Source organism: Amblyomma mixtum, chromosome 3 (assembly GCF_055824585.1).
Source record: "Amblyomma mixtum isolate Tamu chromosome 3, ASM5582458v1, whole genome shotgun sequence".
Classification (NCBI taxonomy): Eukaryota; Metazoa; Arthropoda; class Arachnida; order Ixodida; family Ixodidae; genus Amblyomma; species Amblyomma mixtum.
Genome location: NC_143014.1, coordinates 274,591,172 through 274,652,119, shown reverse-complemented (window position 1 = coordinate 274,652,119; position 60,948 = coordinate 274,591,172). Strand labels below are relative to the sequence as shown.

At 49.8% G+C, this 60,948-nt stretch overlaps 8 non-coding genes and 1 pseudogene across 8 annotated transcripts; all 9 read right to left on the bottom strand.

Moving 5' to 3' along the window:
• Positions 1-1,739: 1,739 nt before the first annotated feature.
• On the bottom strand, positions 1,740-1,812 carry TRNAR-ACG (transfer RNA arginine (anticodon ACG)). The gene has a single exon. It is a non-coding gene; the product is annotated as a tRNA-Arg (tRNA).
• A 3,915-nt stretch (positions 1,813-5,727) lies between these two features.
• On the bottom strand, positions 5,728-5,800 carry TRNAR-ACG (transfer RNA arginine (anticodon ACG)). Its single transcript has one exon. It is a non-coding gene; the product is annotated as a tRNA-Arg (tRNA).
• A 5,722-nt stretch (positions 5,801-11,522) lies between these two features.
• Positions 11,523-12,732, bottom strand: LOC149354903 (uncharacterized; annotated as a pseudogene).
• Positions 12,733-15,575: 2,843 nt separating this feature from the next.
• On the bottom strand, positions 15,576-15,648 carry TRNAR-ACG (transfer RNA arginine (anticodon ACG)). The gene has a single exon. It is a non-coding gene; the product is annotated as a tRNA-Arg (tRNA).
• Positions 15,649-24,296: 8,648 nt separating this feature from the next.
• Positions 24,297-24,369, bottom strand: TRNAR-ACG (transfer RNA arginine (anticodon ACG)). The gene has a single exon. It is a non-coding gene; the product is annotated as a tRNA-Arg (tRNA).
• A 255-nt stretch (positions 24,370-24,624) lies between these two features.
• On the bottom strand, positions 24,625-24,697 carry TRNAR-ACG (transfer RNA arginine (anticodon ACG)). The gene has a single exon. It is a non-coding gene; the product is annotated as a tRNA-Arg (tRNA).
• A 255-nt stretch (positions 24,698-24,952) lies between these two features.
• TRNAR-ACG (transfer RNA arginine (anticodon ACG)) lies at positions 24,953-25,025 on the bottom strand. The gene has a single exon. It is a non-coding gene; the product is annotated as a tRNA-Arg (tRNA).
• An 8,661-nt stretch (positions 25,026-33,686) lies between these two features.
• Positions 33,687-33,759, bottom strand: TRNAR-ACG (transfer RNA arginine (anticodon ACG)). Its single transcript has one exon. It is a non-coding gene; the product is annotated as a tRNA-Arg (tRNA).
• A 256-nt stretch (positions 33,760-34,015) lies between these two features.
• On the bottom strand, positions 34,016-34,088 carry TRNAR-ACG (transfer RNA arginine (anticodon ACG)). Its single transcript has one exon. It is a non-coding gene; the product is annotated as a tRNA-Arg (tRNA).
• Between the last annotated feature and the right edge of the window lie 26,860 nt (positions 34,089-60,948).

The window sequence follows — 60,948 nt, the reverse complement described above, 5'->3', positions numbered from 1 at the left end:
TAGACCTGTGTCTATAGACTTCCTATAGACCTTTAGACTTTCAGTAGACATTTGTCTATAGACTGTCTATAGACAAAAGTCTACTAAAAGTGTATGGCCATAAATCTATAGACTGTCTATAGACCAGTCTAAAGGATTTGTCTATAGACAGTCTATAGACTTCATAGACTAAAGTCTATAGACAGTCTATGGACTGTCTATAGAAATTTTTATAAGGGAGTAGTCCGCGTCGTTGTTTTGGCCCTTGATACAGCTCCATGATGCAGGCTAATTGCAGTTTCGTGGGCAGGAACAAGACTGGCCCACGCTGCTACGAGGGCTCCGTGCCGCCCCCTCTGCGGTCGGGCGGAATGTTCGGCTTGGGCTTGAAACTCGGCCGCCGAGTAGCAGGCGTCTTGGGAGGCGGTTCCACGTCGGCGTTGTCGCCCGCGACGACTGTTTCATCGTGCACTCTTTTTCCTGGCACTGCACTTGTGGTGTCCATGGTTTGCTCACCATCCCACCAGCCCCCCGTCGACACTACTTCCAACTCCTTGCCGGAGTCTTCTTTCGCAGTCCCCGCCCGCAAGGGGGTGGTGTTGCCTTGATCTTGTTGGTCGCCTTTGCTGACGGCACCTTGAGTGTCCTCATCGGCTTCAGCCTTGTCGCCCGTTGGAGACTGCACGGGAACATTCCCAGCCCCTCTGGAAGCCTCTTCAGCGTCTTCGTCATCCATAACGAGCTCGGTCACATCGTTCTTTTTCGGCTGACCGGTGATGGTTGCGTAGGTTTTAACGCAGTCCGTATCGTTGTGACCAAAGCGCCGGCATCGGGAACAGCGCGGGACTTTTCAATCACTCCGTATATGGCCCTTACTGTTGCAGCGCAAACACAAGGGTGCCCGGTTCGGTACCACAACTAAGGCCAGCTCACCGCCCACGCGCACCTGATCGGGCCGGTCTTCCACACTGACACCGGCCTTCAACTTCAGGGCGACTAGGCGCGTTGTCGACGACCTGTCGGTAATGCCGTAGATACGCCACTTCTCCCTGGTCCCTTCAGTTACCTTGCCATCAACTTGCCAGCGCAGCCCGCACATCATCGTCGCTGACTCCTTGAAGGAGCCAGCGAAGCTTGAGCCTGACGTCTTGGTTGTTCGGGTTTATAACCAGACACCGACGCTCCTTCACCAGCATGTCGCCTTTAGCGAGCATGCTCTTCACCGCTCCCGCTGTCTTGAAAGTTACCGCCCATACATGGTTCATTTGGTACGCCCCCAGGGCGATAACATCTGGCAGTGCTCCCAGATTAGCAAGGGCGTCTCTGAAATCTTCGACGCGGAAAGGCCGCGCTCTCACATCGCCGTGCAAAAAACTGTGTTCAAAACAATCTGACCTGATGGCAGTTGCGGCAGTATCACTTGATAATCCTGGTCAGCAGTGTCCAAAATCCTGTTACCGCGGCCCGACTGGGCCGGCGCCACAGGCCCGCCGTGCCAAGGCCGCTGTGTCGATGGTCAACTGAATGGTGAACGAAGCACACGGGCTGAGAATAGCCTCACCACAGCTGTATGCATAGCAGTATTTCCTTAGATGTTCCTTGAGATGTTTGAAGGTATTCCATGGGGGCGTACGTTTAGATGAATCGGCGAAGATACACCTGTAGACTTCCACAAAGAGGGCCCTCGGCATGGTATCTCTATGCGCGAGGAGCGGCGGCTGTTGCAGAAAGCAAAAAAAAGGAGAACAAAAAGGAAGGAGCGAGCCTGCCAGGATTCGAACCTGGAATCTTCTGATCCGTAGTCAGACGCGTTATCCATTGCGCCACAGGCCCGTTTTTTTTTTCTTTCATGGTATTTATTTACATGGTTTTGTATACAAACCATATATATACATATGTGTGTGTGTATATACACACACAAAAACAACTATTTACAGAGCACCTAGGTAGGCGCTACGTGGCAGAAAGATAATAGTAACATATTGTAACTAAAAGGCCGGTAAGGATATACAGCGCATCAGGCGAGGAAACCAATCCGGTACAAAGTCCAATTTTTTGTAAATCTCCGTTACCTGCAGCAACATTCGTCTAAAGTGAATTCTGGGCGAAACAACAGGTTCAACGTTGCGATCTTGCATGCGCGTTTTCCAGAGACTATGAAGTCCAATCAGAAGAATCATATCATAAGGATTCGAGTCAGGTTGGGAAACAACAAGGTAGCGCACACTGTAGGAATTTAGGAGAAAATCTTTCTGTAGCGTCCTTTGCAACACATCCCAAAACAAAATCGCGTCTTTGCAGTTATGGGGTTAAAATGTGGGAGATATAAATCCGTTCTCCCCGTTTAAGCGCGGCTGACACAGTTCAAAACCGCGTGGACTCCACCCCGTGATCGCGTACGCTACCGAGCGCACGCCGACCACGGCGGGCCGTGCTCTGCGGGAACAAAGGAACGACACACTGGCTGACACAAACAAGGCGTTTATTGCTATAACAACAATAACGCCAGCTAGCAACAAAATACACTGAGGAATCTAGGATGTCCGACTCACCAGTACGGCTACGAGCGAATGTTCGCCCACGGTAGGGCAGAGGGAATATCTCCGAGGCCAGACGGGACGAGCTGAGGGGAACAAGTTTCCACACGAGGACGCCCGCGGCAGAGAGCGGAGCTTTGCGCGTGGACGTCCAACACGCTTCCCTGTCCCAGGGAGAAGAGAGCGAGCATTCCCCCGCGCGCGAGCGGCAAAACACGCCATCCGTGGCGCTGCTGTCGCTGCGACGCGAGCGCCCTCCCCTGTTAGCTAAAGTAACCAAAACAGAAGAGCGCGTTTCGGAGGAGCTAACAACAGTGGGGTGTGCAATGCGGGAAAGTGAACGCAGGGGACGAAGGCGTCCCCACATCCTCCCAACCTTAAATAGACCCACGCGCCTGCAAGTTACATGCTATGGAGGAGTCTCCTGGTCTTCATGCACTTGAGGCAGGTCGTGCAGCGGAGGTCACGCCGACAGAGTGCACGCAGTCTTCCGCGGTATTCCGAAGGCGGCGTGAAGGTCTCCGCTGGGACGACTCGCATGGCCCGCGGGCTACGTGTCCGCAGGCCCGCGAAGAGTAGGGTCGGTTGACCACTGCAGGCCAGGATTCTGCAGTAGTCGCCAGGGTAACAGCAGCCAGAGGTGGCTGCTGTCTGGTCTCGCCACGGCTGCCCCGGATGGATGCGGCGAACAGGATACAGGCCGCTCCGTCGCAGCAGGCGGCAGCGAGACGATGTGCACAGAACAGCAAGCCGGAGTGGCTCCACTGGATCTGCAAAATTTCCGAAACACACTCCGCACGCCTTTAACGTAGGTGACGGGAGGGGAAACGGCGTAAACAATGGCCACGTGGCTCAATGCTCAACTCGCTAGCAAAACGTGTCTGGCGGCTGTGCAACGCAAAGTTCGAGTGAACAAAGCCCTTTCTTGACTTGAACGAGAATGCTCGGTTCATGCGAGGTTAAAAAAAACGGGTGGGCCAGCAAAGTGCGCCCCCTCTCAACACCACGGTCCGGTGGTCGTGTCACTTTTGACAAGGTGCAGGCAGCTATGAATAGCCTTAGGCCTCACTACCATAGTGGCGGTCGATGACCCCCAACAAAAGGAGGACCCGAAACGGGTTTCGTGCGCGCAGCCGCGAGGAGACACCAGCGTTGTGGGATGGTCCTCCCCGCTCACTGCACAAAGCAGCTTCTGAGCGATCGGCGCCCACCGTATCGGACGGTGTCGGAACGCCCGGTGCCGAGCTGCAATACCAGCGAGCTCGTAGAGGCACCCGTGGCGCAGGCCACCCGGCTCCCGGAGCCGCGACTCCCAGAGTCGAAAAAGAGACAGCGAGAAAATATATACAGAAAACTCGGACCACCCACGCGGCTTCCGTACTCACTCGTTTCGGGCTCGGCAACTCCGCGGGCGCTAGGCCTCGCGCTCCCTCGATGCGGACCAAGTGGTTCTTGCGAAGAAACTCCAGGAAAAACTACAAAAACATGCTGAGCATGTCGAAAAGTTCAAACATGCCGCAGCGCAATACACCTCGCACTCAAGAAAGCATGCCGCAGGTCCTAGCGATCAGAATTCACACTAGGCCTACCACTTGTCAAGTCCGGACAAAGAGCGTTCCTCGAACCGAACTGACAGTCGTCCAATGTTCCAAGAGCAGGCCCCACGTTGGGCGCCAAGATATGGGGTCACTCGCGTGCAGCCGGCCGGGAAGGCTCGCTTCCGTGCCAGCTATGCGCGGGCGTTCTCGTGTCCCCAACCCGTGGCGCAAAGTCACAGCCACGGCGGGTTCGGACGAAGTAGGCAACGAACAGAGTACGCTAGGAAACCGTTTATTTACCTAGCGCAAGGCAAAGCACACTGCGGAAGAATGTTCTATCCGATAATAGATGGTTCAGCAGCTTACCAAGTCGTCGTCGACCGGCGTAGGATAATCCGGGAGGGCGCGGGCAGGAGACCGGGGTCGGCGGGGCAGTGGGGCAGTCACGCCGCGGCAAGAGAGAGAGGGCGAGTCCCCTGTTCCCGCGCGAACTTCGCCTTTTAACCCCTACGACATTGCCTCCCTCTTGAGCAACTTGTTGCAATCAGGAGGAGTCGTTCCCCCCTTCCCTAAGACGCCAGAGCGTAGGCGTGACGTCACGTCCGAGCCGGGGTGAGGAGAGTTGCCGGGTGCCCTCCTCTCCCCATTCCCTGCGGCGTGCGCTCTCGTCTCGTGACTCGGCGCGGGGCGGCGAGGGATATCTGTATATCCCACACAGTCTATAAAACAATGTTCAATTGTTTCAGGCACATTGCACAAGCGACAGTTGACAGAAGACACAAAAATGTTTTTCCTGTCGAGCCACGTCTTGACCGGTAGAGTTTCAGTGTGTAATTTATAGAAAAATGTTTTGGTGCAAGGAGAAATTGGCATTTTACGCACTCGCTTTAAAACATCATGACCCATGAGCCCAACGTAGACGGAACGATACAGTGGGGGCGGGAAGAGCATGGATATCAAATCCCTGTACAGATTTTTGCGCGAAACAGAATATAAGTACTCATTTGAAAACCGAACTGTCAAAAAACGCACAAAGGCATAAACTTCCTGCATAAAGCCTAGTAAACGGGGTCGTTCAGTAAAATTGGAAGAAACTACTAAGTTCGGAAGTAGAGTCATAAAGTTAACCTGCAAGAATGCTCTAATAATCGGAAGGGAACAAGCACGAAAAAAGAAGAAACGGGCAACCAACTGTCTCACATACAGGTGCTCTAGGCCCAGGCCTCCTGCACAAACAGGCCTGAAAAGGTTATCACGCCGCATGGGCTCAAATTTGGAGGACCAAATAAACGTCGCAAATATACGATGGAAACGCTGTATGTAATGTCTGGCGCAGTGAAGGACCTGGAGTACGTAATAAATCCTTGTTGCCAGAAAGGTGTTGCAAGCCTGGGCTCGACCACAGGCCCGTCATGCCAATGCGTCAATGGTAAACTCAATGGTCAACGGAGCACAGGGCCTGAGAATAACCTTACCACAGCTGTATGCATAGTAATGTTTCCTTGGATGTTCCTTGAGATTTTTGAAGGTATTCCATGGGAGCACACGTTTAGATGAATCGGTGAGGATGCACCGGCAGACTTGCACGAAGGGGGCCCTCGGCATGATTTCTCTATGCGCGAGAAGCGGCGTCTGTTGCAGAAAGCAAAAAAGGAGGACAAAAAAAAAGGGAGCGAGCCTGCCAGGAGTCGAACCTGGAATCTTCTGATCCGTAGTCAGACGCGTTATCCATTGCGCCACAGGTCTTTTTTTTCTTTATTGCCTGGCTTTGACATTACCCAACAAAATGGCGGGACACAATGAACACTTGGTATTGATATAGTCAGCCTGCCAAGGGCTGGCTTCGTCACTTTAAAATTCATTTAGAGCCATCAAAGGCTCCACCCTTGGCAACCACTCGGAAGCCTCGCCAACAGCTTTGACCCTATCAACAAACCGGTGCACAGTTTCACGAAAATAAATTCGTGCTGGCCTCGCGTGGGGATCACAGTAATATCCTGCCATTCTCGCGCGCCAAATACTGTGGAGGGACAATAACATTATCAGATCGAAAGGTACTCCGTCCTCGTTTTCAATGGGCAGATACCGTATTCCATGGGGGTGAAGTGGAAATTGTTTCTTTATAGTCCTTTGGAGTATGTCCCAAAAGTAAACCCCTTCCCAGCAATGCAGAAAAACGTGATCTATCGTTTCTGGTTGCTTGCAGATAAGGCAGTGATGACCCCACGGAAGAAATAAGCCCTTATCCTGTAAAAACATTTTGACTGATAACGTTCCAGTGTGCAACTTGAAATAAAAAAGTTTTAACCCCTGGCTCAACATGCATTCTCTTTACCCTCTTTAACACATTTCTTCCAGGGCCTCCACTGTACAAGGCCCTATACATGGGTTCCGGCAAGACAACTTCACATAAATCCTTATACAATTTTTTCTTGTTCACTGTAGATAAATATTCGTTGGAAAACCTCGTTGAGAGAAATCGGACACTTGCGACAACTTCTCTGAAGTACCCAAAAATTCCGCCCGATAGGGTTTCGGTTGCAACAACAAAGTCAGGCAGCTCGCGCCCCAGCCTTAATTGGCACACGGTGCGCAAAAACGGATCACTGACATCACGCAGAAACATAAATCTCTTAACAATCTGCCGCAAGAAAAGGTGTCCCAGACCCACTCCACCATCCTTCACTTTCCTAAACAAATTCATCCGGCTGCACCTTTCCCATTGTGCAGCCCACACAAAAACAGCAAAAATTCGATGTAGCTGCTCATTCTTCCACAATGCAACACTTGCATCGCATACCACACCTTACTGATAAAGAAAAGGTTGCACACGGTGGCTCTAGCGAAAATTGATAAGCCTGTTCCTTTCCATCTTTCCGCCTTCTCACGCACATCCTGGGTCTGCACTCTCCAATATGTTTCGCTATCGCGATAGCTTTCTAGCGGTACTCCAAGGTACTTCGTTGGGGTCTTCACCCAGGGTACGTTTGCAAAGTGGTCCATCGTCGTTTGCCATGCTCCCTGCCAGAGCCCCCCTGACTTGGATCAGTTCACTCTGCTGCCAGAGGTTTTGCAGAATTCAGCGACACATTCAACGGCCTCTGTTACACCTTCTAGATTAGCGGAAAAAACCGCTAAATCATCAGCATATGCCAGCAGCTTCACCTCCGCAGCTTGTAGCCGAAAACCAGTTATTATCTCGTTTTCGATGATGTCTAAACACAAAGTCTCGATGTAGATGGCAAACAGAAGAGTGCTGAGGGGGCAGCCTTGACGTACCGAACGCTGCACACGAATGGGGGCCCCCAGACTCTGGTTAACAATCAATCTCGTCGTACAGTTCCGATACGCCAAGGCGACTCCCTCCCGGATAACATACCCAACATTCACATAATCAAGTATGCACAGCAAAATTTTATGCACGACACAGTCGAACGCCTTTTCGAGATCAAGCTGCAAGATGGCAATGCGACTATTTGTAAAATCACAGCACTCGAGCACACATCTTGCCTTGTGTATGTTAGAAAGAATAGACCGGCCTTTTATCCCACACGTTTGGTGGGGGCCAACAATTTCCTGGATTACACACTGTAACCTTTGCGCCAACACCTTCATATAAATTTTATAATCGACATTTGTGAGAGCAATTGGCCTGTACCCTGTTACGTGTCGTAACTTGTCAGCTTCATCCGTTTTCGGAATTAGGACGGTATGTGATTTACCATAAGACGGAGGCAATTCACGTACGTCGTAAGCTTCATTAAAGACCGTCTTCAACACTGGCGCGATTCTGCTCTTAAATGATTTGTAAAACGCCGCGCTTAACCCGTCTGGTCCTGGTGATCTCCCAGAATTTAAATTGTCTATTGCCATTTCTACCTCTGATTCGGTTATTGCCAGCTCTAAAACGTCTTTCTGCTCGTCGCTGAGTCGCGGCAGTGCCCCAAGAAACCTGTTCTTAAACGTATTCATGTCTGCATCCTGTAATGCGAAGAGCGCCTGATAGTATTCAGAAAACGCACGCTGTATATGTTCGTTTTCGTCTGATAAGATGCCACCCCATTCTTTGCTATCAATGTGATTTCGTCGAGCATGAGCCTTTTCAATTCCCAACGCTCGTTTCGACGGCGTCTCCCCTGCTGCTATATCTTCCGCTCTGGCCCGCACCAAAGCTCCACGATAACGGTCCTCTTCTATTAGTTGAATTTTCTGTTTTATTTTCCTAATGTCATCGATCCATTTACCAGGCGCTTCACTTTCCTTTTCTAGCAGTTTTGCAAGCATACGTCTTAGATTGTGTTCGTTTAGATTCTCTTCGTACGCAGTGGCACTAGATCGTTCAACTGCTTTAATTTTAACCTGTTCTTTGCAAAGTTCCCACTGTTGCCATATTTTCAGTTCACTACTAGGCTCTATTTTGCTTATTTCTTCAATTACTGCACAGCTAAATTCATCGTCCTTAATTAGCTTGTTATTTATTTTCCACATATCCCAACTAAAAGCAATGCCTCGTTTTTTCAATCCTATCCCACATACTACTAAACAGTGGTCCGAAAAAGCCACCGGCACTACATGGTAACTGTTGCATTTTGCAATCACATCCAGCGATACATAAATGCGGTCAAGCCGACCATGGCTTGTCCTCTGAAAGTGTGTGTACTTCACGCCGCACGCGCCTTGCAAACACTCTCCCACATCCTCAAGGTTCCATTTATCTATGATTTGCGACAGTATCTTCGTACTTGCGTCCCTGAACACCCTTGCACTGGTCTTATCGCAGCCACTTAGGACGCAGCTGAAGTCGCCCATGATGATAAGCTGTTTCTCGGAACAAAGACTCTGTTCAACACTGAAAAAACGCAGCCCTTTCGTCCGTAACATTTGGTGCGTACACACAGACAATTCGCCACTCAATGTTGTTCAATGTAAAATCGATAGCGACACAGCGACCTGACGGACACGAGAAATGAGCTTGCTCGACAAGACCCGGCAACTTCTTTACAAAAAGGACGCTCCTAGCAGATGTACAATCGCCCAATTTTTTAACCTGAACGCGCGAGCATCGACCGGCCAGTCGATAAGCGCCGTATAACGGAGCACAGCGGCGAAGTGTGCGAGAATACGCGCGTGCGCGCAATGCACAGTCCAATGCAGCTTCCCTCTGCCAAGCTGTTCCGGCAACCGGACCCCACCCCACCTGCTTTTTTGTCCGTTATCGCCTTTCCTTCTGTTTTCTCCACGCCACTGACAAAGGATTAGAAAAGGCAACGTGGTACCGCCTTCTTTTCTGTAGGAGAGGGAAGTGTGAATTGATAAGTGAAATAATCCGATCAGATGTCATTGCTATCGCGCTTCACAGTATATAAGGCCTTGCATCCGCTTTCTGGAGTGTTTGCTTCACGCAGCATCAACAATGCCTCCTCGGGTGCCAGAAGAAAAGAGAGTAGCTGCAGTACGCATGTCTTTGAGCGGCACATCCCAAAGACAGATCGCGATGGCTTTGGATTTACATGTAGCGACAGTGAACAGGATAATTTGCGCGTTTAGAGACGAAGGGCGCATAGGTGATGCAGCAAGGAACTGCGTTCGGAAGACGACAGCAGAAGAGGATGCCGCCTTGGTTCTCGTCGCCGAGACTAATCCCTTCATGACGGCTGGCCAGGTTAGAGATGCGGTTGGCCTCGATGTCAGCGAAGAATTGGTGAGAAAACGGCTTTTGGAAGAAGGCCTGAAGAATCGAAGTGCTGCCCAAAAGCCGCTTCTTTCCGACACAGCGAAAGCAAAAAGACTGGATTTTGCACAGGCCCATCTGCACTGGACAGCAGATGAATGGCACAATGTCGTCTTTACCGACGAGTCCACATTCTGCACGCAGTGGGACCAAAAACGCAAAGTATACAGACCAGACCTAACGAGGTTCGTTTCTTCCTATTATTAATATTTAGTTAGTTTGTGCCTGTTTCTATTTTCACAAATTTATTCCTGTGAGCCTTTTATTGTTATTGTTAATTTAAGATACGTTTGTGGTGTAAATTGCCGCAATTTTAAATTGACTTATTGTTCTCCTCTCTTGTAGGTATGACCCCCGATACGTCCACCAAGTAAGAGCCAGTGGACGCAAAAGCATCAACGTTTGGGGGATTGTAACCAAAGAGGGCCTTGGACCACTACACAGAATACAGGGCCGATTTTGTACCGCCTCCTACATTAATATCGTCGAACAGGTGCTCCTGCCTAATGTGCTCGACGGTCCTTTCAATGACGGCTGCTTCATCCTACAGCAGGACTTGTCCCCCGTGCACACGTCTCGCGCTGCCAAAGGCCGCCTGGAAGAACTCGGAATCATGACCATTGACTGGCCGCCACAAGGAACGGACATGAATGTAATTGAAAACGTGTGGGGCCTAATGAAAAAGAACTTATCAAAAATGGGGCTTCACAACGTGAGCTGCGATGAACTATGGCGCAAAGTTGAAGCCGAATGGGAGCTGTTGAAAATCGACCACAACCTCGTACCAGCGCTGTACAACTCTCTTCCGCGACGCATCGCAACGGTTGTTCAGTCTGGTGGAGCCTTCTCCAAATACTGAAGGGCAACAAGCGAGTTGCGACACCCGGGACCCCACAATTTCTCAAGCAGCTGGAATTACCAAAATCTCTAATACCCCTTGGTAACCAGTGCGAGCAAAGGTATCCTTATTGAGGCGTTGTTTTTCTTCTGGTTTTGCTCTCGAGAAAAGCAATAAATTTATTTCTGGTCAGACATAGGCAAGGCACGCTATTCTTTGCAACATCGAAGTTTCTAATCAGCAGGACTTCCAGCGGCAGATATCTTTTTGCCGCAGGAAATTGCCGCGCGAGCCGTAGGGAAAATAAAAATAAAAAGAAGTGCTGATTCGCACGTAGTGCAATCAGCCGGTGTATGTCGCATTCCATCGAGCCCAAGCGGTGCCACTTGACCCTTTATTTATAGCGTGATGGCAGCGTTCAGAAAAGAAAAGACGAAGACGATAACGGTGCTCGAAAGGGGGTGGGGTCCGGTTCCCGGAACAGCCTGGCAGAGGGCAGCTGCACTGGACTGGGCATTGTGCGCACGCGCGTATTCTCGCACACTTCGCCGCTATGCTCCGTTGTACGGCGCTTATCGACTGGCCGGTCGACGCTCGCGCGTTCAGGTTAAAAAATTGGGCGATTGTACCTATCGCATGACTCACTACAGCGTAGAATCTAGACGTGAAACGTCGCACCATGCTCCCGGTCTCTTCCTCCCCTTCTACTTTTGTCTCCTGCACGGCCAGTAAGTCAATATCGTGCTCTGTTAAAAGCCGGTAAACTTGATTTTGCTTTTTCTTTCCTGCCAAGCCCCTAACATTGAGTGTGGCCACTTTCAACGGGGTTACAGAAGCCATTGTCGCAAATAGTGAAGAGGCCAAGAGCATGGTGCTTACCCCACACGTCTAGCACATGGCTAGACGCCGTCGTTGCCACCGGAGCCATCCGGTGCAGGCCCCTGACCTTGCCGCGGGGCTGCCTTATCGCCGGCGCGCTTGTCCGCCAAAACGTTGGGTTTCGGTCTGAAAGATGACCGTCGGGATTGAGCAGTTTTTGCTGGCGGCTCCTCACCACTGAGAGCTGCCGCCTTGTCCCCTTCGTTATCGGTCAGGCCATGAGGGCGCTTGGCTGGGGCGGTGCCGCTCGCTGAACGGGCGCAGCTCTGGTCCTGCTGTTCCTCGCTGATCATTGGCTCGGCGTCCTTAGTTGCCAAGACGTTGTCCCCGTCTGCTGACGTGCTCGCCTGACTCGAAGGTAATTCTTCCTCTTCGAGTGGCTTCCTTTGGTTGCCGGGTCCACTAATGTCTCCGCTGGGAGGCCCTGATGCGTCGGTCGTCCCGGCAGCCTTGCCAACTTCCACGGCTCCTTTCGCCGCCTCCTCCCTCTCGACGACGTCCATCAGAAGCTCTGCCGTGTCGTCTCTCGATACCGCACCGGTAGCCACCGCGTATGTGCGAACACACTGTCACCGTGGCCATACCGCCAGCATTTGGAGCACCGGGGTACCTTGCATTCACGTCGAACGTGACCGGTGCCGCGGCATCGTAGGCACTGCATAGGCCGCCCAGGCACCACAACAAGGGCCAGCTCGCCGGCGACGCGTAACTGGTGTGGCAGGTCGTCAACCTTCATACCGGCTTTCAGCTTCAGGAGAACGGTCCTGGTTGTAGACCCCTTCTCCTTGACGCCTGAAACACGGCAACGCTCCCGGGTCACCTCCGTTACATTCCCAAAAGCCGCAAGAGCAGTCCGAATGTCGTCGTCGGCTACACCGTGCAGCATCCAGTGCAGCCGTAGTTTCACCTGTTGGTCGGCAGGATCGATGGTAATGCAGCGTCGTCCTTTGACATCCAGTTCCTTTATCGCTGCCAACTTCTTGGTTGCCACAGTACTGTTGAGCGTAACCGCCCAAACGTGGTTTACCCGATACGCCCCCAACGCCACAACATCGGTTAGCGCACCAGCGTTGGCGAGGGCGTCGCGGAAATCCTCGACCCTCTAGGGCCTAACTCGCACGTCGCCGTGCAAAAACACGGTGTTTAGAACAACACGACCGGTAGGCAACGTAGGCAAAACGATTTCGTACTCCTGTCCTTCCTTATCTTCAATCCTGTTTCCGCGGCCATCGACGGCCTCTATCGCCGCTCCGTGGGAGCTCATGATCCTGCGTCCGTACACGCCAGTGGCCGGAAGTAGAATGTGCGCCACAGGTCCCTTTTCTTTCTTTATTGCTTGGCTTTGGCATTACACAAGAATGACCAGAACAAAATTTCGGGACACAATGAACACATGGTATTGATATAGTCAGCCCGCCAAGGGCTGCGTTCGTCACATTAAAATTCATTTATTGCCATCAAAGGCTCAACTCTTTACAACCACTCGGAAGCCTCGCCAACAGCTTTGACCCTCTCAACAAACCGATGCACATTTTCACGAAAATAAATTCGTGCTGGCCTCGCGTCGGGATCACAGTAATATCCTGCCATTCGCGAGCGCCAAATACTGTGGAGGCCCATTAACAATATTAAATCAAATGGTACTCCATCCTCGTTTTCAATAGACAGATACCGTATTCCAGGGGGGTAAAGTGGAAATTGCTGCTTTATCGTCCTTTAAATTACGTCCCAAAAGTAAACCCCTTCCCAATAATGCAGAAAAACGTGATCTATCATTTCTGGTTGCTTGCAGATTAGGCAGTGATTACCCCCGGAAGAAATAAGCGTTTATCCTGTAAAAACATCTTGACTGCTAACGTTCCAGTGTGCAACTTGAAGAAAAAAGTTTTAACTCCTGGCTCAACGTGCATTTTCTTTACCTTCTTTAACAAAATTTCCTTCCAGGGCCACCACTGTACAAGGGCCCCGCCGCGGTGGCTCAGTGGTTACGGCGTTCGGCTGCTGACCCGAAAGAGGCGGGTTCGATGCCGGCCGCGGCGGCTGAATTTCGATGAAGGCGAAATTCTAGAGGCCCGTGTACTGTGCAATGTCAGTGCACGTTAAAGAACCGTAGGTGGACGAAATTTCCGGAGCCCTTCACTACATCGTCCCTCATAGCCTGAGTTGCTTTGGGACATTAAACCCCAATAAACCAAACCACTGTACAAGGCCCTATACATGGGTTCCGGCAAGACAACTTCACATATATCCTTATACAACTTTTTCTTGTTCACTGTAGATAACTATTCGTTGAAAAACCTCGTTGAGAGAAATCGGATACTTGTGACAACTTTTCTGAAGTACCTGAAAGTTCCGCCCGATAGGGTTTCGGTTGCAACAACAAAGTCAGGCAGCACGCGCCCCAGCCTTACTTGGCACACGGTGCGCAATAGCGGATCACTGATATCACGCAGAAACATAAATCTGTTAACAATCTGCCGCAAGAAAAGGTGTCTCAGACCCACTCCACTATCCTTCACTCTTCTAAATAAATTCCACCGGCTGCACCTTTCCCATTGTGCAGCCCACACAAAAACAGCAAATATTCGATGCAGCTTTTGTATGTTTATTCTTCCACAATGCAACACTTGCATCGCATTCCACACCTTACTGATAAAGAACTAGCACTATTAGTAGTCGCGCCAAGCATACACGCATCAAATATATGTATCTTCTCTTGTCTGGAGCCTTTAAGATCAACAGTGAGAGTTACATCTCCCGCTCAGCTCACCGCAGCACTAGAACACAACACTCCAAGCATTTAATCGAATTCCGGGCACACAGCAACACTTTTAAGTACTCATTTTTCCCCCAAGCTGTCCGTGAATGGAATGCCTTACCTGATGACGTGGTCAAGTGCCCGTCCCTGGAAAGTTTTATTTTAAAGCTGTCAACTGTGCCCTGACTGCAGAATGTTGTCGATTCGTTACTTTTGCCCTCCTGCAATTTGGTTGTTTTTTTGTGACTTATGATCTCTGACTGTAGTTTTTTTTTCTTTGTTCCACTGTGCCAACTCGAACTGTATAACAATAATTTAAGTGTACTTTTCTTACTGTTGTTTTCTCCCTTTGTATCATATGCCCCAATCCTGCAACAGCCTCAGCATGAGGCTAGCAGTATGTACTAAATAAATAAAAATAAAAATAAAAGGTTGCACACGGTGGCTGTTGCGAAAATTGATAAGCCTCTTCCTTTCCATCTTTCCGCCTTCTCACGCACATCCTGGGTCTGCACTCTCCAATATGTTTCGCTCTCGCGATAGCTTTCTAGCGGTACTCCAAGGTACTTCGTAGGGGTCTTCACCCATGGTACGTTTGCAAAGTGGTTAATCGTCGTTTGCCATGCTCCGTGCCAGAGCCCCACTGACTTAGACCAGTTCACTCTGCTGCCAGGGGTTTTCAAGAATTCAGCGACACATTCAACGGCCTCTGTTACACCTTCTCGATGAACGGAAAAAACCGCTAAATCATCCGCATATGCCAGCAGCTCCACCTCCGTAGCTTGCAGCCGAAAATCAGTTATTCTCTCGTTTTCGATGATGTTTAAACACAAAGTCTCGATGTAAATGGCAAACAGAAGAGGGCTGAGGGGGCAGCCTTGACGTACCGAACGCTGCACACGAATGGGGGCCCCCAGACTCCTCTAGTTAACAATCAATCTCGTAGTACAGTTCAGATACGTCAAGGAGACTCCCTCCCTAATTAAGTATGCGCAGCAAAATTTTATGCGCGACACAGTCGAACGCCTTTTTGAGATCAAGCTGCAAGAAATCAAGGCCGCTGTGTCGATGGTCAACTGAATGGTGAACGAAGCACAGGGGATGAGAATACCCTCACCACAGCTGTATACACAGTAGTGTTTCCTTGGGTGTTCCGTGAGATTTTTGAAGGTATTCCATGGGAGCACACGTTTAGATGAATCGGCGAAGATGCACCTGTAGACTTCTACGAAGAGGGCCCTCATCATGGTATACCTTTATAAGTCAGAAGCGGCGTCTGTTGCAGAAAGCAAAAAGGAAGGCAAAAATAAGGGAGCGAGCCTGCCAGGAGTCGAACCTGGAATCTTCTGATCCGTAGTCAGACGCGTTATCCACTGCGCCACAGGCCCGTCTTTTGTTTCCTTTATTGCCGGGCTTCGTAATTACAACACAGAACATGATAATATGTACATACATTATACAGAGTTAGCCAGGAGCCCAAAGAGTGGGACTGACTTAGACAGGTTAAAATTCTCTTAAAGTTACGAGGGGTTATAGCCTTGGTAACCACTCAGGAACTTCCACTATTAGCTTTTGTTCTTCCAGAAACTTGTGTATACTTTCTGTAATATACATGCGGGCTGGCCGTGCGTCAGGGTCACAACGATACCCTGCCATGTGGAAGCGCCATATACTGTGGAGGCCCACCAGCATGACTAAGTCTAACGGAACCCAATCCTCGTTTTTGGTTGGCAAGAACCTTATTCCGTATGAGTGGATTGGAAGCTGTTTCTTTAAGGTCCTCCTCTGCAACACGTCCCAAAAATAGACTCCTTCCCAACAGTGCAAAAAGACGTGGTCAATTGTCTCCGGCTGTTTGCATATGATACAATGCGACCCCCAAGGAAGAAATATCTGTTTTGCCTCGAGGAAAGTTTTCACAGGTAAAGTTTCAGAGTGTAACTTAAAGAAGAAACTCTTGACTCCCGGTGGTACCTTCCTTTTCTTTACCCTTATCAATACGTTGTAGCCCGGTCCTCCACAGTACATGGCCCTGTACAAGGGCACCGGAAAGAGGATGTCACACAAATCCTTATACAAATCTTTGCGGCTCACATCACTCAAATATTGTTTTGAATATATAGCATTTAAAAATCTGACGCTGGCAACTGTCTCCTTGAAAAGCCCAAAAATGCGACCCGTCATACACTCAGTTGAAATCACAATGTCTGGCAAAGCCCTACCGAGCCTTACTTGGCACACTGTGCGCAGAAAAGGATCATGCACATCGCGCAAAAAGAAGAATCTATTGACCAATTGCTTCGCAAATAAATGTCCAAGCCCGAGTTCCCCATCCCTCACTCTTCTGAACAAATTGGTTCGCGTAGACCTCTCCCATTTAGAGGCCCACACAAAAACAGCAAAAATGCGATGGAGCTTTTGTACATTAATTCGCGAGCAATGCATCACTTGCATCACATGCCACAGTTTGCTGATGAAAAACAGATTGCACACTGTGGCTCTCGCAAATATAGATAGATAGGACGCTTTCCACTTTTCAGCCTTTTCGCGTGTTTCTTGCACCTGCCGTGTCCAATACGGTTCGTTGTCGCGGTAATTTTCCAGCGGGACACCCAAGTATTTCACAGGAGTCGTGTGTCAGGTCACGTAGAAAAATTTTCCGGGGTCACTGGCCACTGTCCATGCCAGAACCCCACACACTTCCCCCAGTTAACCCTGCTCCGCGTCATAGTGCTCAATCGCTTTACCCCGTCGACCGCATTACGAATGCTATCGTGACTCACGCCAAAAGCAGCAACATCATCAGCATATGCTAGGATCTTGACTTCAGCCGTCTGTGGCCGAAATCCTTGAACAGCATTATTTCTTATAATGTGCTTACACAGTTTATATATAGATACAAAATAAAAGAGGACTGAGGGGGAACCCTGGCGAACATAACGCTGTACGTTAATGGCGGCCCCCAACGATTTATTAACAATTAACCTGGTAGTGCAATTTCTGTACATCAAGTCCGCGCCCTCAGTGATATAGTGCCTAAATTAACATGATGAAGGATAGAAAACAATGTCATGCGCAACACAGTCAAAAGCTTTTTCTAAATCTAGTTGAAGAACTGCCACACGAGCGCCAATAGCGTCACAGCACTCCAACACACTTCTTGCTTTGTGAATATTACATGCAATAGACCGCGCCTTGATGCCACACGTTTGATGAGGGCCAACGATTTATTTAATTACCATCTGAAGTCTGGCAGCTAGCACTTTCATAAAAATTTTGTAATCGACGTTCGTCAGCGAAATGGGCCTATGTGCTGTAACCAGTTTAAGTTTCTGTGCGTCATCTGTTTTAGGAATAAGTACTGTTTGGGACGTACCGTAGGATGGAGGCAGAGCATTACGGCATTACGATTGCAGGCTTCGTTAAATAAAGAAGTCAGCAAAGGGGTTAGTTCTCTCTTAAACACTTTATAAAAAACAGCACTTAAACCATCCGCGCCTGGAGACTTCCCAGGGTTTAGGTTTTCTATAGCGCGTTCGACTTCTTGCTGCGTAAGCGGCTGCTCTAAAATTTCTTTTTGCTCGTCATCCAGCCGTGGCATATCTTCCAAAAACTCGTCTCTAAATGCATTCGAGTCGACTTCATCTTGCGCAAAGATTGTCTGAAAGTGCTCAAAAAACGCCTGCTGTATGCTATCGTTATCAGTGACTAAAGTGCCTGCCCAGTCTACCTCGTGAATCTGGATTCTTCGAGCGTGCGCCTTTCCATTCCAAGCGCCCGCTTAGTGGGAGTTTCTCCCGCGACCAAATCTGCCGCTCGCTCCCGAACTAGAGCTCCCTGATACCACTTTTCTTCGATAAATTCCAGCTTCTGCTTTATTTTCTTGATGCCTTCCATGCATATGCCCCGTTGTTTGCTGCCTTTCTTGTAATCGTCCTTCATGCCTTAGAACGGTGGACCGTTCTATAGCCTTCATTTTAATGTCTTGTTTCGCTAGGTCCCACTGCAACCCGACTTCGTTTTTTCCCTCCCTCTCTATTTTATTGATCTTTTCTACCACGACATCAGTGAAAGTTTCGTCACTTAGGAGGTTAGAGTTTAGTTTTCATAGGTCCCACGTAAAGCTGTTACTTCGCTTCTTCGATCATACAGTGCACTCGACTACACAGTGATCAGAGTAGGACACAGGCAAGACATTGTACTTGTGACATTTCGGCAATAAAGCAAATGACATATAGATGCGGTCTAGGCGCTGATGTGCTCGGGGATCGGGACCAGGGTCTTCACCGCATTAGGGCGAAGCAGGCAGACTACGGAGAGAAGCCTTCGGGAGGAATAGCAAAGCTTGAAGGTTTATTTTACATTTTGTACAGTAGCAAGGAGACCAAAGTCAGAAAATGGGGGAGGATCATCTGCCACACCGCAGAATGCTGCTTAAATGCAGTTCAGATTCCCCAGGTACCCAGGTAGGGAATCTGATCTCGGGTTGAGCGTCCAATGGGCTGCTAGCGTCTTCTTTGGCTCCGCTTTCCCCACGTGACGGCGCACACCGCACAGACACACACATACACGGGCAAGGAGGAACTTGGCGTCTCTGAGTCGCGAACTGTTTTCCCAGGCCCAAAGGTCGTTTGCTGCTGAGTGACGATCCTGATCGATGGGGACGCGAGCGCTGACCGCTCACACCGGTGACCTCTTCAGTTCGGTGGAAGGGACAAATCAGCCGTGTCGCCCCTCGGCTTTGTCTGCTGCCCACGGCGCACGCGGGTAATGAGTTAGCGGCGCCGCCGCCCCGCCGTCGTCGCCACTGGGTCTCGTCGGTCAGTCCACGGGCAGTCCAGGAGAAGCACCGCGCTCAGCCTTCCCGGCGAAGGGATTAGACGTCTTTGTGTACGCCGACGCCGTCGCCAGTAGCTGCCCCACGCAGTGTCTCTTTTGTCTCCCCCGGACAGCAGCGCTTTCCGTCGCAGTAGCCTGATGACGCCGGTCTGGCTCGCCTGTTTTCGCTGCCAGTCCCCAGGAACGCAGTCCGGCACCAGAGCCGCATTCAGCATCGCCGGCGAAGGGGATTAGAGCCTTTGTCCACGCAAACGCCGAGCCAGAAGCCGCCTCCAGGCCAGCTTTTCCTTGCGTCTTCTCCGAGAAACAGCAGCGCTTTTGGCCGCATACCTGATGACGCCTGACTGTCTCGCCGTTCTCCGCTGGCTGGGCTTCCGATCATTACAGTCCGTCCGCCGCCAAGAAGACGTCACGAAGTGGTTGCAGCTGATCGGTGCACCACGAATGTACGTCAGTGTCCGAGTCCTTCTGCTCGACAGGTCGGCCAGGAAGCCCTGCACATCTTGCAGTGGTCCTCGAAACGGAGCATTAGTGATCAGGCCTACGCTAAGCCCATACCTCCAGCAGGGCAGCACACGGCCAGCCTCAGAGAACTGCCAGGTTTTCGGATAAGGTTAGACAAAGGCTGTAAATTTTGATACATCCCCAGCCCTCGCTCGAAAGCGCATGCCTGGAAAGCTGGCCTACCGGACCTAGTTGAGCCAATTTTGTGTTTTCTTTTGTACTGGAAGACACTCGCTTCCAAATTTTGAACAAAGAAAACCGCTCTAACTAGACGACAAAAGGAACAAAACGGTGACGCTTCAGAGATGCAAATGCGGAGAAAACAATCCAAACTGTTTTTCTCAGGAACTTTAAGCATTTCCAATAGGGCCACGGAGAAAACACGTGCTGAGGCCCTCGCGTTTCAGTTTTCTCGCCCTCTTTGTAATGGAGTACAACTCGTAATTACCACTAGAATTACGAGCGTGCTTACTTCCCCTCATTTGCATGACCGCATAGTGCCGTCACCTTTGCTCAACCTGGCAAAGCTTTCCTCAATATCGGAGCCCAAGTCATTAATCTCTTTAATGCCTTAAAACAAAGTTGCTCCCGGCGCTTATGCCAGTGTCCTACAATGGCCCGTCTTTCCAGCATTTCCGCGTGACAGCGGACGCTGCTGTACATAAGCACTACCTCTGCATTCTCAAACAATTAGCATTAAAAGAAATGCAAGACCACTGCTGCAAAAGTTAACAATGACCATACCAAAACTACATGTGCTCAAAACTTTTTCGGCAGCAGCAAAAAAAAGAAAAAGCAAACAGCAGAGACTCTTTCCTGGAACCTGCTAACTACCCCCGTCGCGACAAGAAGGGTCCTATTCTTCAGCCGCGCTCGGCGCGGTCGCAGACTAACAGTAGCTTTGGCCGCCAAAACCCGACAAAAGCCGAAGGGCTTAAGTGCGCGTTCACATCTTCGGGCTCCAGACGCCACGCGACATTGATTTGTTCCGCGCCCCGGTCGCGCGTCTCCACCACCTGAGCAGGACTTGAAAAGAATGCGGGAGGGGACGATCTAAGAAAGCAATGCCTACGAGCATTCCCCCCTCGATTCAAGAATGGCCTTAGACTCAAACGCGTTCTGCTGCGCTCTTTCGGGTGGTAGCTATGCTTGCTTCTCTGTGGCCTGCTACAAGCTTCACTCGTCCCGCAAGAACTACCGCAGGGTCGCCACAATGGGTCGGGTGGCTTTCGCTGTGTCTGAACTCGCCGAATCATTCTGGCCCTCGTGCGGTGCCTGTCGCATCTGGCGTGCCGCGGTGACTGTCTCGGCCGATTGCACTGTTGGCTGGCCTTTAGCTTTCCAGTGTCTTTGGCCTGTACTGTGTCTGTTCTCAGGAGAGCACGCTCTCGCTTGGTTCTCCCGGCGCGCGGCCGCCTTCTGAAAACTGCCTTAGCAGATCGGCCCTGCGCGCCTCTCTTTCTAGCAGTGTCCTCACCCTCCGCGTCTTCTCTCTGATGCAGCACCGAGCCGCATTTCCCACTTGATTTTGACCAATGGGCTCGTGCTTTCGGCGAGTCACTGCATGTCATAGTATCTGACTGTCTCATTGGCACTTTACTCTCTCCTGGGCATAATGTGCTCTCTCGAGGCTTGCTGTTCGAGCCTACGACACTAACGCTCTGGCCTGCAACTGGACCTGAACCACGCTGTTCGCCTAACGTAGCGTTTTTGTCCCGTGTGCCACCCTCTCGATCGCAGCAATCTACCTCACTTCTCAACAGAGCATCTGCCTCAGGGTTAGAGACGGCCGCCTTCTTCCCGGAAAGTGCACTCTCCTCTGGGCTCAATACCGCCGAGCTGCACCTTTCCTTACTGCTAGACTTAGTGCCCACATTATCCCCTGAGCCCTCACGGCTTGCGGACATGCACTTTTCGCTAGCCTTAGTGCCTACAATATCTCCCGAGCCCTCGCGGCTTGCGGGTCGGCACTTTTCCTCATTCCTAGCCTTAGTGCTTACACTATCCCTCGAGCCCTCGCGGCTTGCGGATCTGCACTGTTTGCTAGAATTTTGACCGAAGTCCTCGGTCCTCGCTGCCGAAGTGACCCTTCTTTCTGGGACCAAATCTGCCCCTTCCCGGCACTTCTGAGCAGCTGCCGTGTCTTCCGGCGACTGAGCGGAGCTCCCAAGTCGCTCGCTGACACTGTCGCGGTGTAGCCTACCACAGTCACTTTGGGTTTTGAGATCGACCTCTGCGGGAAGTCCAAAGTTTCGGAGGAGCGCACTTCTAGCTTTCGCGTAGTTTTTCGCGTCCTCGTCCGACAGGCGCGCTAATATGTTGGCGACTTCACACGGGAGAACACCCAGCAGCATTATTGACCAATAACCCTGGTCCAGCTGCTCCTCCGTACAAGTTCCTTCAAACTTTTCAAGGAAAGTCCTGATATTACCGCCTGTCCTGAAAACACTTAATCGAGATCGAATTCCTTGCATTTTGATCAAATTAAGTTCACGTGTGATTTCACGCAGCTCTCTTTCCCGCTCTTGTCGAGCTACTTCATCCCACTCTCGCATCTTTTGATCGAGCTTCCTCTTTTCTTCATCGTCTCGCTTCTTTTGTTTCCGTGCCTTCTCTAATTCCTCCCGAATGTACTCCCAACATCCGACTATCTCCTCCGCGTCTGCACCGCTTGCCTCAACTGCCTCAATTAAGAGCGGTTTCCTACGGATCGACCCACAATCAGTGCCCAATTTCCCGCATATCAAAACCAGGTCCGGTTTGCGCAGCTTTTTCCAGTCCATGTCTGCTCCCAAGCGACGGCTAGTCTCTACGTGGTCAGAGAAGATTCCCAGGCAATCTCTGGAGCCACGTTACATTACCTCAGTTTACAAATTTCCAAAGTTGTACAACCTGGCAAAACTCAAAAGAGACAAGACCGTGCACTTACCCATACCGGAGCCAGGACGCCGCGCAGACCATCCCACAGCTGCCAACCAGTTGATGTGATCGGGGATCGGGACCAGGGTCTTCACCGCATTAGGACGAAGCAGCCAGACTACGGAGGGAAGCCTTCGGGAGGAATAGCAAAGCTGGAAGGTTTATTTTACATTTTGTACAGTAGCAAGGAGACCAAAGTCAGAAAATGGGGGAGGATCATCTGCCACACCGCAGAATGCTGCTTAAATGCAGTTCAGATTCCCCAGGTACCCAGGTAGGGAATCTGATCTCGGGTTGAGCGTCCAATGGGCTGCTAGCGTCTTCTTTGGCTCCGCCCTCCCCACGTGACGGCGCACACCGCACAGACACACACATACACGGGCAAGGAGGAACTTGGCGTCTCTGAGTCGCGAACTGTTTTCCCAGGCCCAAAGGTCGTTTGCTGCTGAGTGACGATCCTGATCGATGGGGACGCGAGCGCTGACCGCTCACACCGGTGACCTCTTCAGTTCGGTGGAAGGGACAAATCAGCCGTGTCGCCCCTCGGCTTTGTCTGCTGCCCACGGCGCACGCGGGTAATGAGTTAGCGGCGCCGCCGCCCCGCCGTCGTCGCCACTGGGTCTCGTCGGTCAGTCCACGGGCAGTCCAGGAGAAGCACCGCGCTCAGCCTTCCCGGCGAAGGGATTAGACGTCTTTGTGTACGCCGACGCCGTCGCCAGTAGCTGCCCCACGCAGTGTCTCTTTTGTCTCCCCCGGACAGCAGCGCTTTCCGTCGCAGTAGCCTGATGACGCCGGTCTGGCTCGCCTGTTTCCGCTGCCAGTCCCCAGGAACGCAGTCCGGCACCAGAGCCGCATTCAGCATCGCCGGCGAAGGGGATTAGAGCCTTTGTCCACGCAAACGCCGAGCCAGAAGCCGCCTCCAGGCCAGCTTTTCCTTGCGTCTTCTCCGAGAAACAGCAGCGCTTTTGGACGCATACCTGATGACGCCTGACTGTCTCGCCGTTCTCCGCTGGCTGGGCTTCCTATCATTACAGCGCGCGTGACTGACACGTTTAAAGTGCGTGTACTGCACATCGCGGGCGCCCTCTAAGCATTCGGCAACATCTTCCAACGCGTATTCGTCTATCATTTGATTTAAAACCTCAGTACTTCTGTCCCTGAAGGCACGGGTGCTACTTTTATCGCGAGTCACCCATGAAAACAAATAGTCACCCATGAAAACTATTTGTTTGTCGGAAAGAAGACACTGCTGCAGGTTCTCAAAAAACGTTGCCCTGTCTTCCACTACGTTTGGCGCATAAATGCATAACACACGCCACTCAACGTTGCAGTACAAAAAATCGCATACCACGTAGCGGCCCGATTGACAAGAATAATACGCCTGTATTTCGAGTCCCGGCAACTTTTTCACAAACACAACACACCCAGCAGAGTTGCCAATCGCATGACTCACAATTACATAATACCTCGACGTGAATCGTTGCACCATGCCTCCAGTCTCCACCTCCCCGCCACAGGCCCGTCGTGCCAAGGCCACTGTGTCGATGGCCAACTGAATGGTGAACGAAGCACAGGGGATGAGAATAGCCTCACCACAGCTGTATACATAGTGTTTCCTTAGTTGTTCCTTGAGATTTTTGAAGGTATTCCATGGGAGCACACGTTTAGATGAATCAGCGAAGATACACCTGTAGACCTCTACGAAGAGGGCCCTCATCATGTTATCTCTATAAGTCAGAAGCAGCGTCTGTTGCTGAAAGCAAAAAAGGAGGAGCGAGCCTGCCAGGAGTCGAACCTGGAGTCTTCTGATCCGTAGTCAGACGCGTTATCCATTGCGCCACAGGCCCGTCGTGCCAAGGTAACTGTGTCGATGGTCAACTGAATGGTGAACGAAGCACAGGGATTGAGAAAAGCCTCACCACAGCTGTATACATAACAGTGGTCTTTAGTTGTTCCTTGAGATTTTTGAAGGTATTCCATGGGAGCACACGTTTAGATGAATCAGCGAAGATACACCTGTAGACCTCTACGAAGAGGGCCCTCATCATGTTATCTCTATAAGTCAGAAGCAGCGTCTGTTGCTGAAAGCAAAAAAGGAGGAGCGAGCCTGCCAGGAGTCGAACCTGGAGTCTTCTGATCCGTAGTCAGACGCGTTATCCATTGCGCCACAGGCCCGTCGTGCCAAGGTAACTGTGTCGATGGTCAACTGAATGGTGAACGAAGCACAGGGATTGAGAAAAGCCTCACCACAGCTGTATACATAACAGTGGTCTTTAGTTGTTCCTTGAGATTTTTGAAGGTATTCCATGGGAGCACACGTTTAGATGAATCAGCGAAGATGCACCTGTAGACTTCTACGAAGAGGGCCCTCATCATGTTATCTCTATAAGTCAGAAGCCGCGTCTGTTGCGGAAAGCAAAAAAGGAGGAGCGAGCCTGCCAGGAGTCGAACCTGGAATCTTCTGATCCGTAGTCAGACGCGTTATCCATTGCGCCACAGGCCCGTTTTTTTCTTTTTTCTTTATTTCCGGATACTTACACAGTATAAAATCGTGCACGGAAAAATTAAGCGAACTCACAGCCAAAAGTTCACGTGGAAATGATAGTAATAAGGAAGCTGTCATCCTTAGGTGGGATGACGTTGTCGTTTTAAAATTCTCTCAAATGGATCAAGGGCTCTAATCTTGGCAGCCATTCTGGAACTGTACACTTCAATTTGTGCATTTCAACAAAGGCATGCATACTTTCACGAAAGTAGAGCCTTGCAGGGCGAGCATCGGGGTCTAGTAAATGATACCCAGCCATCCGGGACCACCAGAGGCTGTGCAGACCGATTAACATGACGGTATCAAAAGGTATGCCGTCTTCGTTATCTGTTGATAGGAACCTGATGCTATGTGTATCTAACGGTAAGTCTTTTTAAGGGTTCTTTGCAGCACGTCCCAAAAATAAACCCCCTCCCAACAGTGTAGAAAAACATGATCTATTGTCTCAGGCTGTCTGCATGTTAAACAAAGCGACCCCCATGGCAGAAAAAAACCCCTGTCTTCAAGAAATGTTTTTACCGACAACGTTCCAGTATGCAGCTTAAAGAAAAACGTTTTTACTCCTGGGGAAACTGGCATCCTTTTGGCCCGCTTCAATACATCTTGACCCGGATAGCCGTTGTACAAGGCTCTGTACACAGGAACGGAGAAAAAGTCATCGCACACATCCTTATACAATTTTTTCCTATTGACTGAACACAAATATTGAATCGAAAAACGAGTTGTCAAAATTCTGACGCTGTTTACGACTTCTCTTAAAAAACCAAAAAGGCGCCCTGGCATACTTTCTGTGGCAACAACAAAATTTGGCAACCCCCGCACGAGCCTTACTTGGCAAACAGTGCGCAGAAATGGATCATTTACGTCGCGAAAGAAAATGAATCTGTTTACGAGCTGTCGGGCGAATAAGTGTGCTAGCCCAAGACCCCCGTCTTTGACACGCCGAAACAAGTTATCTCGTCTACACCGTTCCCAATTCGACGCCCAAACCAAAGCGGCAAATACCCGATGCAGCCTCTGAATGTTTAACCTGGAACAGTGAAGCGTTTGCATTACATACCACAACTTGGCAACAAAAAACAGATTACACACCGTTGCGCGTGCAAAGATAGACAGCGGCACACCGCTCCATTTGTCAGCCTTCTCACGGATTTCTTGGGCTTGATCGCGCCAAAATGGCTCACTGTCTTCGTAGCATTCTAGAGGCACACCCAAGTTCTTAACCGGTGTTGTGGCCCAAGTCACGTTGGCAAACGTGTAAGGCGTCGATGGCCACTCTCCGTGCCAAAACCGTAGACACTTTCCCCAATTCACCGGACTTCCAGTGGTCGTGCTGAAATCTTTACGGCTTCGACTGCCGCGCTAACGCTCTCTCTGTTCGTACAGAAGACGGCTACGTCATCAGCATACGCCAAAAGTTTGACCTCCGTCCTGTGGACTTGGAAGCCCTGTACAGATTCATTCTCAAGGATTGACAAGCACAAAGTTTCAATATAAATGCAGAACAGAAGCGGGCTGAGGGGGCAACCCTGACGCACCGAACGTCGCACGTTCACGGGTGCACCAAGTTCCTTGTTGACAATTAATCTTGTAGTGCAGTTTCGGTACGCCAAGGCTACGCCCTCGCTGATAACAGAACCCACATTAATGTAATCTAGAACTGCAAACAGGGCATCATGTGAAACACAATCAAACGCTTCTTCAAGGTCGAGTTGCAGAACCGCAACGCTACCGCATGTTACATCACAACACTCCAGTACGCATCTCGCCTTATGTATAGCAATGGTCCTTCCCTTGATCCCGCAAGTCTGGTGAGGCCCAACAATCTCCTTAATAACGGTCTGTAATCTGGCTGCTAGTACTTTCATTAGTATCTTGTAATCAACATTTGTTAGCGCTATTGGCCTGTATGACGTCACCAATCTCAATTTCTCAGTTTGTTCTGTTTTAGGGATTAGTACACTATGTGACGACGCAAAAGAAGGCGGCAACAAGTTAAGATCGTAGCCTTCGTTAAATACTGCAGCTAGCAATGGGGACAACACTTTTTTAAATGCTTTATAAAAAGCCGCGCTCAAGCCATCAGGCCCTGGCGACTTCCCTGAATTTAGATTATCAATGGCACGCTCAACTTCATGTTCGCAAATTGGTAGCTCCAACCTTTCTGTTGTGTCAGCATCTAGTCGTGGCAATGAAGAAAGAAACACGCGCTTAAACCTGTCCATGTTCATGTCGCGAAATGCAAACAGTTGCTGATAGTATTCGTAAAACGCACGTGCAATGCCGTCTTTATCTGTCACGAGGTTGCCGTTCCACTCTATTTCTTCTATGTCGTTTCGACGAGCATGCGCTTTCTCGAGACCGAGAGCCCGTTTAGTGGGCGTCTCGCCTGCTGCGCATCTTTCGGCCCTGGCGCGAACGAGCGCTCCTCGATATCGATCTTCATCTAATAACTCAATTTTCTTTTTCAGTTTTCTGATATCGTCATTATAGACCCCTGGCTCTTTGAACTCGTGCGCTATTAACTGATTTAGTGTCGCCCTTAAACAAGCTTCTTCTCGCTTTTCGTCATGTCGAATACAACTGCCTCTTTCTATAGCTTTCATCTTAATTTCTTGTTTGCACCATTCCCACTGCTCTCCAATGGTGGTGCAAGGCCCTTGTTCTATCTCTTTAAGCTTCCCTGCAATTATTTCAACTAAAGCTTCATCTTCTAAGAGTTTGGAGTTTAGCTTCCACAGTCCCCACACAATTTTTTTCCTTCGGTTTCTAGGGCCGATGGTACATTTCACAAGACAGTGATCCGAAAAAGACACTGGCATAACGACATAATTTTGGCATTTCGGAATAGCATCCAACGATAAATAAATACGGTCAAGCCGGGCTTGACTAGAACCTTGGAAATGCGTGTATTTCACGCTGCGCGCTCCCTCCAAACACTCCGCTACATCATCTAGAGCAAATTCGCCAACTAGCTGCGACAAAACATCCGTGCTTGCGTCTCTAAAGGCGCGGCTACTTGTCTTATCTCGAGCACTTAAGGCACAATTGAAATCGCCCATAACGACGAGTTGTCGCCCACTATTTAGATATCGCTGGATGCTCACGAACAAATTTAACCTTTCATCAGCCGCATTCGGTGCATAAACACAAAGAACGCGCCATTCGCTGTTATGAAAAACGAAGTCACAAACAATAAAGCGACCTTGCATACATGGAATCACTTCTTGCACTGTCAGTCCTGGCAACTTCTTAACGAACAGAAGGCACCCGGCCGATGTGCCAACCGCGTGACTAACAGCCACATCGTACCTCGACGTGAAACGCTGCACCATGCTCCCCGTGTCCTCTTCCCCTTCTATTTTGGTTTCCTGAACCGCCAACACGTCCACGTCCTGGTCCGTTAAAATACGGTATACTTGACTTTGCTTTCTTTTCGATGCAAACCCACGGACGTTAAGCGTTGCTACGCTCAGTGACTACGCTCAGTATCGGCATTTTTACTGCATTACTGACGTGCTCAGTGCTGCGTCACTGCGCATGTGCTTGGGTGATCAGAGAATTAAGTTCATCTGTTTTGTTTTGTATTTTCTATGTTAAAACAGAAAAAATAAACTTCTCTTTCTACGCTCAGTGACTGTTGCATCGCCATTTTCGTACTTTAGAAGGACGCTGGGAGCATGGTGCTTACCTTTCGCGCCTAGCACGTTGCTAGACGCTTCCAGAAGTCCCGCCGCCATCATAATTATCGGGCTGGACGTGCTGCGAGAGCGGCTTTTCGGCTGCCCTCCGGCCCGTCGCGACGTTAGGTTGCGGTCTGAAGGAAGGTCGTCGTCCCTGCACAGTTTTCGCTGGTGGTTCCTCGGCGTTGCCAGGGGGCTGCTTATCCGCTCCGTCACTGGAGTCGGCGTGCGGGTGCTTCGGCGCACTGCCAGCGCTCGTTGACCGGCCGCCATTTTCCGCATTCGTGTTCTCAGCCGCCGATGTTTCCGGAGCACTTGTCCCTTGAAGGGGCGCTTCCTCGCTCACAGGCGCCTCCGAAACAACGGATGACAGTGCCTGTGTCTTGTTCACGCCCTCGCCCGCCTCCTTTTCCGTGGTCGTCGGAGTTGTCACGGTGGGGGCTACCGCAGAGCTTTCCACACCATCGGTCCCTTTTGCTGCCTCCTCAGCCTCGACGACGTCCATAATGTCTTCGGTGTCTCCTCTCTGAGCGCTGGCACAGTTGCGGCAGCGTATGTGCGGACACACCCATCTTCCGAATGTCCGAAACGTCGGCAGCGTGAGCAGCGAGGTACCTTGTACTCACGTCGGACATGTCCGCTGACCTGACAATGCAGGCACTGCATGGGCCGCCCAGGCACGACCACAAGGGCCAGCTCACCGGCGACTCGTATCTGGTGGGCGAGGTCGTCCGCCTTCATTCCAGGCTTCAGCTTGAGCAGAACTATCCTTGTGGTGGAGCCCTTTTCTTTGACACCTTGCACACGCCAACGCTCACGGGTTACCTCTGTGACGTTTCCGAAGGCCGCAAACGCAGTCCGGATATCTTCGTCGGCGACGCCATGCAGCATCCAGTGTAGCCGCAGTTTCAGCACCTGGTCCTCGGGGTCGAATATAAGACACCGGCGTCCTTTAACTGTAAGCTCCTTGAAAGCCGCCAATCGCTTTGTTGCTTCAGCGCTGTTGAGAGTCACCGCCCAAACATGGTTGATTTGTTACGCCCCCAACGCCACTACGTCGGGGAGCGCACCCGCTTGGGCGAGGGCGTCACGAAAATCTTCGACCTTGTAAGGCCGCGCTCGCACGTCGCCGTGCAAAAACACGGTGTTGAGAACAACACGTCCTGTTGGCAGGTTCGGCAAAATAATCTCGTAATCCTTATCGGCTTCCATGTCGGACCTGTTTCCGCGGCCAGCAAGGGCCGCTATCGCCGCTCCACCGGAGCTCATGATTCTGCGACCGTTCACTGGCGTGGCCGGAAACAGAATGCGCGCCACAGGCCCGTCGTGCCAAGGCCACTGTGTCGATGGTCAACTGAATGGTGAACGAAGCACAGGGGATGAGAATAGCCTCACCACAGCTGTATACATAATAGTGTTTGTGTTGTTTGTACGTGAGGGAATACGTGCTCTACGTACGCGTTCGTTAGTTTCGTTCCCAAAGAAGGAACTCCGGTAAAACTTAACAACTGGTTTAATTGGCCGAATGGTAAAATAAGAAAACTTTACAGAACGATTGGAAGCACGATCTGTTCGTTCAGCGTCTCACAAAGCACTGTCCTTCGATGCCGGGCCGAGTCCACCTTTCTCCCTCTTCTGCCGCCGCTCCAGCCGCTCCCGCCTCTCCGACCTTGGACAGTCAAAGAGTTCCCGGAAAGCCTACCGCCCGGTTCAGGGACGGTCGCGGGGGAACGGTCAGGGGAGCCCCTTTCGGGCGCCTGCCGCCTGGTCGGCTCGCGCGCACACACTCACACACGCACAGACAGGCGCGCACACACATGACAGGCGCCGCATTTTGTCCCGCCTTTTCGTCTCCGACACACTCCCCCCCGAAATGACGAAGTCATCTGCTAGCCGGAAAGTTCCAGAGGGTACAGCCTGCTGGTTTTGAATGCTTTTCAACTCTCCGTGAAAGCCCTTCCTTTGCTCGTTGCGGATCCAAAATATTTCAGCCTGATCCAGTTCTTCGGCGGTAAGAGCTCCGACTTCGACGTTGCGTCGTCTCACCCTTGAGACGAATCGAAGCACCCAAGCTGTGACTCTGATCAGTCTGGTGAAGGAGCTGTAGCGCTGAATCTCCATTAAAGCAGGGGAAGGCACGTGAAATGACATTTCCTCGAGAGTGAGTTCTTTCAGAGGGGCCGCCATCGATTTGCTCAATACTACAGTTGAAGTTAGGCCGTCTTCTGAGGCGATGCTAAGGTATGCGACCGCCCCGTAAGCCGCGAGACTGGCGTCTGCAAGGATGCGTATATCCCTTTTTTTTTTGGCTGTCCGTGGACGTCCGCTCCATAGTACCGCGGCACCTGTATCTCAGGAGGGTGTTTCAATTCACCGTACCATGCAATCCACTTTTCGGCTATATCTCTTGGTAGGGGATCAACCCAATCCACGTTTTGTCGCTACAGGTTCTGAAAAAATCTTGGCCCGAACGATAAAGGGTGACAGCCATCCCAGCAGGTCATAAATCTGTGCCGTAGTTTGGAGCATGGATCGTTTGGTGTCTGGTTTAGCAGTGCTGTCTGCAACACACGGCGCAAAGGTCAGGCGATCTGAAATGGGGTCCCATGTCAGCCCTAATACCTTGAGTACATCAGACATAAATCCCAGGGGCTTGGTTTCGTTAGAGTCTTGCCCAAATAGCTGGCGCAGCCTCTCGTTAGTCGATGACCATTTGTGCAGCTTCATCGAGGCGGCGTGGAAGATTGCGTTGGCTTCGGTGTATAGCTTCACGGCCTCCCCTTCGTCGTCTGCACCAGTTATCTGGTCATCTGCATAAAGGCCTCGATGCAGCTGCTTCGCGGTGTTAGGAAAATCTGCTGTTTCTCTATCAATTACTGAAGTTCGCAGTGCCACGGTATGGAGGCAGTTTGTCTGCTCGGCACCGCCCTCAATAGGCCCTTGAATGGTCCATCCAGCTGATGTTTCCACCGCCCTCAGTCGTTTCCCCAGTTTCACGGATCTGCCTGTCGTTAGGTCCCATACATGGTCAGACCCGATGAGCAGCTCAACATTTCTCGAACCGTCGTCAATTGAGAAGTCCGCTGCTTCGTACCCAAGGGACCTTAATTTCTGAAGCACATTTCCCGGTGGCAAGGGAATGAGTTGGTCACAAATTACTTCTGTTTCCAGCACTTTGAGTTCGCGTTCGCATCCCCGCTTTGTCTTCAGCGTTACTCTTACTCTTCGGAACTCGCGTTCCTCTTGGTGGCCTCCGAACACACCGACGGTCAACCTTTCATGCCCGAGAAGCGTGCATCCTAGTGTCCGCGAGGTGTCAGCGGTGATGTAAGAGCGCTGACTGCCTCCGTCAAAGAGAACTCGCACCTGAGCGCTGGAAGCCACTGCACAACGGAGTCGCGGTCTGCAGCAAAACGGTTCTTTTGTGAGTGGAGCTGTCTCCCGCGGCTGTCGCTTCGAGGCTGATTTGTGCACTCGTCACTGTTCGGCTCGCTTCGGGTGGCCTGTTACTAGAGTATGTCGGGTCGCACATCGTGCTGGCATGCTTCTTGCGGCATTTGTTGCACTGCACGTTTACGCGGCATGCTCGTGACTGGTGCCCAGTTTTCGTGCATCTGAAGCAACGGCCGGACGAACCCAGCAGTCGTTTCTTCTCGAGAAGAGTTTTTGAGGCGTTACAGTTCTGCGTTTGGTGTTCATTGGAGTCACAGAAGAAGCAGGTTAGCGGTGTTGCACTCTGATGCAGCATCTCTGCGGATTGGACATGCTGGTCATGCGTTTTTCCATGCGGCTTGTGACCCTCCTTCATGCCTTCTCTAGGTCGTTGTTCCAGGTCCATGCCTTGCAATGCAGCCAAGTTCTCTCTACTTTCCACCTCTACTCTCAAAAAGGAGAGTAGCTTAGAGAATGAGGAGACGGTACCTTTTTCGTTGTCGTCGGTAGGGTGTGACGAAGTTTCGGAGACGGAGCCTCGTTGCTTGCTGGCAAGGCTGTCGGCGTCGACAACGCACCTTCGGCTGAAGTCCAGTAAGATGTCCCGGGGCATTGCTCGCTGTACAATCGGAAGCAGCATTGAACTGTAGGAGTCCAACTTCCGTCAGAGCGTTTCGAGGCCTCTGATGTGCGCCGCCAGGGTATCGTAGAGACGGCGAAGGCCACGGACATCTTCCGAAGAACCCACCGGCTTCAAATCAATCAGCTTCTTCAGATGTTCTTGAACAATTAGTTCCTCGTTGCCGAACCGTTTCCTCAGGAGTTGGATGGCGTCGTTGTAACATCTTGACGTTGATGGAAGGCCCGCCAGTGCAGCTGCTGCATCGCCTGTAACTGATGCTCGCAGGTAATGAAACCTGTCTGTGTCAGTCAACTCTTCATTTTTGTCCACTAGCTGCTGGAACACTTCCCAAAAGGTTTGCCAGTCCGAGCGCCGTCCAGTGAATTTGATTAATTCAATCTGAGGCAGCTTCACTCTCGTCTTAACTGACGTGGTCGTTAGGATGGCTGGCGTGGCCGTTTGGATGGTAATGCCACTGTCCAACGAATCCACGGCAGTCTGCGTTGTTGGTGAACCACTCTCCATTCGAAGTTGCAATACAGCAAGGCAGGATATAACACGGTCTTGATACTCGTACACTTGCTGGTATTCGTTTTCAGCATCTTCTTCGGGTACTAATGGTTCAACTTCCTCGTTGACATGTTCTAGCTGTTGCTGCAGCTTGCTGAGCCGAGCGTGAAACGATACAGATTCTGTACCTGTGAGGGACGCTTGGCTCTCCTCCGTTTTGTTGATGAGCTTCGTAATTTGAGAGCGCAATGCTCCTCGTTTCTTTAAAAGGCGCTCCAAGATGCACCTGTAGACTTTTACGAAGAGGGCCCTCATCATGTTATCTCTATAAGTCAGAAGCAGCGTCTGTTGCGGAAAGCAAAAAAGGAGGAGCGAGCCTGCCAGTAGTCGAACCTGGAATCTTCTGATCCGTAGTCAGACGCGTTATCCATTGCGCCACAGGCCCGTCGTGCCAAGGTCACTGTGTCGATGGTCGACTGAATGGTGAACGAAGCACAGGGGATGGGAATAGCCTCACCACAGCTGTATACATAATAGTGTTTCCTTAGTTGTTCCTTGAGATTTTTGAAGGTATTCCATGGGAGCACACGTTTAGATGAATCAGCGAAGATGCACCTGTAGACTTCTACGAAGAGGGCCCTCATCATGTTATCTCTATAAGTCAGAAGCGGCGTCTGTTGCGGAAAGCAAAAAAGGAGGAGCGAGCCTGCCAGGAGTTGAACCTGGAATCTTCTGATCCGTAGTCAGACGCGTTATCCATTGCGCCACAGGCCCGTCGTGCCGAGGCCACTGTGTCGATGGTCAACTGAATGGTGAACGAAGCACAGGGGATGAGAATAGCCTCACCACAGCTGTATACATAATAGTGTTTCCTTAGTTGTTCCTTGAGATTTTTCAAGGTATTCCATGGGAGCACAAGTTTAGATGAATCAGCGAAGATGAACCTGTAGACTTCTACAAAGAGGGCCCTCATCATGTTATCTCTATAAGTCAGAAGCAGCGTCTGTTGCGGAAAGCAAAAAAGGAGGAGCGAGCCTGCCAGGAGTCGAACCTGGAATCTTCTGATCCGTAGTCACACGCGTTATCTATTGCGCCACAGGCCCGTCGTGGCAAGGCCGCTGTGTCGATGGTCAACTAAATGATCAACGGAACACAGGGGCTGAGAATAGCCTCACCACAACTGTATACATAGTAGTGTTTCCTTATATGTTCCTTGAGGTTTTTGAAGGTACTTCATAGGGGCGCACGTTTAGATGAATCGGCGAACCTGCGTCTTTCGGGTCCGCAGCCGAGAACAATAAGCACTTAATAACGGCGGTGGCTTGTTCCGTTATAGCTCCGGCGCACCGTCTCATGTTTGACTCATCCGCGATAAGAACCTACGTACTCTTTCCATCCCTCTTAGGTTCAGGTGTCTGCTTTCTGTAATCACTGAGGCGAGTTTGTCATGTCCCTCTGCTGGCTCCGACAGTGACCTCATTCCTAAGATTTACATTGTTTCCTTACTATTTATAGCTTCCAGACTTCTTAGCTACCACTTGTCAATAGCTGTTCCTGTTCAAGCCTTCTGGACCTACCTTCTCTTCGCTGCCCACGCCCGTGCAGGTCCCATCCACGTGGCTCGCGATGAAATGTCCGCCAGTGTCGTTTTCGATGGCGTCGTCGTCCATTTTTTCCTCATTGGAGCAAGCTGTTCCCTACGTTTTCCATTTTCTGCCTTTTCTACCTCTAGCTCTTGTTTCAGGGCATCCACACTTGACGCTATTGCGGCGTTTTCTTCCTGAATTCTGTACAGGCGTGCACTCGATCAGTACGGAACATCTGCGGGTAAAATCAGCGCCTTCCGCCTTTCCTGAATCGAACCACGTTTCTTCTCAGTTTACAAACCGCTCACAGTGCCTACATCAAACCTTCCTTTACTTGACCACCTTATCAGCACTTGATTAACCAGATGTGCACAGGCTCAAGTACCGCGAACAAACACGTGTTCTGATAAATTCTATTTACCGCAAAAGCCGACCACCAGAAAAAGGCATAAGTAACTTTAGATCACGCAGTTGCCTTGTTTTTGATTTGAACGACACATGAATTAGCGCCGAAAATCCTATCTGACGGTTCGAGTACCCTGTACGCTAGAAGACTAAATATTTCTCCTTAACCTTACGTAACCTGACTAGCCTGCACCTAAATACACGTAACTATTAAGATTTTAAAGGAAAGAACTCATCTGTTTGACGCTGCCATGTCGTTCCCGCTATCGTGTGTCAGTTTGGTCCCGGTCGCCACGTGCAATCTTAAAAGCGGCGAACTTTGCGTCCGTCTTACGCTACCAATAGCATCAAGACTGGCAGAACCGAGACCCTCGTTAAGCTATTAAGCAGGCAAGGGTAGCTGAATGAGGAGCTCTTTAACAGTCGCAGAAACCAAAGAAACGACAGGAGAATGCCTCCTGTTTTTTAAGGCGAAAGCCTTCAATGCCTCATAGTTGTCGACAGAAGGTTGTCAGCAGAGGTGCAACGCTTTTTCTAGTCAGTCCAGAAAAAAAAAGAATCTTTGTGCATGATGGGGTTCGAACCACCATCCTTCCGTTCCGCAGCTGAGCGTTCTAATGGCTACGCTACTTCCTGCCAAGGCACATGTAGTTCTTCTTGTCTAGGACGCTGGAGAGTGTTTGCAGAAAGGCGTCGAATCAGACCGATGCCTCCCAAACGCCCTCCAGTGTCTCCAGCATTTAAGAGTCACAAACAATGATGTACTTAATTAACACCTTAACCACTCATCAGTGACAGAAGCAGCAACAACGCGCTAAAGGCTTTCGTCTCACCGCACTTTAGGTCAACAAAGTGCCCCCCGGAATTTTTTTAATTATTATATGGCTCATCAGCGACGAAACCCCGTGTAAAGGAAAAGTGTCGTCCCAAAACCCTGTGACCCGGCAACGAAATATAAAATTTCTTCCTGGGGTGCAGGGTATTGAACCCAGCACTTTCTGACTGCGGGGCTGGCACTCAAACCACAGACAATAATAAAACAGCGTACTTTCTTGGCGAACAAGGGTGTACCTAGTATATGCGCTGCCTTAAGACTACGCTAATGAGTTGGTGTGTCATTATAAAGGAAGGAACGAATAAAAAACGAGAAATTAAAAGCAAAAGAAAAAACAACAGTACTTTCGCATTCAAAGCACGTAAGTAGTCTTAAGTGCCCTCCGTAATTTTAATTTGTGTTGTTGAGCAATGAAAAATTAGAACAACGTTCTCGCGGGCTGGTTGTTTCATTGGCGAAAAAAAGTTAGCACTGCGCGAATGGGACACGACAAAAGAACGAGGAACAAAAACGACAACACAGGCGCAGACTTCCCACTGTTTATTTGAGACCAAAAAGCAAACGCTATATAAGGGATGCGCGGGTTCGATCCCGGCCGCGGCGGCTGAATTTCTTGAAGGCGAAATTCTAGAGGCCCGTGTGCTGTGCGATGTCAGTGCACGTTAAAGAATCCCAGGTGGTCGAAATTTCCGGAGCCCTTCACTACGGCGTCTCTCATAGCCTCAGTCGCTTTGGGACGTTAAACCCCAATAAACCAACCATAAACCAACCAACCTATATAAGGGAAAACCTAGGCGCATAACCATCACTGTCATTCACACAAGACCTGATTAAAATCCACATTGATCAAATTTTTCGTTGCAGAAGGGCCGATAAACCAGAAAGCACTCAGTCAACATATCCCCAGAAACTCCATGTCAAGAAAACGATTAAAAACTAGTAAGTAACCTAACAAACAACCTGAGTAAAGAGGGTGAAAATTACTCGAAGTGACAGCACAGGTGACCCAGCAGACAACAAGAGTAAAGAAAGGTATGAAACAGCGATAAAATCATGGTGTGGCATATGGAAAACCTGCATGAGAGCACGGAAACAACAAACAACAAGAATAAAGGCGAAAATGAAAACCAGGTAAAAGAATGGAGTGGGGTATAGAAAAACAACCATGACATGGAAGCCAACGAAGAACAATTGTAAAGGTGAGCATAAAACCAGAGAAATCTACATTTCTGGCCTTGAAGTACACCTTAGGAACAAAATTAGCGCACAAGTGATACAATTTAGATGGCCTTCAAAAACGAGATTTCACTCAGTGAGAGCGAATTAGACTGAGTGCTGACACATTTTTCACCATTTTTTTACGATGTGATAGGCTTCGACGACCTCACTTTCCGTCTTATCTCTTGACTTAAACAAAAAAGTAGTGTTGCGCAAAACTGGTGTGCAAGGCATTTTTTTCTTGCCCTTGCCCTTGTCTTCACAGTTCTTACAATGATGTGCCAGATGACCTCCCCTATTGTTCTTTACTACCAAGTTATGTTCGCGTGCCCGTTCATTGAAACATAGACCAGTCTGCCCGATGTAAGCTCTACCGCATATGAGGGGAATTTTGTACACAAGGCCTTAATTGCACTTTGTGAACTTGTTTTCCTGCTTCGTATAGCCCTGCGAACTGTTTCTCTTTTCTGTCGACATCAAAGGACAGACGCTACTCAGCTTAATCGGTGCCGAAAAAACTATCCTGACACCATATCGGTTCACCACTTTTTTGATGTGTGATACGCGGTGTATGTAAGGCATCACCTGCAGTGTCTTTTCCTTGTGCTTGTTTTTCCATACCCCATTCCATTCTTTTTCCTGGTTTTAATTTTCACCTTTATTCTTATTGTTTCCATTCTCTAATGGAGGTTTTTACTTATGTCACGCCATGATTTTATCGCGTTTTCATACCTTTTTTTTACTCTTGTTGTTTGTTGAGTCACCTGCATTGTCACCTCGACTTTTTTTCACTCTCTTTACTCAGGTTGTTTGTTCGGTTCCTTACTAGTTTTGAATCGTTTTCTTGACATCGAGTTTCTGGAGACATTCTGACTGAGTGCTCTCTTGTTTATCGGCACATCTTCAACGTAAAAATTTGATCAGTGTGATCTAGATTTCAATCTGGTCTTGTGCGAATGACAGTGATGGCTATGCGCCGAGGTTCATCCCTTATATAGCGTTTGCTTTTTGGCCTCGAATAAACAGTTGGAAGTCTGCGCCTGTGTTGTCGTTTTGGTTCCTCGTTCTCCTGTCGTGTCCCATTCGCGCAGTACTAGCCTTTTTTTCAGAAATTAGTAGTGTAATCATTTTCTGACTAAAGAAAATTGGCTACAAATCACCGTCAATTTGATCCGAAGCCACGACCTGCGTATCTCGCGTACGGTGCTCTACCTCCTACTATCTCCTACTTTATGGGGTATTTATGTTGCGTGTGACCTAAACGTTGCGAGCGTTCACCACCGTCAACCTCGTCCATAGCGGTAGGCAGCATCGAGCGTCCTGTATTACGGCCCACTTAAAGTAGAGCTCTGGAACTAAGAATTAATGTGAATAAAACTAAATAAATGTTATACAGGCTTGAAAAGGAACAATACGTTACGGTTACCAGCGCTGTATCTGTAGTGGTGAAGGATTATATGCTCTAAGCCAAGAATTGAACGTAGATCGGGATACCAAGAGTAAAATAGCAAGGATAACAAGAATAGGGCGCAGTGTATTAAACAGGTTCTTTCATCAACAGCAACTTACCAGTATCCCCCAGAAAGCAATATTCTAGCTGTATCTTGCCAGTACTCAACTATGGGCAGAAATCTGGCAGGCAACGGAAATGCTTGAAATTGAATTGAGGACAAACGCGCGTAAGGATAACCTAGATAAGGTAAGAAGCGAAGTGGACATGGAAGAGCACGTAGTGCGAGGAACAGGTAACCGATCGTCCCTTAGAGTAACTTAGTGGATTCCAAGAGAGCGCAAGCGTAGCAGGGTGGGGCAGAGAGTCAGGTGGGCGGATGAGGTTAGGAAGTTTGTGGGAATCAGTGACCGCGGTTGGCGCAGGACAGGGTTAAGCGGATATGAATGAGAGGGGCCTTTGTCCTGCAGGGGACTTAGTATCGATGATAATGATGGGAACATAGAGGCGGCACACTGGAAGCAGCAAGCGGCGAAGGTTTGGTGAAGTCGGAGCGTTTAGACGTATTTTATGGGCGCCATGGGCTGGCAAGGAACCCCGACCGGGACTTGACTCGTTGGCCGCGGTAACTTTGCGGCCCCGAAGGATCCAACGCGCGGCCCAGCCTCACCGGTGTTTTCGATGGTGCATCAGCGCCACAGCAAACAACTAGGGATGTGCGAAAATACATTTTCAAAGCTGAATAGAATCCGAAGACAAGCTAGCCCGGATATATCGAAACCGGATATTACGATTTATTGGATATATCGAACACAAAGATTATCTCCTCGAATATTCTGAGTAAAATCATTGTGAAGCCGTGCAGTATACCAAACTCCAATTTCACCGGTCGTTCGATATGCCGAATGGCGGGCTGCACCCCTGCAAGCGGCGCTTCTCCTAACGGCCTCTTCGATCGCTTTTTGCGCGCGGACACGGGTCAGCTGCGCGCACCTTGGGCACCTGCTGGCAGCGCTAGCGCTGTGAAGTCGCTTGATGATTGAGGATTGCGGGGTTTTAACGTCCCGAAGCGACTCAGGCTATGAGGGGCATCGTAGTGGAGGGCTCCGGATTAATTTGGAAAACCTGTGGTTCTTTAACGTGTGCTGACTGAAATAAGCCCACCGCGGCTGGGATCGAACCAGCGACATGCGAATCAGCAGCCGAACGCCAAAGCCACTGAGCCACCGCGGCGAGTTAAAATGCGTAACGAGGTGAACGTGAAGTGTGCTTGAGGGTGCCCTTCGTTCTCTTCCGGAATTAAATTTCCGCGCTACATCAATGTCATGCGGTGAAGCCATCTGAACTAACTAAATCTAGCCGCGGCCTTCGAGTGGCATTCTTCGCTTGCTTCGCTGCCAAAGGCATTGCGGAAATCAACGGTGCCTTGATTTAATGGGTGATTATTTTGTCTATAATGTGCAGGTAACAGTATTCGACATTTCACAGTGGGCAGCGGGTAGTTACAAAGCCTCGTCCGCTGCGGCACCGATGCGAAGCAGCTTAGGCGTAGCAACACCTAGCGAGCGGTGCACTGCCAACACACCGTCGGGTGGCACGTCACTAGCGTGGGGGAACTGTACTCTTGCGTCGAGGTTACAGATAAACATATTTTTATCTCGCCGTTTTAAGGTGACCGCTGTTAAGCGCCCGCTTTCGCGTCGTCGTCGTCGTAGTAGTAGTAGCAGTAGTAGCCGTAGTAGTCGTACTAGTTATAGTAGTTAGCGTAACCGGTGGGTGCGTTGCCATGGAAACATCTCGGTAGTGGTTAAATGAGGAGAGTACCACGGGAGCAGAGGAATCCCTAACCGGAGAATGGTTACCGTAGAAGGACGAGAGTATGAAGAGAGCATAAGAAGGCACAACCGTTGGGCGGTTACCCCGGGGAGCACCCGTAGGGTGTTACCGTGACAGGAGGAAGGTATGGCGAGAGCATAAGGCGCAAGGGGAGGGTGGTTTCCACGGGAACCACCCGGAGGCTAGTTACCTGCGAAGGAAGAGAAGAAGGGTTACCCTGGAAGGCGGAAGGTTGGCGAGAGCGTAAGAATGCGTAACCAGAGGGTGCTTACCACAAGAACCATCCGTAGGGTGGCTACTGGGGGAGGAGGAGTTGGGGTATGGCGAGAGATGAGGAATTCTTCACGGTCGATCTGCGGCAGATGCGCAAAACGCGCCTCCCGAGGAGATGGCCATGCATCAGTGGCACCGTGCGCCTAGAGCCGCGCACTGGAGCGGAGTGCTAGTAGAAGGACGAGGATGTGTGGAAAACTAAAAAGAGCGCTCTAGAAGTACGCAGGTATGAAACTGCTTTCATGTTCTTTCTTAAACATATCGCAAAATATAAATACCTTAACAGCTGTTACTGAATCTCGAGTTACGCAGGGGTAACCATCCTGTCACTTTTTTTTATATATCGAACTAGTTTGCGACCCCCTTCCTTTATGATATATCCGGGTTCGAATATACTGTTGTGAAAAACAGAATCGAATACAAATCAAACAGGGATAAAAACGAATCGTATACGAATCGAATACTTTTAAGAATATTTTTTACTCGCGCGAATATTCGTACAAAACGAATAATAATGCGACATAGCGAAGTGCTATTTCGCACGATCATCCCCGCGAAATGGCAGATTGCTAGCGGCGGCGCTGCGGCATGGCGATATGATTGATGGAATTATAACTACCGCTGCCGAAAGCAATACCGGTCTCTATTAGGGGGTAGGCAACACGAAGTCAGCATACAGTCGAATCTAGCTATAACCAAAAGGTTTATAGCAAAATAATGGATATAACGAAGAAATAGAACTTCCCCTTGGAAGATCCTATGGAAACCCATGTACTGGACGTTCGGGTTTCTCCAAGTAATATTTTCCTACAACGACGTATATAACATACTGACGGTGAAGAAGGATATATATAACGAGATATAACGAAGCTCCAATGAACACACTGGCTATTTCGCGCCGAGTGTTTCAATTCGTAATGCTGACCAACACTTCTGTTCCGAGTCGAGGTGGCAAATTGAAATTTCCCCGTTCTCCAACCTCCTGGCTGCACATGGCCCTCTGCGAGTGCGCTCTGCTTCTCTAGTACCATGCGCAGTTAATGTGACGTTTTGGCAGCACGATCGCATGGTTAAAAGCACTTAGCAGTGTCCTTGGTGTGCTTGATGCTACCAATGTCCTTATGGTTTCACAAAGCGAAGCGGCGGAAAATGAAAGCGTAATACAATTTCCGCTTATCAGAAGGCGGCCATCATCAAAGCCATCGGTCTGGCCATAGGCATTCTCCACACGACATTCCCGTCATGCGTATAAATGCTGTGGCCCACGTGCTCGTGCGCTGTGCGGCGAAGCCAGCCAAAACAGGTATTCACGACGAAATCCGCTGCGCGCCCTCTTTTCGGGCGGTACATATTGGCTTCGGCACCAAAAAACGGATTTAAATATTCTGAATAGGTCTCTACCCTAGCCTGTGAATTGTTCCTTCAACACTCGTTTTCTGTGCTTTCAAGCTCATGTAGGCTGCGGAAGACAAGGGAGTGCGCTGGCAAGGCTGACCAATTCGGTCTGCGTACGTATATTCGGTCATGCGGTGGGACCTCGATGCGCGCGTAGAAGGCTCCCGCAACGCACATCTGCGGTGCATTAAACGCCGACTCTGTTGTTCTCGTTATACACAATAGCAGTTAATAACGCTGTCACGCGACAGTTGCAGCCCGAGGGACGTACCGATATAACGGAGCAACGGCTATAACGAAGAAATAGCGGGGGGGTGCCTTCGACTTCGTTATAACGAGGTTAGTATAACTCCATGACCGTCATGAGAATTGTAGAGGAAAATTACTTTTTGTTGCTGACGATGAAAGCGAATAATCTAGGTCCACATCTCAGTAGACGAGATGATCTAGGTCTATGTATCAGCAATATGGCCTCCACGATCAGGCATTGATCAGGCATTAAAGCAGGGCTTGCTGAAGCGGCCTGAGCCCTGCCTGATCGCCCAGTCTTGAAGGCCATGCATGAGCATGATGAACGACCCGACAGAAATGGACTACGTCGAATGGACTGCGACATTCCATCGATCGCAGACAGATCGCGGCAGCGTGCTGTGCAACATCGGAGTAGGCCACAGTTTTGGAACAGTCGTCAAAGAATGTATGGTGTGTCTTATTCGAACTTTGTGGCAATTATCCGAAAATTATTCGAAATCTTGAACGTTTTCGATTCATTTCGAATAATCTTGTTTGGTTCATTCTATGAATCGAAAAGAACGATATTCAGTTTTCGATTAAAAAATTTTGAATATTCGCGCACCCCTACAAACAACCAACAGCCCGATGCTTCCTCATCGCCCCCAGAAGAGCCTCGGCTTTGCACTCTCGCAGATTTTTTTTGTTCTTTTAAGCGGCCGCGGCGGCCGTATTTCGATGGATGCGGAATATAAAAAACGCACGCATGCTGTGCGATGTTAGCGCATGTTAGAGAGCCTCGGGTTAGGCCTAAACTAACACGGAGCTCGCCACTACGGCGCCCTCATAGCCCATATGTTGCTCCAGGACGTTAAGGGGCAACTGAAGGTGTTTTAGAATTCGACAAGTTTAAAGGGCTTGAATGCGTGAAGCTTGAAGATAAAGCATACAAAGTATTTTTGTGCTAACTTTTTAAATGGTGAAGTCATCGCCGAATAAAGCCGCATCGCGTTCATGCTTCTCTGCAGTGCGGTGCGACAGGCACGGGTCGCAATGATGAGGTCACGTACAGCGGCGCTACGTGCCCAGCGAAGAAACGGTTGCATCATGGAAGAAAACCAGCGCAACCGAAGGTGAAGTCCACGATGAACTGTTTGGCGGCATTGCACGACGCACGGCAGCATGTGGGCGAAGGCAGCGTACAACTGAAATTTCGACAACAGTTATGCCATCACGAGTTTCCCCGCACATCTCAAAAACAGTGAGGAGAAGCTTGAACATTTGTCATGGTTTTAATCGGCGACTACGTCACCACTTCCAATGTTAACATAAAACTACTTCGCGTGCTTTATCTAGAAGCCTTGTACATTGGAACGCTTGAAAATCCTCGAATTCTGAAAAATTATTTCAGCTTCCATTTAAACTCCACACACCACATACCGCCCTTCGGTTTAGAGCTCTGGTATCTCGCCTTATATTCTTTCGTTCTTGCATTCCTGCGTGAGAGTGTACCTTTTCAACCAGTAGGTTTTTTATATTTGCACACGTAGCTGTGTAAAAAAAATACTTGAATTTCACGCCGCGCTTCAACCTAGCGCGGTGGATATGCAGATAAAAAGACATATGTAAAAGAAAATTAAAAAAAATTGTTCTTGATTTTATTCTTGTAACTGCAGAATCTTTTTTGGAGCTGAAGTTAGGCTAGTTGTTTGTTTTTTTCGATCCTTGCAGAAGTTAGTGCAAAAAACGGGATGTGCAGAATTGGCAAAAAGAGCGCTAAATTTAAATATAATTTAAAGATTTACGTTGCTTCGTACTAACCTTCGTTTGTTACATTCCTTTGTTAGTCAGGCTACCTCTTGAGTAAACTGGTTTGTTTCAACTTTTTCTCTGCTTATAGCTCCAGTCACCAGCGGGGCAGATCGGCCAACGAGTCCTGACTTGTGTACGCGGGGTGGAATTGTCTTTCGCGTCACTCGCTCCGCGTCATTGAAGAGCAGGCGAAGTCACACTGGCCTGACTGTGGACCAGTCAGCGCCATTTTCCGCACACCACCACCTCTTCACAGACTTCACATTCTCATTCATTTTACTCTCTGTTATAAGGTTAATAAAAATCGCATCTGTTTAGAAATAACTGCAACATGTAGCCACTGAATTATCAGGAGTTCATTATTCCCAGTTGCTTAACAAAGCAATAAACAACTTTTTTTTTCAGTGGCAGAACCCGACGGTTTATAGCGTCTATTTCATTCGTCGCAGTAGTCTCGAATGATTGGCTGAACTTACCTGATATACTGATGTAGTTTGCACCCAGTATGACAAACATGTCAACTTATGTTTTTATTGGAACGGTATTTTTATATGTGCGTGTTCTTTCCAAGGTTGCAGGAAAAAGCTTCGCAGCCTTCAGTACCAGTGCTAACCCCCCTCCACAGCATCTCACTTGGTGAAGAGATTTCTCATGTCGTTTTTTTCACTTCAGTACAGCAGCAAAACATAAAATACAAAGAAAGCTTGGGTGATTTTTGCTTTATGGTTGATTCCTGAAATTGGGCAAGGAGGCAACGGTAGACCGAGGACTTTCGCAGTTCAACTTGCCTTTAATCACTCAGTATGAGAAAGTTATTATGAGGCAGCGGATAAATAAAGACGGATGAAGAAATGACGTCCGATGAAAACGTCGCCACGCTCCCAAGTAGCAGTGATGTTTTCCTTTTCTAGTCCTCGTTCAGTTCACTGTGAAGTTGCGCAGAGGCCACGAAATTTCGCCTACGTTACTCAGTCACACTCGTAAAAACCTTCCCTGTGCAATGGAATACCACAATGTATAGGCACACAAGCACGTACATGCCCATGGAATAACGAAATAACACAAGACGCCCACAATGTTGCACAAGATACGACGCGTTACGGTGAGAATATCGAAAAGTACGACATTTGTATTGAGTGTATGAGACTCAGGACGGGGCGACGTGAGCGAAAATGGGCAGTTCTTTCTTTCGCCCGCATGTCGGCAGGGTCGACGCCGCGGAGGCAACCTGTACTTGAAGAGCGACTGTTCCGGCCTGTTCCACGCAGCTGCGGCCAGCGAGCGGCACTGAAGGGCACACTTCATCACCGTTCGCATAGTGGCACACCCGTTCCCGACGCGCAAGGAATATACGCGCCGCAGTGGCCAAGGCGTACACGCCGCAGAAGAACGCGCGAAGACGAAAGCAGGAGAAGGCACGTCGAGAAACGCCACGTCACGGTCGTTGAAGTTCAAACACAAGGACGGAGGTCTACGTATACTTTTGAGCAAATGGGCCGGGAGAGTCACTTGCCAACGACTGGCCGAAGATTATCCACGCATCTTTGTGGGTTGAGAACGAAACCAGCTTCAGCACCCACAGCATCTTGCACTGTGCCTTAAATTTAGGCAAGTTTCTGCGCAGGGCGCATGACACTGGAGCAAACCACAGAACAAAATGCCGTTTCCTCTTGCGTATTCAAGCTCACGTCAGCACTTCTTCCGCCTCTTACCTTCGACGGCTATGAGCTGCGTGTAAGGACGGGTACAGAGTAAGCGCATCTCATCGATCTTTTCTTGTCATGCGCTCGATTCTATGCTGTTTGACTCCCACGGTTCCCGGTGTTCAGTGTTCAGTCTCATGATGCAGGTTCGCCGAAGATCATTCTACCGCTTTCAGGGATGCCGCCTCGGCTAACGTGCAGCATGGACACCGCATAAACCGACGATGGGGAACATCGAACACGAGAGCATTGTCGCCGCTTTGTGACCACAGGCACGAATGGGTTCTTTGGCTGGACGTGAAGGCGTGCATGTGCTGCTGGTGCATTTTGTTGCACCGCGACTCTCGATGGAAGCAGAAAGTTTTGAACGCGAACACACGAACGGAAGAACACACGACAGGTATGGACGTGGATGAGTGTGTCTCAACATACTGACACTCAATTTTTGTTTTGTTGCTTTGGACGTAGGGCAACATGCCAGAAATATGTGCTGTTGATCTATGGCCTCTGAAAAGCCGGAGAGAAGCGAATTAAAATTGTACGTCCTTGTAGATTCTCAGCACAAAATATAACCAAATAAATTTAGATTTTGTACCCAGTGCTGTAGAACGTGAAAATTAAATTCTGCCATTCTTCTCGATTGCATAAATGGCTTCTAGCCTAATATTTAATTAGCGAACTATTGCAGGTGAAGTCAGGTGAAGTCAGAAGACGGCGGCAGCTCCAGGACAAGATCACGTCTCTAGGTGCTGTGATGAACCTTCTTGAACTACATGAAACAAGGCCCCCGACAGACGCATGGCTCCTACACAGAAAGGACCGTCAGCACATTGGAGGATGAGGTGACAAACAGTCTGTGCACATGGCTGCATTTCCTAAAGAATGCTAGCCAGATGGCAGAATGCCACCGCTTATTGCTTCTGAATGCTGACAGCATTTCCCATGGACAGCAGAAGCCTCGCACAAGATAGACGCGAGTGCCGTCATCAGGAGCCTTGAAATGCGCCGGAGCTTGTCTCACTGCTTCTTCTCGCCGCGGAGTTCGGCTTCCGTCTTAGAAGAGCCGATCACAATGGGCGCACTGTTGTTGCTGAAACTGCCCGCGATGGCCGGCCGAAGCGAAGAGTCGGCCCCGAAGAACGCTTGCACTCCCCTCTGGTGGTAGATGTCCAGAGCTCGCTGGAAGCTCTCAATGTTGCCGCCGACTGCTGCCCCAGGGACCGCGGACGGCGGAAAGGCTCTGCCGCTGCTGCCACTTCCCATGGCTGCGGCTGCGGCCGCGGCGGCGGCAGCGTTGAAGTAGCCGCCGTATGAATATGGCCAGAAGGCTCCCGGAAACCCAGCACCGAGGCTGGCAGCGCCAGCCGGCCAAAGGCCAGCGGCGGACACGGCGCTGTGCATGCCTGGGAGGAGCTCGATGCCCACCATGGCTTGTCGCTTCCATTTGGTCCTGCGTGCGAATGAGGCTTTAGAGTATGCCGCATGCTTAGAGAGTGGCCGAAACTCAGCACCGTAAATTGTCCTCTATTTTTCAGAGCGACAGCGCCGTAACGTTGCTTGTTAGTAAGTCAGCGGCCTCTCTACAACAGAGTCTTTTCGTCAACCATCTGCATCCAAATGCGCACAATTAGCTTTCTGTTCAAAACGGGGCACAAGTTAAAGTGCGTTAATACGACTAACGATCTATGCGTCCATATCGCTGTCAGCAGCGCCTTGGCGAGACTACCGGTTTCCGTATACCCAAGTTCGGCAAGCTACATAGGCATGGATTGGGCGTATCGAAAACATCTGCCCGAGTATATAATACAGTTTCATCCACTGAGCATTTTGTATGACAGCTATATATTCATGTTTAGCTGTTGGTTCTGTTTTGGCTATTGACCAGGCACGGAAGCTCATTGGCTCTGCCGTTCAGCTACTGATACCAAGGTCGCGGGTTCGATCTCGGCCGCGGCGGCCATGTTTCCATGGAGGGAGAACGCGAAAACGCCCGTGTGCTGCACGTCGTCAGCGCACGTTTAAGAAGCTCAGGAGGCCTAAACTAATCCGAAGCCTTCCACATGACGTCCTTCATAGCTCATGCGTTGCTTCGGGGCGTTAATTAAACCACTCGATTCACAAATCACATTCACTTGTTTTGGCTATTGAGGCTATTTTGCGACTAAAACGCAATGCCTAAACTAAATGCAATGACTAAATACAGTGCTAAAGGCTTCAAGCGCGTGGCCCGTCCGCATTTCAAATTCACGATGCTCTTCCAAACCTATCCTAGGAACCCTCCGTCGTGCACGTCTAAATGCGAAAAAAATCAGTACTTGCTGACGTTGCCAATATATATCCACGTGATACAATCGAGGCTCAGACTTCGGTTATTTTATACGCCCTTGTTGGTGACATTTTTGAGCATCCAATAGCTAAGAACCGGCCTTTTGTAAACTTGCCAAATTCGCTAATAAATTCACGAAATCAGTCGAGAACTGCCGACAACGGCGTACTGTTGGTTTTCAGATAATAGTAAGTAACTGGCATGATTCATTACACTTATTTGTAATCTGATATGCCACCTAGTCACCGCTGCATTGCTGGAACGTTTGGCCACTCCAAGACTATTCTGAGAGTGATCAGCTGAGTCTCTCTATTCTGCAATTCAGGATGTCCAAAAGGTGCATTTCTATGGTGTGCCCCCTCAGTCAGTCACCATCTGTCGGTTGTAGAATTCTGACCGTTGTATTATGGGTACGAATTCTGACAGTTCAAGTTTTATGTACTTCGTCCCGCGTTCTGGACTGCTACGGATAGAAGCTTTCGTACCTCCTATTCTGGTACCATGTCTTGACCTGAGTGTCGGTGAGGTTGAGCTTCGCCGCCAGCTCCATGCGGTCCTGGACGCTGAGGTACTTCTGGCGCTCGAAGCTCTTCTCCAGCGTCTGCGTGAAAGGAGAATACAACGATAAAGCATGCTAAAGAACCATATGAATAGCCCACATGTGAAAAATCTTGCTCAAGAGGCAGGCTAATCAGGTCATCTATGCAGTGTTAATTGAGCAAAATAATCACAAGAAGAGGACAGAATTAAAAAAAGTAAGCTTCAGGCTTCGTCGAAGCCTGAAGCTTCGACGCTCATCATATCGATGAGCGGCTTTGAGCTGCAAACGTTGAAAGCTTTGCCATGCAAGCGCACAAAGCGGGTTTCAAAAGAAGCAACGCTGAAAAATATTTTGTTTATTTGCGCTCAGTACATTTTCGGAAAGCCTTGGGGCTACCGATATCAATCGCCTTCGTGCCGCACACTTGCGGGCGAAGATTAGCTTTAGAGCCTAATAGAAAGTTGAAACAAATCATACGGTGTGATTGCACCCTAAGCACGGATTAGCCCATAGATGGGAGTAAAAAGGGAGTAAGCTCTCCTCTAGCACGCTCCCTTTAATGGGCAGGGTACGCTCCTCAAGCCCTGCGGTAGATTTCCATCGGTAAAAATACGAAATACTTACATTTGGCAACGGAGACAAATTCTCTCTTCAAAACATGCGAAGTCGTAGCAGTTTACAAAGATTTTAACTGCTTTCAATCTCCTCTATTTGCTAACCTAAAGACCACTGGTACCACGTTTAAAAGCTCCTTACATTGCTAGCTGCATCATGTTCCCATGCTTTGCAGTGGAAATATGCCTCCGTTTCCAAGAGTCTGCGTGACCAAATTTGTTATTTTCGGTATCTATAAATACTGCATTGTACGCAGGAATTTTAGCGCTGTGGTAAACATGGATGCATACATTTGATAGGCAGCAAAAAAAGAAATAAAATGTAACAACCAAACAAAATTCGATAAAAAGCACTGTTTAGTTTTAAATTTACTCCTCTTTTAAGGTTTTGTACATAGTGGTATTGCTGATAAGGGACTGGGGCAGCATACCCTGCCCGTAAAAGGCAGTACGCTAGAGGGCAGCTTACTTCCTGTTTACTCTCCTGTAGCCTCATTCGTGTTTACAGTGTGGGGGCCAGTTTGCTATAATCACTAGTTCGAATATCCCTTTTTTGCTCAAACCTTGCAAGCCTGTTAAACTCGAGACATCGGCAGCGTGCCGAGCTGTCGTAGTGTGCTCCAATATTTAGAGCCATTCAAGCCATTTTCTGATATTTCTGTCCGTTCCCGAGCATTAAAACAAAGAACAGTGCGTAGTATGGTGTTACAACCAGATATTTAATCCTACTACAATTTTTGGCAATAAAGGGGACGACCTAGTTCAGAGTAATTCTTGACTAGGTCCTCCCCTTTGTCGCCCTTATCAGCAATACCATTGTGTACAAATATTAAAAGAGCAGTAAATTTTAAACTAAACAGTGCTTCGTGTCGAATTTTGTTTGGTTGTTACATTTGATTTCTTTTTTTGCTGCCTATCAAATGTATGTATCCATGTATTCCACAGTGCTAAAATTCCTGCGTACAATACAGTATTTATAGATACCAATTGGACATGTCTACAGAGGTATTGACGTTTTTCTCTCAAGATAACTGAACGTATGAAACAGATGGAAATTAAGTACGCGCTTTATATGCCTCTCTTTCGAGAATAATGACGGCAATAATAAACCGTAATGAAACCGACTGCGGCACCTGCTCGCGGGAATTGCGCCGCAAAACCATTTGCAAACCTTGCGAAGGTTCTCCGTCTTGACAGGCCGAAATAGAAAAAAAATAAATAAATCAGGCAGCCTCTGCATAGAGCGATACATACTGCTCATCTTGTCTTCAGGGTTTTCTACTGCCTACACTCCGTCTTCAGTGCCATTCCCCGAAGCCAAGAGAAGGCACCACGGGTCTTTTAAGCACCGCGATTGCCATCTGAAACCTTCGGCCGCCATGGACAAACTTGCGTACAAATTCAAACAGCCGGTGCTTGGAGGAAAACAAGAACACGCGTCGTGGTTGGTGTACACACATGGCGTGGTGATGGCGCACGCTGAACTTACCCGAAACCCGCAAGCAGAGCCAGATAACGCTTTCGAGAAATGGTTCGATGTTTAGCGATTTCAGAGCAGCGTGTGCCATAAAAGGAACTGCGGCACTCGCAAACGGATCTCGCATTGAGCAACTCGCTCATAAAAAACGCCGATTCCTTGATCACATAATCTTCAGTCCCGGCATGCGAGCGCCATGCTCGGAGGTACCGCAATTCGTACAGCCCTATGCGTTTCCTTTTTTTTAAATGATTGGTCGGCTTGTATGCGCTGGAAAACGGCTCGTTCCTGGCACCGCGTGACGGGAATGACTTTCCTGCTATACGCCGGCGCGGGCAGCGGCTTTTGACAGGGCGCTTGCCCCAACATCTGTTTTATTTGCCAGAGAGTCAAGTTGGAACGATCCCGATTGGTCTTGCATTTCAACTTTGTATTTCATCGCGGGAACATAAGCTGGCCGAAGAATACTCTTCGATGAAGTCGCCGCCATTTTGATCGGTGGGATAGCGCTGAAGAGAGATCACTGCAGACAGACTGCAGCGCTTCTTGGTATGGACCGCCACATAGACTACACTACCGATTTTTCTCCCTCCCACTCGTGAACTGCGACAAAACGAAAACGAAAAACAGCTCGCAAAAAGAAAACCCGCATGTGGGACGGTTTACGTGATTGCTGTCCCTTTTACACGAATGAAAAAGCGCTGAAGTGTTTGGACAGCGAAGTGCACTGCCCACACTCCCTTCACTAAACTGCTGGTACGCTTTTTAGAATCTGACTGCGCGTCTAGACTGGTGCCTAGGCGTACGGTGTTTTGTGGAATGCATGCACGTGCTCGTCCCTCGGCGTAGCGCTTTACGTCAGTATGCAGCTGGCTTGGTAGCTTGACAAAATAAGGAGGAGAGTGGTACGAACATGGGAAATCGTAAGCGTTGTTGACTAGCCGACGGACCCCGTGAAGCTGGAGAGCGCTCATTGTGGTGTTTGTAACTAGCTCACCCCAGCCTTTCTCCCTTTAAAGTGTCTGGCGTATTCTCTAGCTCCCGAAGTATTCTTACGAAGCGGTCCAACCGACTGCAAAGACTCATTACTTGTCTTCAAAAAAAAAGCCAAGGAAAGCGACCAGTTTATTACCCCAGCGTAAAGCCCGCGACCCACTGTAGCGTATGCGCGCCATAAACCGACACGGTGCGCTTGGGCCATATATGGCGCAAGAAGACTGGACTCGGGCACGGCTGCATAACAGTTATGGGGGCAGCCGACCTAAAGTTCTATAAGGATGTTGATGCAGCTACTGATAACAGTTCTAAGTAGGCCATCTGAGTTTCTGTGTATTGCGTCCCACAGCCTCAACTCTATAGTGAAGGCAGTCGCATGCACCCGCGAGCACGGTACCACACATGAGGTGAAACGTGATGACTGCAGAGGCGCGAGTATAATCAGTATGTGCACCTAGCGAACATGCGTAGAAACCTCACCGTTCGGAATCAACTGACGTGTTTTCTATTCCTCTTTTGTTCATTGCGCAGCATTCTGTTAAGTCAGAGGTTATTTTACAATAATTTGTATTTGAGGTGCGTATAGGGTTCTGTCGCTGCATGCGCTGCACAGTTCCGTGGCGTCTACAGTTGAACCACTTTGTGTTATGCTGGTTATGGTCAATCATCTAAACGCTACAAAAAACATTGCTGCTTGTGGGATTGCCTCGTAAACTGACTGTACTCTTTGCCGATGTACGAGGCATATTCGCAAGCGCCGAGGGTTTCTGAAAGGCAGCAGAGAAAAATCATACCCAGGAATTCTATAAAAGCGCATTCTTCAACGGGAACTTGTGTATGAATGCAATTTTGGGATATAGTAAGATTGCACCGGCCATCCATATATCTGCAGATCCGCCCCCGGGACGCGTGTAGTTTTCTGCTGCTTGTCATAAACTCGCCCCATTGGTTTTCTATGGTGGTCTTAACTGCTTGGGGCGAAAGCAGGACAAACTATAAAAACAATATTTTGCTACTCACCAGATTAGACCGCTTCCATCAACATGTTAATTTATGTTACAATATTCCACAGTTGCTTCAGAATTAGAAGTGATGTTCAAGAAAGCTGAACTTGAAAGTTACTGTATCGGTACAATCATAGCGTGGCTGGATTTTTTTAGCGCCAGCTGCTCGAGCAACCCCTGCGTTATATATCATACCGTCTGTAAGCGAACGGTCTGCATACGACTGTTTACTATCAGGGAGAAATGTTTTATGGACTTGCAAACTGCAACTGCAGCCATGACATCTGTTATTAGCCACTGGCCTGAGACCACACTTGTAGTCGTGAAAGGCAGACTCACGTGCTGTACAGTGGGATAGTGAGATAAGGTGACCATTGCCAAGCAAGCGGCCTATGTTCCTATATCACTTTTCGTACGTCCTGGAGACTTCTGTCCTCCATAGTCCAGCCGTACCAAGCCTCTTCGTACCCCACGTACGCAGTGTTTTATTCCCCCGACCAAAAACAAGAGAGGAAGCAACTGCACACACCTCCTTTTTTTCCCCACCCCATTTTCTTTCTCAAGTAAAAATGGTGTTTGTTGATCTTTTTTTTTCGGTGCAAGGGCAAATGAGCACCAAACGCAAGGTTCCTGGTCAACTCAGGTCAAAACAATATGCTGAGGGTCAAGTTTATGAAGGTGTGATGAAAATAACAGTGACGTATAGGGTCTAAACCTTTGTTCACAGTGTATAATGATGACAAGCGTAAATAAATTGTCAAAAAGGCGAAGTGTAAAAAGGCTTTAAAAAATGCCAGGCAACCTCAGCGCAGTCCTAGTCTGAGCAAGGATTGGGATGCCCTGACATATTGGTCTGTTGTTTAAGGCTTTTATCTATGACCTAAACTAAGCATTAGATAACAAACAGAAACCACAGATTAGTAAACTGGACCGCTGTTAATTCTAGATGAGTGCTTTTTCTGACCGGTGTGTATTCGCGTCGCTTGTCTTTGCCCCTTGCTCTTCACTACCACGCCGTATACCTCTCCAGCTCGGTTATTGGCGCCTCGAGCACAGCATTCGCGCCAGTGTAGGCGAGCGTTCGATGCCGGCCAACGGCTGCGCCCCCCGCAATTTGGCAGGAGCTTTTATGTGCGTGCGCGTTTTTCGGCCCGGTTCGGGGAAATCGCTTCTCGCGCAGAGACGCGCCGCCAGAGCAGCGCATTGCCGGCCTGATGCGGTATACGCGCTCTCGATGCACTTGCATGCAGCAGAGCTGAAGCCGCAGGTGCGAGGACGGAGTACGAAAGCTAGTCTCGCCCGCACCTGTATAGTAACCACCGCAACCTTAATCTCTTGGGAGTATGAAAGCGCGCCCCATACCGGTGCTTGTGCCGGCTTCTTACCTTTATCCTGTAACGTGCTAGAGAGCACAAACCGCATGCGCCTCTCTTTAGGTGAGCCTGAAACGGCTTGCAGTAATAAGAACAGATATGGTGATGAGGCGAACGTAACTGTAGCGCTTGCTTTTTTTTTTTGGGGGGGGGGGGGGGGGGGGGCGAAGACGCGCGCAGCTTTTCACTTGAGCTCCAGGTCTGCATGACGGCAAAGCCTGAAAATTTTCCCCTTCTGCGGGAATTTTTCCCGTTAACTCCTCATCCTTCCAGGCAGCGTATGTCGGTCTTTCCCATTTCTTCATTATTTCACTGAGTCACTCCGCTGTCTCCCTCGATAGAACTCATCGAAGGTGACTGCGTTCATGCAGGACTGCGTTACACAGCGTAGTAGCCGGCGTCCGGTTCTACGCGTGTGTTGCAGCGGCAAAGACGCCCGCACTGCGCGCAATTCTAGTGGAACATAGTGCAGAGCGAGCCAGGAGAAAAGAGAGAGAGCGACAGCAAAATAAGATGGCGCCGCGGCCGAGCGTGCGAAACTTAAAAAGGGCGGGCGCGCAGAAAGACGCGGATGTCGGCGATTTTCGTAAAGAGGCGCGAAGATAAGGGACCGGTTTGTTGTAGCGCCATTGCCGCTGTAGTTCACCGCGCGGCTGCAGTTTTCGTTTTATTTCTTCTTTTTTTATTTCCCATACATCTGCCCGCGTTTCCTTACGAGAACACGCAGTCTCCGGTTCGCGAGTGATGCCAACAACGATGGCGCTGTTGCGCAAAGAGTCAGAAAATCCGGGCGGGCGTTTTCTTATGTCCACATAATTGTTCGGCTTTTGCTCTACTGTAACCTGAACAAAAGACACGTTGTAAATGTGCGATGATGGAAATTGAACATTGGAGCGAAAACCACATGCTCTGTTTACACTCATGGCGGTGCTCTAAGGAAATGTGGCGGAAATTACCCGCGCATGAGTTATTTCAGCTGGAAGCCAACCTGTACCTCTTGCACAAAATAGGAAGTTGTCTTCAAGCCAGCTATCGTGGACTTATAATATGGTTACCCTATCGGTTAGGGGCAGAGGCATGGAGGTAAAAAAAACTAGGAGGGAGTGCGCTCAGCCTCTGCAAGCCATCCTCCTCTGACGCCGCTGCCGAGGGCCCTTTTGCGCACTGACTCATGGGAAATAGGCCCTCCTCCACAGTTACCAGACTGCCAGCCAGCGGTGCTTTTTAGTGAACGTCCGTGCTCCGAAGTAGCGCAGCGCAGCGCTTTGGCGGAATGCGTACCGAGCTCGAGGTTGTCTGAAGGCTCCGCGTCTCTGTTGATTACACTCTTGAGTTTTTGGGTGCACTGTAGAAAACTGCGGGTAAACTTTTCATCAAAGGGTGCGGCCGCGACCTCGTCACTGTTCAACTGTGGTTCATAAAGAGAATGGAGAGGAATTCCTTTCGTCGTTATACACACATACGGAGCGTTTATTTCAGCGCATGCTATGAGCGGAGAACTCGAGAGTAGGCGAAGAAACGAGCCTCTAAAAAAGGGCGCAGCGGCTTCCAGTGCGCTCACGGCGGACGGACGTGTTGAACGAGCGCTCCGGCGCGCTGCGCAAGATTCTATTTCTCGGGCAGGCGGACTTCGGCCCGCCCATGGGCCCTCCGTTCTCCGCTATTCTCAAGGCACAAGTCGTGCCGAATACGCGCGCGCACATAGGCGGTTCCGACGTGAAATTCAGCAGTGAAGTATTTCTCTCTCTCTCGCTGTCGAGAGAGAGTGCCGGCGGCTTTACGTCTGCCCCTGCGCGGGGTCTCCCGGCCACTGCGCACAATCACTTACAAAAAGAAGTAAACTGTATGTATACATAGCCGCGCGCTCGTAGCGTCCTGTCTCGGACTAATCGCGCGCGCGGCATACTGCACCAGCGGCCGGGGTGGGGCGCCCGGCCGCGTATACCGTCGGAGGTTGCACCCACGGAGCGTTCGTGTCACGCGTGCACTACCTGGCGAAGAGCGAGCGGGAAGTCAAGCCCGCCTGTTCGATGAACGCACAGAGGCTCACCACTGTTCTGTCACGGGTATAGAGGCTAGAATATCACGGGTGCGCGCAGTGCCGCGCGGCCACAGGAGCGCTTCGAGACTGTCCGGGATGATTCCCAGCGCCCTGCAGGCCGCGAGAATCTCGCGACGCGGCACTGCAGAAGCGGCACAGCGAAGGAGCATGTGCTCCAAGTGTCTCCACTGCGCCGCAGTCAGCGCACGCGTCGCTCGGGGATGGTGGCCGCTGCGGCGAGCGAGCAGTTTGCGCTCACCACGGAGCCGTCAGTGAACGCAAGCAGATGGTCGCGTAGTTGCTCGTACAGCAAGAGAGCGAAACCGAAACCGAAATCCAGCTAAGAGCTACCACTGCCTTGTCACGTGAGGGCCTATTTCCCATGATGCTTTCCATTATATTTTTTATGACTAGGCTTCAAGATTGTGACGTCATGGTCCCTCCTAGTTTTTCTTCCTCCATGGGCAGAGGGCAATTGGAAGGAGCCAGTGCGCAAGCGCAGCACAGAAACGCCCATCCGGTTATTGTCCTGAGCATGCGCACTGGAGCCCCGCTTTTTTCTTATGACCCTAACCGATAGGGTCACGCTATTATAAAGGTCTCTAATACTGCTGTCGTTCATACGCTTTTGGCATTCCTCTATCGCGATGAATAGAAACGCGAACAACGCGGCGTCCACGCGGTCCGCTGTTCGAATTTCTTTTCATCGCACTTTTACCTGGGTGGTAAGAAAAACATCTTAGAGTCATCTTGAAATGTATCATGGACAACTCTGGCGTCTTTTTGCTAACATCCACGTAAAAGCGTGATGAGAAGAAATGCGAACGGCGGAGCGCCCAGGCACCACTCTGTTCGCATTTATTTCCATCGCACCTGTACGTGCTGAAAACATTGTGGTCAAAGAAATTCGGTTAGGCAAACTAGTCTCGCCACTAGCATAGACAAAAGACCGTCTGACTTGTTCGAGTCAGCTAACTCATCTTTGATGGCCAAGCACTTGTTTGCCCCGTGCCATCCGTGGTCCAGAACTCCTGCATCTGCGCTCGCCTTCTTTAAACACGGACCGCGCCGGGCTTTATTCTTATCCGTTGCTTCCCTTTTATGAACGCTTCTAAGCAGGCGTTAACTACGAGAGTTCCTTTGTGGAATTAATGATGCGCCGACAGCTCGGAGGTCCCCCCTTTTAGTAAAGGCCCTGCGCCCAACGACAGCACAGCTGCCTTCTCATTAGGGGACATGGAAGTCTTTTTTTCTTCAGTACCACGCAAACGGAGCTTGCAAGAGGCAGCCTGAATGCTTCGAACACAAATGAGCGGCAAATCGCGAACGGGCACTGATCACCTGGTGCACCGGTTTGAAGGAGAGGCCCCACGCATCGAGGGTCTTGTTGGCCAGCGCGCATGCGAGGGGATAAAGCGCGTCGACTCCCCGCCGAGTAGAGCCCCCCGCGCCCTACCGATGCGCAGAAACAACGTTTATTTGCGCGCGCGCACGTAAGAGGCCGCTGCGCGGCGTAATTGGCGCGAGCATCTGCCGAATCGCCGCATAGAGATGCAACCGCTCCGACCAGCGGGAGTCGATCACAAATACTGAACCGTTATCGAGACGCGGAAGCCGTGACTGTATGTGTTTTGGCAGAAAAAGTAGAGGCAACTACCAACAATAATGGGACATCTTTGAAAGAAAATATTTAACATAAATGTGTCTAGTTGAGTAAGAACCTAACAGAACAGAAGAAACGGCAACCAAGCACAGGGGGACCCAGTATTCCGGAGCCGGTTCGACTCCTTCATTAGGAATGTGACGACAAGGGAGGCGCAGCTGGGTTCAAAATGCTCTTTTGCCCGCATGCGTGGAAGAATTCTACGGATCGCCTGAACTGGCGGAGGAGTTCACAGAAAACTATTCACGTTTCACTGCTGGGGCTGGACTTGAGTGGCAGTCTCCTTTAGACTCCCTAGCTCGTGTGCAAGCCTTGGACTTGGCGTTTCTTCTGTTCTATTGCACAACTTTTTCTATCAGGAATTTTATAAGGGACGCAGCGGCGGTGTTTTGCAGGTGTCATGTTTCTTCGTAATCCTCGTTTGTAGCGCGGTCCTGGGCAAAAATTATCGCGAAACATTCACGAAGACTGTCATCACTTTCGGCAGTGATTTCTGCTTGTAACTCTACATAAGGCGTTTTCGCTTTCTTTTTAGCCTGCGTTGCATTGTCTGGCTATTATTTTTATTGCATGTTTCACGAACAAAGAAATATAACGAGGGTGGATAAAGTATCTCAGATATGCATAAAAGTGAAAGAAGAAAGCAAGGCTAGTAGGTTCCAGTTGCCTTGTTTTTTACTTCTCGGTTATCTTCCCCAAGTGTGAGCGTATTCTCACTACTTCGAGAAATGCACAAATACGCCGAATATCCGATGCGCGCGGATTAAAAGTGGCTATCTGGATGCGACACGCCAAGAAAGGATGCTTTCGGATGAGGAGTTCATCTGCTACATACGCCGCAAACATGGCGGCCAGTGGCGTCTAACACGGCTGTGTGCCAGTGCACACCGCTCATAGACTTTAGTACAAATTCCGTGTGATTCTTTCTAACTGGGTCAGATAATTCCAGGAATGCGGCGTTAGTATCAACAATTAATGGCCCCAAATGTGTTTTCCGCTTGCGCGGGCGCACGTCACAAATTTGATTAAGGCTCGATTGTCAGCTTTCCCAATCTGGTTGCGCACAGTCCTTGTCCACAATATACAGGCTACTGCCGTGCAATAGGTTGGTTGTAGCATCCCCAGAACTTCGAACCATTGAGCATGAGAGTTAATTTTACCTTCGAGATCTGAAGCGCTGATGTTGCAAAGGGAACCACACCCCAACGCTCCAGAAACAAACTCTGCAGATTGTATATCTTTGAGGAAGAATGTACGTATATCCGAGATGAATACGTACTTCACAGTCTCATAAACTTCTCTCCACTATTTCTCCTCACTGATTCTAAGCGAATCGCCCAGCTAATGTTGGAACTTCTGCGGCGATCAAACTGCGTCAAAATAGGCAACTATTTCTTTGCCTCCCTTTTACGTTACATCGACAAGCATGCCAGCTTTCACCGCCCTTAAGGCTGTTGACACTCCCCTTTTTCCTCTGCCAGTGCGGAGTAGCAGGCCAGATAATCCTCGTTCAGACCAACCTCTCTACTTTCTCTCTAAAACACCCCCCTCACATTCTTCTTCGCCCTTGAACTCCGAAGCCATCCGCGAAGACCTCGCTATACTGTATGTCCTTCAAGTTCACTGTCAAAACGGATGTCGCAGGCTCTTTCCATTGTTCCGTGCTTTTGCTTTTCACCCGACTTTCCGTCAGAAGAACGTAGCTTCCGCATTGTCAGGCGCACGGGCATCACATTCGGAAAAAAACGTTCCGCACACATCGCAAAAATCCTCTCACTGCCACGCTCGTGCGGTCTTTTCTTCGTGGCCAACCGCGCTTGCACCACAAGCAGCATTCGCGTCTATAACACGCACACTCGGCGGAGTCGCCCAATACCGCCGTTCACACAACATTGTATGCACGAGCTGACTCCTTTCAAAGGAGCGTCGAAGCGGTCATAATAAGGCGTGCCCTAACGCCCTATTAATGAGCCGCACATGGGCCTCTGGGCTGGGAGCTCAGCAAAAGAGTCAAGGAGCACGGCCGACAATGGCGGCGGCTACAGAGCGGCCGGAGTGCTACGCGGCGCCCCCTCGAGGCACGCGCTGCGTGAGTCTGCGCGTTTCCCCTCCACGCATCACAAAAGACGCTGCCTGCACGCGCACTCCGCGTTCTTCATTTCCATAACCAAAACGTGTATTATTACGACTTGGCGAGCGTGCAACCTCGAGCCGCCGGACTGTCACCCACTTCACGAGCGGTCACGCTGCATTTGGGAGGGTGAAAAAAAAAGCACAAAAACGAAACACACGAGTCCATTATCACGGTTGATTGAAACGAAGTTTTCCGTCGGCGTTAGGCGAGTATACAGGGAAATAAAAAGAACCGAGTAAAAATAGCGAGGGGTCAAAAGCGAAAGGTGAGCTTAACAAGGACGGAACGCTTCCGACGCTTTTTTTTTTGGCGCTTGCCCGCCATACGCGGGAGCCGTTTCGAGAAGCGCGAGTGAAGGTCGAATTAGCATTCGCTCTTGCGGCGTTCGGACTCGGGCCGTCAGGGTGTATGGCGTATGGAAGCGGGAGCGGTACACGCTTCGGCCTCCCGCGGTGAAACTGGCTGTTATCACCTTGGCCACTGCGCCGAGTCTCGCTCTACGCGTTGTGCTGCTTTTAATGGTGCGTACGTGTAGAATATGCGAGTCACACTTCGTGTGAATGGTCGGCTACTTGCGCCGCTTTGTACTCACGGAAAAGTGGAGGGAAAATGAGGCCCAGTTGTACAACGCGACTGAAAAAGTCGTTGTCTGCTCAGCTTGGTTCCCTGTGTATTTTATACACATGCATATATGCATCCAGCGTTCACGGACGCGAAAGCT